This window comes from Triturus cristatus, chromosome 10 (assembly GCF_964204655.1).
Source record: "Triturus cristatus chromosome 10, aTriCri1.1, whole genome shotgun sequence".
NCBI classification, from domain to species: domain Eukaryota; kingdom Metazoa; phylum Chordata; class Amphibia; order Caudata; family Salamandridae; genus Triturus; species Triturus cristatus.
In genome coordinates this window covers 91,695,976-91,768,064 of record NC_140593.1, presented here as the reverse complement: position 1 = coordinate 91,768,064, position 72,089 = coordinate 91,695,976, and the positions used below count along the sequence as shown (strand labels likewise).

Below are 72,089 nucleotides of genomic sequence, written 5' to 3'. Positions count from 1 at the left end.
TCATGCTGATATTTTAAGAACATTTTAATATACATTGGATGGTATTGTATTTATACTGTGATATATTTATGTATTTATTTATTTATTTATACGTAAAAATGTATTCAAATGTATATTTATTTATTTATTGCATGAAGATGAATTGAAATAATTTCTCTTCACTTAAGATGTTATTATTAACAAAAGGTTACATACCCAACAGTTACTTTTAAATCCATGTTGAGAACTACTACCCTGTCTGTTTTCTAGATTCATTACTAAGAGTGCCGCAGTCTGTCCTCCATGTCTATTGATCACGTGATACTGGGTTTGAGAGAAAAAAACATTTAAATTGAATTTCTCCCACTATGGCGACTTTATGTGATCAAGGCCGACGGTTCGGCCGAAACGCGTCATGGCTAACAGCAGAGAGAACTAAAATAAATTTCACTTTGCCACCAAGAGGAGTTTGTGTCGTTCCTGATGGAGTGATTGTTTGCAACATATATATATATATATATATATATATATTATCTACTGGCGGTCGCCAGTAGATAGTTATAGTTAGGACCCTGTTTCCATAGGAAATCCGCAACATTCTATTTGGAATAACTTTGGCGCCGGTCGACGAATCCTCGCGAAATTTTCAAAATAGGTGGGGCGCTACGATCCGCTCCTACCCTGAAAGTCTCGGGGGGATTCGTCAAGCGGGGGCTGAGAAAAAAGGGGGGTCCCAAAACGCGTTTTTCCCATGCATTTTTCCATAGGACCTTTAGACACAGCTACAGCTCGAACGACTGAACAGAGTTACTTGAAATTTGGCAGAGAGGTAGTCCTCAGGTCAAGGAAGTGCCTTTTGTAGGTCTGGTGTAAATCTGTTCAGTAGTTCCTGAGAAAATAGCATTTAAATCAATATATATATCTGAGCCAGCTTACGGTGCGCTTACCGTGCGCTTACGGTAAGCTTACCGTACGCGTACGGTGCCGTGCGCGAGCGCGATTCTGATTGGCTGTTAGATCTTAGTAAACATTCGAATCGTTCGAAACCAGGAAGCGGCGGCCGCCATTTTCTCTCTCGCACTCTGAGGGGGGGAGGAAAAACAAAGGCAAAAAACATGTAAAGGGACTGTTTAGACAGCTCCTAACCACCTAGCCTTGGTGAATGTGTCCCCAAAGAACCCCCAAGGCCAAAAATTCATTTTTAATTTTTTTCGAAAAATCGCCGATTACGCTTACCGTACGCGTACGGTAAAAATATTATATAAAAAAAAAATTATCCACACACTCCCCACCCCGTGAGCAATTGGTGCCCGAAGTGCACCAATTGTACATGGCATATAATTTCAAAAGAAAATGTAAAAGCTTACCTTTCACAACGAAGCGCATAATATGTCCTCCATGTGCGCACGGTGCGCGAAGCGCATCGTGCGTACATGGCCCATCCAGCGTAACGTGGGCACGCGGTGCGCGTAGCGCACCGCGTGCCCATCGTGCGTGCACGGCACTAACTGCGTAAAGTGGGCGCGCAAAGCGCACCGCGTGCTCACTGTGCGCGCACGGTGCGCGCACGGAACAAACTACGTTAAGTGGGCACGCACGCCACGAATGGCGTAAAGTAACTTAGCATTTAAAAAAACGTACAAATTCACTGAAAAAAACATAGGTTTCACACACGTTATAGTTAGGAATTAGCATTTAAAAAACCTTGCAAATTCAGTGAAAAAACCATAGGTTTCACACATGTTATAGTTAGCTGGACATTTTACTGATAAAAAACCAATGAAATTCCCCCGTTATAGTTAGTGCAGGCAACTATAACTCACGCGACCGCAATCCTCTGCTGATGACATATGTGTCTTTATGAAAAAAAAATATTTGTAATATATGTATAGCTAAAATTTAATGGAAGAAGACATGGGCAAATAATTGTCTAAATACAGTATTAGCATCAGCAGAGGATTGCGGTCGCGTGAGTTATAGTTGCCTGCACTAACTATAACGGGGGAATTTCATTGGTTTTTTATCAGTAAAATGTCCAGCTAACTATAACATGTGTGAAACCTATGGTTTTTTCACTGAATTTGCAAGGTTTTTTAAATGCTAATTCCTAACTATAACGTGTGTGAAACCTATGGTTTTTTCAGTGAATATATATATATATATATATATATAGTTACACAGTTATTAATATAGATATATTTTACATTACGTTAAATTTATATTTATCTATCTGCCTACTATCTGTCTATCTGCATATATCTAAAAATATATTTAAACAAAATGTAAAAAACTATTAACAATTCAATTTCTAAATATTTAAAAAAAAATCCAAATAAAAATTAAAAACCACAAAAAACTCAATGCTAACAACCATTATACAAATTAAAAATGTAAAACAATAATGTACAATTTAATAAAATAAAGACAAAATTATGTAACCAGTAATAGAAATATATTGGAGTTTGGGAATATTAGATATTCTTTTCTTCCTCCAGTTTAAGCAGCAGTAGGAAATCTGTTGGATTTCGGGGGTACTAAATTCATTATTCCCACTCCAAAAAGTGCAACAGTAGAGAAAGTGTTGGAATTAGAAGTGGATAGATTTACTATTCTCAGTCCACACCGCACAAGAGCTGGAAAAGTGTTGGAATTTGGACGGGTTAGATTTAGTATTCCCAGTCCAGTCTGTGCAACATTAGGGAAAGCATTGGACTTAGGAGGGGTTAAATTTGTTATTACCACTCGAGTCTAAGAAACAGTAGGGTAAGCATTAGATTTTAAAGGGGTTAATTTTACTCCCGTCAGCATAACAGTATGCAAAGTGTTTGGAGTTTGGAGGGGTAAACTTTACTGTTCTTACCCCTGTCTAAGTAACTGTAGCTAAAGTGTTGGACTTCAGAGAGGTTAAATGACCTATTCCCACTCCAAACAGCGCAATAGTAGGGAAAACGCTGGACTTCGGAGAGGTAAAAATTTATATTCCCACTCCAGCTTGTTCAATGGTAGGGAAAGTGTTCCACTTTGAGGGGTTACATTTACTCTTCCCACTTCAAACAGCGCAATAGTAGGGAAAGTGTTGGACGTCAGAGGGATAAAATGTACTATTCTCACTCCAGTCTGTGCAACAGTAGGGAAATGGCTGGACTTTGGAGGGGTGAAATTTACTATTTCAAGTCCACTCTCGGCAACAGAAGGAAAAGCACTTCACTTCAAGCACATTACATGTTTGAATAACCCTATAAATTTAGAAAAAATATTAAACATTATTTATTTAAATTAAAAATATATTTACACATATATTTATTAAAAAGAGAAAAAACAATTAAACAATTTGCATAATTAATTATCAATTAAATAATTATTTCCCAATTACAATTCAGTATTTATAATTTTAATATTGACTATATTAAAAATAATTTTAATAATTATTTACTATTCCAGAGTTCTTCAATCTGTGGGGCGCGCCCCCCCTGGGGGGGCGTGACACCCTCTCAGGGGGGGGCGCACATTCCACCCTAAACTCACCTTTGTTTTCCACTGTCCCGCCGGAGCAGCAGATAATCAGCCCGGGGCTTCGGCGGTAACAGAGGGCTGTAGGGGGGGAGAGAGGGGAAATCGGTGAGGCACGAGGTGCCCATGCTTTTGTCTATTTTGAAAAGCTAATCGTCCCAAGAAGGTGTTAATTCCTAGAGCTGAAATGCTTCAGCTGCAGTAGAATTCAAAGAGTCTCCTCTGTTATGAAACCGCATTTTTTTGTATTCTAGCATTATCTTGATTTGCTTTAAAGTGCCAGCCAAAATGTGACAAGATACCATCACTGAAATACAATACGTAAATAGGGAGATAACATCTGCGGAGGCATCTACTGAGCTACACCTGCGCCGCCCGAAACCCAGGGGTTTCAAAATTTATCAGAACGTTAAATCAATTGCCTTCTCTACAGGAATAATAAGACAATCACAGAGATCCCTTTCCTTTCCACTGCTTCTGGCTGAGGTTTCTATAACCTTTTCTATTTATTCTACCCGTACCACTTTCATACTTAAGTATGTCATCCAATAAAGTGCGACGGGCACCTACTCTGGACCAGAAGGATGAATGTCCTCTCGGCTACAGCCGCCTGGCAAGAGGCAATGCAGGTGTAATTACCAGCATCGAAGGCCTGCACCCGAGAAATACTGGGAGAAAAGGGGAGGAGAGTAAAAGTGACACAGTTGGTTTATGTCTTGCTTTCAGTTACTGCACATCTTCCTTCAGTATAGGATAGAGGGGCAGCAACACCCATGGACTCTTGTTGTAAAATGTGCCCTAAATATTGGTTTACATGCCATTCCCACAATTCATTGCACATTAGAAGGTGGTGTTCTACATGTGTGATGTTGTCTGCGCTTCTGTCTCAGTGACCCCACCCTTCGACCTGTGCTGTCTCTTGGAGCAGTAGGACACCATCAGGCGCGCAACGCCCATTGGGCTAAAAGGGCTTTAGCTCCCCACCCCATTGTGTCTCAGCCCTGGCTGCTGCAGCCAGGGCCTGGCTTTAGGGCGGTGCGACTGGTGCCACCGCACCGGGTGCTGGCTTCTGGGGGGCACTGCTTTTGCAAGTACTCTCACACTGTCGCATCCCTTACCGTGCACTCACATGGGCACTCCTGCCACCCACACAGCGCAGAAGGTTGATGTGCCTGCTACAAAGAACGTGTACCAAGCAGATCAAAGAACTGCGTGTGAGCAAACTATGAGAAGCGCTATAAAAAAATGCAATGTTTGTTAGAAAGGTGCTATATAGAGATGAGGTGCATTGTTGGTGAGTGGTAGTGAGGGAATTCATGGAGAAGGAGGAAATGGGGGAGGGGGCGCCAAAAAAGGCTGTTGCACTATGTGCGACCAGTGCTAGGGCCAGCCATGGCTGGGAGTGTTAGCCCCTCCTCCGAAGTTCAGGTCTAGTTGCACTCCTTACAAAGTATGGGCATGTTGTGCCCCATCAAGGTTTTCGTAATAAATTACATAAGTACACATTTACATGCACTGCAATCCAGCCTTTCAGGGGGCCCCTTGATAGTAACAGCTCTGTTCTTGCCCTGATGGCCTGGAATAATTCCTAAACAGATTCTTGTAAATACTGTTTTTTTCATTTATTTTTAATGTGATTGATGTGAGAGAGTCTATTACTATTTGCAGAGAAATGTGTTTGTTTGATGCAACAACCATAAAAAAGTTTATTTAGATCAGAACGGGTCCTCACACATGAGAAATTGGAGGATGTCACAGATATTATGTGCTGTCAAATTAGTGGGCTGCTGCAGTGTTACAATAGTGAAAACACACATCACTATCTATGAATATTAGATGCAAACACGTTTAGAATTTATGGGTGTGGAGCAAATCTGAGGATGGCAGTAGCAAAGATCCATCCACAGACTGACGTGGCAAAAAACAGGTACACTCGTCACGTTAATGTTGGTGGTGTTATTATCCTTCTATGTCATGTGTAAAACAAAGCATCCTAGTAAAAACAATTTGTGCACATTTTATCTTGGAAAACTGTGTTTTGAGCTGAGTAATAAGCCTCTGCCATTTAACCACCCCCACTTGCAAACCTGCAGTTTACTAAACACGCTTATTGTGTTGAACATTATTTGCTGGATATGGCCTGGGATATGCGGGTGGCGGTTGATTATTTAGTGTACCAGCTTCCAGAAATTTGTCAGGTGGTGGGGGGGCCCGACATCTAAAGCAATACAGCTGGGGGGGCTCAACCTACAAAAGTTTGAAGACATCTGTACTATTCAAAAAAATATTATTACAATATTTTTTTTAGTTATTACTTAATTCAGTTCCCACCTATATCCTTACAAACCTAGCAGCCCACACCTAAAATAAAACTAAAATAAATAATTATAGTGCAATTTACATGCTTGATAATCAATTAAATCATCAATTAAAAATAATTGTTCATTATTTATAACTTAACTAACTTCCCACCCTATCCTCCAACAAACCTAGCAACCCACACAAAAAATATAACTAAAATAAATCAATATTACATCATTTACATTCTCCCAGCCTGTCGTCCGCGATACGGAAATCCGAGTCGGATTCCTGTCTGACTGAGCCCATCAGAATGGCTCGGTCGGAAAGGAATACGGCTGACACGTTCCGATTCGGAGCCCTTCCGACCGAAATCGGAATCGGCCCCTAAATGTCTAATTAATGTCTGTCCAGTCTGACTGGTTCCACGTTGCTTTTTGGCAGACCTCTTAGTAGTGGCGCTCCAGCCCATCCCCACCCCTTACTCATTACTATTCCCTCTTGCTGAGAAGTACTGTACTCTTGCAGTCATGCAACACGTGGCCTTGTCCAAAGACACACTTCACACCTGTAGGGAAGAGCCCTTTCGCTTGAATTTCTCTGGGGGGATATTTAACGCCCTTTTCCTAAACGGAGACTGCATTTCATAGGAAACACCAAAGGCTCTCAAATAAATTGTATCAGGAATCACATGTTAATAAGGAACAGTTGGTGTCTCTCAAAGGAATGACACCTTGGGCATTAGTCCAGAGTCTGGTGGCCTAGTGGACAAAGGAATTTACTTCAGGCCTCTATGTTTGATACCAGTCATGGGTATGAAGCTCAACAACTCCTCTCAACATTTTATTCTCATGAGATTCCTCAAATGAGTTCCATTGAGCTAGATAGTAGGAATGTGGTACATAGTGCCAAGAAACCACTTGGGGGTAAAAGTAAAAGTGAGGTTTACGAATGCATGTTAGGTAAAAAGACTGTGTGCCACCTATGTGGCAAATGATATTCAGAATACTGCCCAACTTCTACTAGGGGTATTTATATAGTGCAGACCTACCCCCGGGTGCAGCGGGCGCTTTACAGAGTACTGGGAGTGGCATGCCACTACTTGCAGGGCACAGGGGCATAGGCAGATATTTTCAGAAGAGTGAATATACCTGAGCTCTTTGAATAGTAACATTGAGGTATTCATGCAATATTATTTATACTCTCAGATAGTTACACGACCACTTCTAGGTGCTGCAAGGGTCAGGAGGGAACGCGGCAAATGCTGATGAGTCTGTCTTCCCTCCTGTGTGTGGGAGGCCCAGGAGGAGACACCTCATTCAATCTCCTGCCGGGAAGGGAGGATGAGGGTATTCAGTGTGCCTGGGGCCGAGTTCAGAGGGAGTGACAGTGTCTGCTGGGATGTCATTCTGTCCAGGCAGGACAGTGGCTGATGTGTGAGCGCATCAGTGATCTGAAGGCCTCCAGCTAGAGAGCTGAGAGCGAGGAGCTGCTCTCTGGGCTTCTCTGTGGGGTCTTGATAGGAATAAAGAAAGGTCACCCTCTGGAAGGACCCCAGGCAGGAGAGAGCACCCCCCATCCTGGAGAGTGGACCAGACCTCAGGGACTCAAGGGCTGAACTTTATGAGCCTTGACCGGTTCAAAGGCATTGGAGTCACAGGGCCATCCGTGTCAGGCCCATCCTCACCAGACACGAGGAGCAGAGGATGAGCAAAGTCACTGGAACAGGGTCTCACTAAGTACCACACAGACAGCAAGTGGGCTGTGCTCTGTAGGTTATAACTGATAAAGCAGAGACTCTCACTACATGGCTTTTAGGGCAGATGGTGGGATCCTGGGCCATTGCCCAAGGCCTCAGACTTCACCAAACATTGACCCATAGCAAGGCCACATGGCTGCGTCCACCGGTCTGCAGAGAGGGATGTTATTAAACAGTTACAAACACTTTGTCAGCATTATCATCTTCGTAAGTGAAATATACTCCATCATTGTGTGCGGGAGCAACAACCATCGCACAGAGTGTACTTTGAAGGCTGCCAAGGCTGCACCGAAATCACGCCCAATTGATTGCATAATGGTGAAGAACTACATTCTAAGAGTAGCAGGTTCTGCAGCTTTAGAGGATACAAACAGTTGGGTGTAGTAAGTGTTTCACTCTGAGGAACAGTTAATGAGTCACTTATAATTACATGCAGCCACAGTGCCTTACAAGATACTGGGCACCCACAGGGATATCTTTATAAGAAGAGGACTCTGATACCATGGAGCAATAGGGACACTTCCAGTGTGTGGGGTAGTGGAGTCATCACTGGTTGGATCTGCATGTTTTATTCAAGGAGGAAAGTGAGTCAATGCTTCATTTGAGCTGTTTCCGGTGCTCCGCACCGGCACTTAGAGGTCAACGTCAGCACTTGTGACAGTCTGCGACAAAGTGGCATTGTCAGACTAATATGGAGATGAGCACAACGGGAAAAATCCTTTACCACTTCTGCTTAACAACGAGGGGCCTGAACCGCGATCCCTCAACATTGATCCGGTCTAAACCACTAATGCATTTACAACTATCTAGTCTAAACAAGGACCTGTTTAAATTTACCTTCTGAGGCTAGTAGATGGCACTCTTGGATTGTTTATGAAGTGCTGTGTAATATATATATGTATAAATGTGTATGTAGATATGTGTATGTATATATTGATATATATGTAAGGTGGCAAGTGTATTTAGAAGGGTTTAGGGTGAGTGTGGGTTTTTGGGTAGCAGGGGTATTTCTAGGGTTTATGGTGGGTGTGGGTTTGTGGGTGCCAATGGTAATTTTAGGGTTTATGGTGGGTGCGGGTTTGTGGGTGGCAATGGTAATTTTAGGGTTTAGGGTGGGTGTAGTTTTTGTGTGGCAAGGGTATTTTTTAGGTTGTAGGTGGGAATGGGTTTTTGGGTGGCAAGGGTAATTTTTGGATTTAGGGGGTTTGGTTTTTGGAATTGCAAGGGTATTTTTAGGGTTTAGAGTGGGTGTGGGTTTTTGGGTGGGAAGGGAACTTTTAGGGTTTTGGGTGGGTATTGGTTTTTGGGTGGCAAGTGTATTTTTAGGGTTAAGAGTGGGTATGGGTTTTTGGGTGGCAACGGTAATTTTAGGGTGGGTGTGGATTTTTGGGTGGCAAAGGTAATTTTAAGGTTTAGGATAGGTATGTGTTTTTGTTACAAGGGTATTTTTAGGGTTTATGGTGGGTGTAGGTTTTTGGGTGGAAAGAAAAATTTTAAGGTTTGGGGTGGGGTAGTGTTAATATTTATCAATATTAATTATACAACACATATTTCTTTAGCATGCATGCCTTTACCATGAAATTTAAGTTTGTTACAGGTACATACGAACCCATTACACACATATATAAATAAATATGGGTTTATACTTACCTGTAAAAGAGATACATTAATGGGGTAAAGGCAATCGTGGTAAAGGCATAGTAGATATAAAAATAGTTGTTGATAAAACTTTAGTGGTTTAGACTAAGTAGTGGTTAAGGAGTCGTTGTTTAGACTGTAGTTGTTCAAGTGGTAGTTGTTCCATCATACAACCATTATTAACCAATGATGTGAGGTAACCTGGCTCCAACCAGAAAAGGTACTGGGATGACAAATAGCATTTACCCGGTGCCAAAAAAGTTCCTGAAGAGAAACTTCAGATCACAATAGCCGTCTGCATAGAGCACGTTGACAAACACACACTTGGTTCCTGATTCATAAAGCGGCTGTAAATCCCAGCATGAGGAGGCTGAGATCTACTCAGTTGGATGGTTACACATGTATGAGTCACAAAGGCCTCAGGCATCCTCCTGCCGAAGTTGTGATTTTCAGAACTTTCCCAGAATGCAGCCGAGTATTGTGCACACAGAAGGAATTCCACAGTTGTAAGTGGGTGTGCATTTTCCATAAAAATGGGACAATGGAGCAGGGTCCCACTGATGGTTAATGTCATACTTCTGGGCTGGGTGCCATAACAGCAGTGACCCACCTTTGCCTTCCTTCCATGAGTCTGGCAGATCCAGGTTAGGACTTGGTGAAATACCCTAAATTAAGCTATTATGCTACACCATGTCATTATGCGCCTTTGCAGGAAAAAATTTGCACAAGTGCAAAGGAAAACGCGAATGACCAGAACACGAGCGGCTGATGTTTATTACGCATGTGTTTTTTTAGTGTGTGAAAAGTGTGCGACACATTTCACACTAGTATAAAGTGCAAATGTCAGTTTTGCATTTTACTTGGCTATGCATAATTTCACATTATGTTTCCAAAATTTCACGTAATTATGCAAAACCAAATGATTTGGATTTCCCACAGCTCTAGCCACAACAACTGCCCTCCCAACCATCAGCATTTGTGATAAGGATAGAGATGACATGGCACTCAGAAGTCCCAGAGAATCTTCTTACCTGTGGCTCAAAAGAATGTTTGTCTCATTATATTTTTTTAAAACATGCTCTTTCTACAGTCCAGCATTCTGATCTTCCTGTAACCTGGTTTGTACTTAATAAAATCGTATAAAAAGTATAGAAATAAATCCAATGTCTTACATATTGTGTGTCTGTACTTATGCAAACATACAAAACATGACCTGGTCCAAACACACACTGCACACCAGTAGGGAAGAGGCCCTTTAGTTTGAATTTCTCTTGTGGGACATTTAACACCCTTTTCCTAAGCACAGACTGCATTTCATAGGGAACCCCAAGTGCTCTAAATTAAATTGTAAAGTATAAAAGAAAGTGATGGATGGATTTCTTAAAAATTTTACAGTATAGAAATGTAGGGTGTGAGAAATTGTGCTCTTGGTTGAAGGGTAGGTGACCCCTATTCAAACAGCAGCCAAAATCCCCATCAGGGTGAATCATAAAATTCGCTAAATAAACCTGTGCTTAACCCTCTGGTAGCTTGGCACAAATGCAGTCAGGCTTAACTTGGAGGCAATGTGTAAAGTATTTATGTAGTACACAAACAGTAATAAAGTGAAACACAACACAAGAAAAATCTCACACCAATTTAGAAAAATAGAGTCAATTTTAATAAATTATTTGACACAAAAATGACAAAAATCCAATCAGTTGAACCAGAGATATGCAATTTTAAAGATTTTGGGTAGGTAAAGCACCAAACGCCACTCACGGTTATCTGGTCAGGGAAGTAAAGGATAAAAGTTAGAAGTTCAGGCTGACTGCGATGGAGGGTAGGCCGGATTCATAAATGAGGTAAGTCCTAATTAAAGAGTTACCTGCAAAGTCCAGCGACAAGAGTTTCATTTCCAGTGAAAGAGCAGGCTGGCGGCACAGATGGTCGTCGCTTTAGCACGAAGATCCTGGGTGCATTGCTGATGGCCGATGCTGGAACTTCTTGTTTAACCGTAAGCTGTCCATGCTATAATGAGAAGTGCAGATCTTGCACAGCCTGGAATCGTTGGCAGTCGCTGTGGCGCGATGAATCGGTGTCACTGGAACTTCTTGTTAGTGGGAGGCAAGACCTTCGCTCAAATGGGCATGTTTGAGTTTACGAAGAGCCCAAAGCGTCAGGAGGTCTCCTTTTCTTTGGAGAGAAACTCAACTGAGGTCACATCAACAGTCCAAAACCTGTGGGGCACCTGTTGGGGGTCAGGAACTCACTCCAGCAGAGGCCAGCAGAGCTCAGGAAGTTCCAATTGCAGGTCCAGTTGCACATCCAAGGCAGCAAGTCAGCTGTTCATTTGATGGAGTCAGGCTGCTGACCCTTGGAGTCACTTCAGTCTGAGATGAAGGGTGCAGGACCAGTCTTTCTTCTCAGCAAGCAGTGCAGCAGGCCATGGATCAGAAGAGTGCAAAGGCAGCAGAGCGGCAGTCCTTCAGCAGCAAAGCAGCACAGCAGTCCTTCTTCTGCAGCATCCACATATCCCAAAGTGTATTAAAGAATGGGTATGAGGGTCCTCTTTTTAAACATGGTACCTTCTTTAAAGGATGTAGTAGAGGTTTCTAGAGAATTCCCTTTGAAGTACTTGACGTTTTCTGACTCACCTGTCCTGGGTACAAGCTGGCTGCATGAACAATGCAGGGGTGACAATCCTTTATGTGAAGGCACAGCACAGCCTATTCAGTTGCAAGTGGGGCTGTGTTCAGCTCTGACCCCTTCCTGCATTTGATGTCCCATCCAGGCACACTTAATCCCTCTATTGTGTGGCTATCCGGGAGGAATAAACAAAGTCCAACTGTCAACTACATTCAGTCATGTGACCCAGGAACAGGCTACAGACATCAAATAGTTTAGGGCAGGAAAATGGCAACTTACTAAATGTGCATTTTCAAAATTGTACCTTAAAATCCAACTTTACTATTAAAGAGGATTTTTAATTACAATTTCTCAGGCACCAATCATGAAATTCTTACCTGATCCCAATCCAATCAAAGGTTAGTGCTTACTAAATGTAATAGGGCAACCCAATGTTATCCTCTGGGCAAGGTAGCCCTCACAGTTGTGAACACTGTTAGGGTCTGTTAACTACCACGACATGTAAAACTTAAAAGTGCATGTTCAACCTTTGAATTACAATGCATCCTGCCCTATGGGCTACCTAGGGCCTACCTTAGGGGTGAGTTATATGCAATAAAAGGGGAGTTTAAGGCTTGAAAAGTGTCAGGCCTGCTGGATTCCTGAGCCTGTTTTCATGTGCGACGGGGCCGGAGCGCGCAGAGAATAATGGCTGGGCTTTGGCAGGAAGCTGCTTGCTATTCTAGTTGTTGCGGTCTACTGTTCTCCTTCCAGTTTCCACTCGTGGTCCTCGGCATTCTTTGACGTTTTTTTCTCATTGGGAAGAGTCATCCTGGGGTCGTCTCACGCCGCTTGTCTTGATGCTTTCAGTTCCACGCAGCTCTCCGATTCCGGATGTTCCCCACTTAAAACCTGAAATGAAAGAAAGACACAACAAAGGATATTTTTTGCAATGGAATACTTTTAGGTAACACGCTAAGCACGCATTTGCATGCACATGTTAAAGACAACAAAAACAACACTTATCTGACTCTTGCTGGTGCTTTTCCATTCCTCTGCTTTGATGATAACTTGTACTTGATATTACCTGTGGGAAATACAAAAGAAGCAATGTATTTAACTAATCAATGAGAATTGGGCTAATGCATATCATCTTGTTGGACTCTGCATACCTAATTGATTCTAGGCTTGTGTAGTTATGTAATTATTTTTGACTAATCTTTGATGCTTGAAAAACTAAGCGCATGACGTAATGCATTGAAGTGTATGATATATGCATATATGTTGTTCTCTCTAATATACTCTATTTTTCATTCAGCCATCCTGTGCTAAGCCTATTATTTTAGGAGGCATGAAGATTGCAAGAGGTAGGCCATCATAAATGTAAACCCGATAATCTAGGAAGCATTATTTTTACATAGATTCCTACACATCAACCTCTCTTGTTACCCCTAGATATGTGGCATACCCCGTTGACCTTTATATCACCACCGTAGATGGAAGAGGTGGTTCTAACAGGCACACTGTATTGAAAAAGCATATGCATTACAGAGAAAGTCCACACATTGCTTTGGGGTGTTTGCCTGATACAGGTCTAACAAGGGGGAAGCAAGTTCATTACACGGCCCTTTAGTGGGCTCCATGGGAGTGGACCTCACCTCTCCCCGCAAGTCCTCACATGGGGTCTCACTACATATCCTGCTACCAACACAGTGTGTAGGACACTTCTTGGTCATGGATCTGTAAAGAGTGAGGAGGCACCACTGGCTGTAGTGGTTAGAGGAATCGGGAACGTAACCATACTTGTGTTAATTTAAGCCACAAGGACAAGTTTATGTGTTAAGGGGAGTACATGCCATAGCCCGAGGAAGTTGCTAGGTTCACTTGACTGTTCGGGCTGCCAAGGTCTGTACAGGAGAATAGAATTTTGATGTTTTACAGTGAAAGGGGATGTGTAAATCAACACAATGGTACAGCACTCACCATACTGTGTACATGTTCTTTTGGGGAGCATGAACAGAGTGTATATAGTGTTCCTCTCCTCTATAAGTTAGCGGGTAATACGCGTATGCAGTCTGAGGTGGGGAGATATCGTCACGATCAGGGCAACACTGAAAATATGGGTGTTGAGTTGTTCACTGGTGGACAGAAAAAAAAGGGTCTAAGCAAAGTGGAGGAAAAGGAGAAGGCCCGAGACACATTGTTGCGAGGAAAGATATTCTGGGAGTAACAGGTTCTGCAGGAAAATGTACCCAAACAGTTGCATGTAATAAATGTTTCACTGAGATGAATAGCTAATGAGTCACACATAACAAGATTCATCAACAGTATCTTGCCAAGGAGGGATATTTTTTGTAATAAGAAGGCTTTGTTTTGCAATAGAGTAAGACGGAAAAATACAGGAAATTTCCAGGCACGCGTCGCCACGTTCGTGTGGCACGTTCCAGTCAAAATGGAAAAGAGGCTACAACTAGAGGAGGGACAAGGAATACAAACAGGGTTTACATCAATAATAGCTCACTAAAAATAAGTCATTGAAAAAGTCACTGAAATAAAGTTAATTTAAAAATAGTCTACCGCGAATAGAATATTGATGAAAAGCACCCTGAGTGCGGGGTTCATGACAAAGATACTACTCGTGAAACTCATGGAGATGATTTAACCACCTCTATTATCTCTTTACTCATGAGATCAGACAATATGTCCCTCAATTTACCAACATTTCTTACTCTGTGTCTGACTGACACAGCATTTTCCCTCAAAATTATTTTGTATTTAGATCCTTTGTTTTCACCCAACTTGTCAACAAAAACAGAGCTAAATTCTCTTTCAAGATGGTCATAAATTTATCGGAATACGTGGTAAATGTAAGTTTTTGGTTGCTTTTGTCAGTCTGTGCAGAACTAACTATGAATTCAGGGGGATTGGCTCTAGGCTCAGGCTTAATTCCCTTTTCCTTCTGACGAGGCCAAGCTAATAAAGACCGCCCTTTCCCTGAGATGTATACTTTTCCTCCAGTACATCTACTTGAAAATTTCATATTGGACCACTAATAACCAACTGGATTATTTTTGTGACCAGTGAGACCACCAGAAGAAACAGCAGGTGCAGACAATTTTCTGACTGACCAACTTTGCTCAAAAACACCCTTGCTTAATAAGGCGAACGAGGCACATGAATCTACATAAACAGAAATGGATTTAGCATCCACCTTGACAATATATGGGGAGAGACTCTTATTCTTCGGTGCCACACTATTTCTGTCCCCACACTTAATACAACATTAGCATAGTGACAAAACCCTAAAACATTGTTGTCATCTTTATCATTTTTTTGAATTCTATATTTTTGCATACTCTAGCAAAATGAGAGATGTGTGCATTTTGAACAAATCGTATCTAAAGCTGGACAATTTTTAAAATGACTTAAAGGTGATTGACTCCCACATCTGTAACAGACCGAGTTTGTTTTTTCTTCATATCCTTGTACTGTTATGTTTCTTATTTTTATCATCAATATTTTCTTCTGTACAATATTGACTTACCGTGTCTGATCACGTCTAATTTTCTGAGTAAATGATTCAGAAGGTTTTTCCCCTTTTGCAATTTCTGTAACAGTATTTAGTGTCATGTCAGCAGAAACACATAATCTCTCTTGTACTGTTGGCATTCATCAGAATCAGATCTCATGGCACTTGATCATAACTGATATGTTCAATATCACACGAACATGCAAGATGTGTTAATGATGAGAAACATTCTACAATAGGTTTATCACTGCCTTGCTTAGGGGAATAAACTTTGTAGCATTCCATAGCCACATTGTTTTTAACATACTGTATGATAATTTGTTTTGATGCATATTCATTTACATCTGTCTCACCTGGTCTTTCCAATGGAAGCAGATTCTTAAATTCTTTTAATCCGAATCCTCCCAAACAATGCCATAGAGGAGATACATTTAATTTGGATGAACGTAAATTATCTTCGAAAACCTCCACATAAACCAGAAATACTGCTTCCCATATTTCACCGTTCATTGGTGGTCACCGGGTGAGGGTAAAAAGGATGGTGGAGGTACAATACTTGATTGACTTTAAGGGCCTAATTATGATATCGGTCTGACCTGTCGGTGGCGGACCAACCGACCAACAGCCCTTCAGTCCGACCGCTGGATTACAGTCCAGGCAGTCGGACGCTAAACTGTTGGGGAGAAGGCTGCTGCCTCCGACAGGATCTGTGACCCCGCCGGGGCCTGAATTGCAATCTTGAATGGAGGCGGTGCTGAGGCAGGCCCTGCCACGGGGTTATGATATCCCTATCCCTTTCAGACAGCCTTTTCATGTCGGAAAGAGTGCCATGAAAAAGGCTGTTGGAAATGGATTTGGGTGGGGGGGGGCAAAACAGGGCCTCTTTCCATTGTGGGCCACTGTAAAGTGGAACACACACAAAGGAGTAGGAAAGTATACATGAAATAGTGGCATATGCTTAGCGTAAAAAATCTGCCCTCACTCACATAATTGTGACATGCTTCATCATTGGACTTGCTTACTAACACCCCTGCACAGACCAACACCTGGGGCGGAGCAAAAGGGAGGGGAAGACAATACAAACAATGGAATTTTGGGATCACCGAAGAAAAGTGCAGCCCGTGAAGATTAAAACTAGCTCGGATGTAAGGGGGCGCTAGTAAGCTAGCCCAATGATGAAGCATGTCACAATTATGTGAGTGAGGGCAGTTTTTTTTACACTAAGCAGGTGCCACTATTTCATGTATACTTTCCTACTCCTTTGTGTGTGTTGCATTTATCAATTGGGGAGGTCGGAGTAGGGATGTTAACTCTCCCCCTTCAGGTTATGTGTAATCTACTGCAAAGTGGCCCAGGGGGCACATTTAGTGCTCCTTTACACGGCGACTTGGTCTGCGTTCCCTTTCTTGAGCCGCAGCACACGCCGGCGTGTAAAGGAGCACTGCAACCGCCAGCCCAGCAGTTGTATCATAATGCATTGGTCGGACCGCCGACTACTTGTCTCCTGACCACCGCGAAAGCGGTCGGCAATCCGGCTGACCAATATCATAATAAGACCCTTAACAAATTATAATATGTGTACATGTAAAATAAGAAACTACCATAAGAAAAGTAGACACCATTGACTTATGGGTAATAGTAAATATATACAGTAGTCACCGTTGTCAATAATGTGGAAAAGAAAAGATAGTCACTGTTGTGAATAAGTTGCAGTATCCTGAACTGTTAAACGTGGATTCCTTTGGCTTATAAAGAACAACAAACCACCACATTAAAATTTAAACCAATATTTTATGTAGTACTCGCATGAGAAATTATTGAAATTATTATACAATTATTGCGCAAAATGGTACATTTATCATGTTGACGACAACGAAGTCCGTGGTGCACATTGCTGTGCTGCTGACAGTGCTTTCTTTTAGCTTAACACTCGCAATCCAAAGTGGTGGACGAGGGTGATGTTTGTTACATGATGACAGCGGCTCGCGACTGCTTGCGAGTGTGTTCAGTGCCAAGGGCAGTGCAAGAGAGAACGCATGTCAGAATTAAACACCACTGCCAAACAGTAGTTTAGAAAAGGCAGGAGACGCCCATGCAACAACAGTACTGCCACCACACTAATATTCTCAGATCTCAAAACAGTGATTGGGAAGTCCATAGAAGTTCAAAACAATGAAGCCAAGTAGGTCTATTGAGTATCCTCCAAATTGAGACAAAAGCCATTCTCAACAGCACATATTGGGGTGCTTTTCATGGCATTGTGCCAAAACTCCTGTTGTCTACTGCTCACCAGGATCTCCTGTGTTTTGTTCCTTCTCTCCCATACACAACCACATTTCTTGATGTGTGAGTTTCAAGCTTCACCTCGCAAGGATCTGTCTTAGCTTTCACAAAATACTTTCTGGAAACTCTTCTAATAGACTGAGATGGTGTCTGCACCTGTTATATCGATGGACGACAGTCTGTGCTGAGTGTTCCATTTACAGGAGGTTCTGCAAAGAAGGCTCTGTGCCTGCCTGATATACTCTCCTAGATAAAAAGGATAATGTTTGTCTTTCCCTGGCAGCTGATAGGGCTTTGCATTTCTTTCCTGGATCAAAAGGTGCTGTATCCACTTCTCTGCAAACTGATAAATACACAATTATTCTACTTAGTGAATACATGATTCAGGCTGACCTTCCATTCGGTACCATGCTTTCAGTACTCTTAAAATACAGTAATATTATAATGTGCGAGTCCACTGCCCCCCAGGAAGATACATTCTTATAAAACACACGCTGCACACCAGTGGCCAATAATATGTATGTACAAGGCACTGCCTGAACTCCAATGACAGTGTTATGCCACAGAGTTATTTCATGAAAATGGGAAGAGGTGTGGCGCTGCGGCCAGGGCGACTGACTCCGGAATCTGGGGATCACGGTTCGATCCCCGGAGCCGGCGGCAGATTAGCCCAGCACCATGTGGCTCTGGGCAATAGCTTGCTTAATCTTCCCGACGGCCCCCAGCGCCTGGAGACTCTTACGGGTGATTGCTTGCGCTTTACAAATGTGGCGTATTATTATATACGATTGGGAGTATTTACAACTGCATCTCTACAGATGTTTCTATTTGGTTCTGCACCTCCATCAGTCCGACCTTCTAGAGATAATGCTTCCTTCAGCTACACGTAGGAATAAGAGTAAAAAACTATAGAATATAGTGGAAGGACAGACCACATAAAGTGGGAGACATGGGAAGAATCGGGCTAGAGAGAGACCCGTAAGAATGAAGATAGAGAAAGAGAAGGTGTAACAGAGAGTAGAAGAGAATGTGCACCCAGAGCGAGGGTCAGACAGGGTCTACCTGGGAGTGTAGAAAAGAAAGAGTTGAAGGGGAAGAAGGTGGTTGTTTTAAGAGGGGGAGATAAAGAGTGACTGAGAGAGAGTGAGTGGGAGAGGGTAGGAAAGGTTATGAAGAGAAATAAGAAAGAGAAAATGGAGGCAGTGAGAGACAACAGGAGAATGAGGAAGAGAAAGCGTGATGGATCACTGTCAAAACATTGGGTAAATATCGTTTAACACAAATATTGTGTCAAAAATATAGTTTCCCAAAATATTGTGTCCTTATATTCATAATGGTAACTACAAAAATATCAGAAATAAAACATTTTTTTACATTAATATTGTCCAAAAACATAAAAAAGTATATTTGTATATATATTCATAACATAACATAAACCAAAAGAGTTGCTTCCAAAGAAGAAGCCGCACCACGGCAAGTAGATTGCAAGATACACAAACCAGCTGCTCCTTCTCAAAATGTCTGTAGCCAAACACGTTTCGGGCGTTCTGTCGCCCTTGTTCACTGGCAAAGGGAGAAGGCAGCGAACGCACCACCTGCGCAACTTTGAATGTCCCGCCCCAGTCCGCTTTGTGGAAGGAGTATGGGCAGAATGACAACCCTGACAGCTTCAAGCAGCCCATTTGGGTAGAACTATGCACATTATAGGGGCAAGGCATGCGACCCACTGGGGTGTACATTTGAAAAACACACTACAATTACCAGCATACAAGTTGCGCTTACGCCCACTGGGGCGGGACATTCAAAGTTGAGCAGATGGTGCGTTCGCTCCTTTCTCCCTTTGCCAGTGAACAAGGGCGACAGAACGCCCGAAACGCGTTTGGCTACAGACATTTTGCGAAGGAGCAGCTGGTTTGTGTATCCTGCTTTCTACAAATAAAAGGTCAAACTTGCCGTGGTGCGGCTTCTTCTTTGGAGGCAACTCTTTTGGTTTATGTTATACGGCGAGCCTCGCCGCTAGGAAGCCCCACTGCTACCATGGCGGGCCTTCAGCGACAACAATAATAGACGCTGCGGGGACGGCGAGTCCGCTTTGCGGAAGGAGTATGGGCAGTATGACAACCCTGACAGCTTCAAGCAGCCCATTTGGGTAGAACTATGCACATTTTAGGGGCAAGGCATGCAACCCACTGGGGTGTACATTGAAAAACGCACTACAATTACCAGCATGCAAGTTGCGCTTACGCCCACTGGGGCGGGCCATTCAAAGTTGCGCAGGTGGTGCGTTCGCTGCCTTCTCCCTTTGCCAGTGAACAAGGGCGACAGAACACCCGAAACACGTTTGGCTACAGACATTTTGCGAAGGAGCAGCTGGTTTGTGTATCCTGCATTCTACAAATAAAAGGTCAAACTTGCCGCGGTGCGGCTTCTTCTTTGGAGGCAACTCTTTTGGTTTATATTTATATATATATATTTTAACATACTGCGCCTTTACCCTGAACAGTTCATGCCTATTTGGGTTTTAGTTTTTCTTCCATTCCCCACGCAACATCCAGTCAGCAACAGTGCCTTCTGGGTACTGTAGTCAATTTTGGACTGCAGTGGGAGAACATCAGTGATGTCATTTGAGATGTCATCAGTGATGTCACTGACCATGTCATGAGTGATGTAATATGTGACGTCATCAGCAGTGCATTGCGGGGACGCGAGTTATAGTTAGCTGAACTAACTATAACGGGGAAATATCACTGGTTTTGTATGAGTGAATTGCCCAACTAACTATAACGCCCCTGAAACCTATGGTTTTTTCAGTGAATTTCTAAGGTTTTTTAAATGCTAATTTCTAACTATAATCTGCCTTAAACCTATGGTTTTTTCAGTGAATTTCAAAGGTTTTTAAATGCTAATTTCTAACTATAACATGCCTGAAACCTATAGTTTTTTCAGTGAATTTCAAAGGTTTTTTAAATACTAATTTCTAACTATAACGTGCCTGAAATCTATGGTCTTTTAAGTGAATTTCTAAGGTTTTTTATTGCTAGTTTCTAACTATGCCTACAGAGGTAGGACATGTGAAGAAAGAAGAAAAAGTGCATAGAAAGAAGCAAATGAAATACAAAAAGAAGCAACTGAAGTCCACAAAGACGAAGAAAAGTGAAGGAAGAAGCAAGACATGTGCAGAAAGAATCAACAGAGGAGCAGAAAGAGGCCTTGTTGAAAAATCATCCTGTGCCCACAACTTTTTCAGACGGGTACTGGTGGTAACTAACTCGGACTAACCAGGCCTAGAGCCAGTCCTATGCTAAAAGACACTTAGAATAGAGTGAAAACACCTACATACACTAGGGAACACTATGCGTTGAGGTACCCCTGTGATTAGCATAACCTCCTCTGTAAGGCCCTAGTATATAATAGGGCAGGGGAATTAAAACTACCTCTAAGTCAGAGGTGCAGAAATATGCTACTTTAACTAGTAGTCACGTTTGCAGAGTGGTGGAGAAAGGGTGCTGGGCATCCAAACAACGCTCAGGAATTCTGCTGTGTAGGACTTACAGGAGGTACCAGGAGGGATTCTTGCCCCCAAACCCCTCAGGACTAAATTGGACTTCATCCCCCATCCCGTAGTCTGCCACTAGGCACGTATGCAGAGTGGCAGAGAAAGTGTGCCATGGCCTCCGAAGACGTCTTAGCAATCCCACTGTGTGGGACTTACTGAAGGTAACAAGAGGGGTAGTTCCCCCCCCGAGGACATCGTTGGGGGCCAACTTCCCAAACTATTACCTCCAGTCAGTCCCACACAGCAGCATTGGTAAGTACTCATACCAGGCCATGCCCACTTTGCCCACCACTCTACAAACGCACTCCCTGGCATGCTCTTGGATGGGGATTGAAGTCCCCTTCACTGCTGGGGGTCCTTTAGGGGCCAACTAGCCTACCTTTTACCTCCAGTAAGCCTCACGCAGTGGGATTAGTGAAAGGTAGACAAAGGCCATGCCCCCTTTCTCCGCCACTCTGCAAACGGGCCCCCTGGCGCGTTGTAATTTGGGGGATTAAGTCCCCTTGAATCCTGAGGGTCCCTGGGGTCCAACTAGCCCACCAGGTACCTCCAGTAAGCGCCACAGAGCTGCGTTGCAGAGAGGTGTACAAAGGGAAGTGGCCCGGACCACCTCTCTACAACGCAGGCCTGTGGCACTTACTGGAGGTACCTGGTGGGCTAGTTGGCCCCAGGGGCCCTCAGGATTGAATGGGAATTAATTCCCCAACTTAAAACGTGCCACAGGGAACGTTTGCACACATGTCACCACAGGCCCCGCCCCCTCCCTTCACCACTGTGCAAACGCGCCCCATGACGCGTTTTAAGTTGGGGGATTAAGTCCCCTTGAATCCCGAGGGTCCCTGGGGTCCAACTAGCCCACCAGGTACCTCCAGTTAGCGCTACAGAGCTGCGTTGCAGAGAGGTGTAAAAAGGGGCGTGGCCTGGACCACCTCTCTGCAACGCAGGCCTCTGGTGCTTCTTGGAGGTACCTGATGGGCTAGTTGGCCCCCAAGGTCCCTCAGGATTGAAAGGGAATTAATTCCCCAACTTAAAAAGCATCACAGGGCATGCTTGCACACATGTCACCTCAGGCCCCGCCCCCTCCCTTTACCACTGTGCAAACGTGTCCCCTGGTGCGTTTTAAGTTGGGGGATTAAGTCCCCTTGAATCCTGAGGGTCCCCTGGGTCCAACTAGCCCACTAGGTACCTCCAGTAAGCGCCACAGAGCTGCGTTGATTCACGCACCCAGCGCAAATTTCGGCAGAAATGCTTTTTTTGGCCCTGGGGGTCCTTGTGTGACCCCCCCCCCCGAGCAGGCCTAGGGGGTCAGGGTGTTTTTACCCTGCCCCCTTTTCTTGTTTTTTGCGTTTGTTTTTCTTTTTTCTTGTGCCTCGGTTACCGAGGCACAAGATGGCTGCCAACACTTCCTGATTTGGAGTGTTGACAGCCAATTACAATAAAGCTCGTTGTCAGGAGGGTGCACGGATCCTCTGTTCCTCTATATATCGAAACTTTTATTTTTTGATTTTCTCAGCAACTACTGAACAGATTTACACCATTTAAGAAAAAGAGTTCTTTCTCAAACAAGGGCTACCTTTATGCCAAAGTTGGTGTAATTCCGTTCAGCAGTTCGAGCTGTAGCCGTGTCTAAAGTTTCCTATGGAAAATGCATTTTTCGACCTCTTTTTTTTTTATTTCTCAGGAACTACTGAACGGATTTACACCATTTACGAGAAAGAGTTCTTTCTGAAACAAGGGCTACCTTTTTGCCAAATATGGTGTAATTCCGTTCAGAAGTTCGGGCTGTAGCTGTGTCTAAAGTTTCCTTTGGGAATTAACATGGAGAAAACACGTTTTGGGACCCCCTTTTTTTCTCAGCCCCCGCTTACCGAATCACCTTGAAACTTTCAAGATAGGAGCTGACTGGAGGGCCCCACGAGAGTATGAAAAGTTCGCGAAGATTCGTCAACCGGTGCCAAAGTTATTGGGAAAACAAAAAACGCTTTTCCTATGAAAACTAGGTCCTAACTATAACTACCTACTGGCGACCGCCAGCAGGTAACATATATATATATGATGGTGACTGGTGGGAAGCATTAAAATTTCATCGTAAGCACCAATGCTGGGTCTGTGTCCGTCTTTTGAAGAAAATTCTGCCAGCAACGGAAAAACGTGATATATATATATATATATATATATATATATATATATATATATATATATATATATATATATATATATGTATATATAGTCTAAAGTAGTAAATATTTTTGTATATAATTTTAATATAATGTAAACATTGCATAAATTCCACTAATACTTAACACTATATATAAATACATGCTTATAAATGTAGTGTAACACAATTACGAAAAATGTGTATTTTACATTTCATTTTATATATCCAATTATGCATTTACATAAAACTTAAAAATCTATTATCAATTCAATTACAAGATATTAAATACATTACCAAATAAAATATAAAAAAGGAGAAACCAAAAAAACACAATTTCAAAACACATTCTACAAATTAAAAACGTAAAACTATAACATAAAATTAAAAAAAAAAAACAAATAAGAAATATGTAAGGCATAATAGGAAAAGTATTGGAGTTGGGAATATTAGATATTCGATTTCCACTCCAGTTTATGCAACTGTAGGGAATCTGTTGGACTTCAGAGGGGCTAAATTAATTATTCCCACTACAAACAGTGCAACTGTAGAGAAATTGTTGGAGTTAGGAATAGATAGATTTACTATTGCCACTCCAAACAGCGCAACAGCAGGGAAAGGGTTGACCTTCCAATGGGTTAGATTTAATATTCCCAATCCACTCTATGCAACAGCAGGGAAAGCGTTGGACTTCAGAGGGTGTATGTTTACTTTTCCCCCTCCACTCTAAGCAACCGAAGCAAAAGCGTTAGATTTTGGAGGGTTTACATTTAATATTCCCAATCCACTCTATGCAACAGCAGGGAAAGCGTTGGACTTTGGATAGGTTAAATTAACTGTTCTTGCTCCAGTTAATGCAATAGCAGGGAAAGCGTTTGACTTCAGAGGGGTAAATTTACCATTTCCACTCCAGTCTATGCAACAGTAGAGAAAGCGGTGCACTTCAGGAGGTTACATTTACAACTCCCGCTCCAAACAAACAGCACAATTTTAGGGAAAGTGTTGGACTTCTGAAAGATAATATTTACTATTCCCATTCCAGTCTGTTCAACAATAGGGCAACTGTAGAACATTGGAGAGGTTAAATTTACTATTCCCACTCCAGTCTAAGCAACAGTAGGGAAAGTACTTCACTTCAAACACATTACATATTTGAATAACCCTATTCATTTAGACAAAATCTTAAAATCTTAATATAAACCTTATTAATTTACATTAAAAATATATTTACACACACATATATATTTTAAAAAGCAATAAAACAATTTACATAATTGAAAATCAATGAAATAATGAATTCTCAATTTAAGAAATCATTTACAGTTTTACTTTTAATTACTATTACTATTGTTACTATTTTTAAAATCATTTTAATAATTATTTACTATTTTAAAATAAGTAGTAATATGTGTTTATTATTCATATGTATTTATGTTCTCACCTATATGCCTACAAACCTAGCAGCCCACGCCTAAAATAAAACTAAAATAAATAACTATTGCACAATTGACATACTTGATAATCAATTAAACAATTAATTAACTATTTATTATTTATGTATTACTTACCTAACTTCTCACCCTATACCCCTACAAACCTGGCAACCTGAACATAAAATATAACTAAAATAAATCACTATTACACAATTTACATTATTATTATCAATCACATAGTTACTTAAAAAAAGTATTCATTAATTTAATAAATAATTATTACTTAATTAACTTCTCGCTATATCCCCCTACAAAACTGACAGACATTGCAACACTATAAATTACTACTAACAATTACATAAAAAATTCTGAATCACTTAAAATTACAAACTATATTTAAGAAAATGTATAGCAATTTTACAAACAATAGTAAAATAAAATGAGTATTCGAACTAAAACACATTAAAATAATCAAACAACGATTTGTTTTACAATTATATTACTGAAAACGATATTAAAAAGAATGATTTTCCTAAAAAGTATAATACTTACCTAAAAACGATATTCTAGACAGTTATATTTTTGCATCACGATATTTTTTAATCAAGATATTTTATTTCTGATATTTCTCGTCTCCTGGTATTCAAAATTCGATGGAAAGTAAGTGAGGAAATAGGGAGATTAGATAGAACGAGGGGCAAAACGAGAAAGAGGAAGTTACAGGTGTTTAAAGGGTCATGGGAGTTTATAACATCATGTTATGACCAGTGTTACAGGCCCACTGTGCTTTCAAATACACAATTTTCCTCTAATTTTCTACAAATGGCCTTAGGCTGAAACCCAACAGTCCCTGTGCCAAGTCATATTTAATGTCTAATTAATGAGTGCTCAGTCTGACTGATTGCACGTTGCTTTTTGGCTGATCTCTTAGTAGTTTATGAAAAACAATGAGAGAGAAAGGGTTTTCTTTGGGGGGTACTCCTATTCCCCTTAGACAAATATTTTCAAACAAAAAGAAGGAGTATGCCCTCTGAGGTCAAATGATACCTCCAGGTTTAAGAGAGGTGTGCTGAAAGGGACAATCCTTTTGTTGAAGACCCCTCACTCACCAACCTGGTTGGTGACATGCTTCATCATTGGGGTCCCACCCAGAGGCCGAGTGCCATCTGGGTGTGCTGCGACACCTGATTACAGTGGAGCTGGTGTTATTTGTGTGTGCAAGTGATAGTGTTTTAAAATTTGGTCAAGTATTTAACTCTGTAAAAAAAAAAAAAATTTTAATCATAGAGTACTTGATCAATGTTAAAAAAGTCAATGGGGATACCCTATAGGGTTAAATTGGCCCGTGGTATCTATTAATAGAGTGTGAAGTGGGTGAGAAAAAAATATATATATATATGTGTAGTTGGTCATATATATAAAAAGGTCAGGTCTACATGTTTCAACCCTGGTGGAGAAAGTCTCCGGGTTTTCTTCAGGACCGTAAGTGATGGTGCTAACCAGGGTGGTGTACACGCACTAAGGTGTACCCTGCCCTTGGTTAGTAGTAAAAAAATCCTACTGAGAATCCAGTTGGAATAAAACCTGTGGAGGAAAACAGAAATGAAATATACTTTTTATTTGTATTCTGCAAAGCATTGCTTATTTCAGGTACCTCTCAGTCACTAGATGGTGATACTATGCCGTGGTTGTGAAGTTTTATCGGCTAATCCAGTCATCCATTTTGTGGTGAAAAATAGTGTATATGTGCTCCATTTGTGGAATATGACTTACATCCATCAAAAGTGCGCTTACACCTTGCTCCAATCATACACTGTTGTGACCAACAGGTGAGAGAGTGCATTCGCTCGGTAACTTACCGGTAAGGTGTAAGCGCACTTTTGATGGATGTAAGTCATATTCCACAAATGGAGCACATATACACTATTTTTCACCACAAAATGGATGACTGGATTAGCCGATAAAACTTCACAACCACGGCATAGTATCACCATCTAGTGACTGAGAGGTACCTGAAATAAGCAATGCTTTGCAGAATACAAATAAAAAGTATATTTCATTTCTGTTTTCCTCCACAGGTTTTATTCCAACTGGATTCTCAGTAGGATTTTTTTACTACTAACCAAGGGCAGGGTACACCTTAGTGCGTGTACACCACCCTGGTTAGCACCATCACTTACGGTCCTGAAGAAAACCCGGAGACTTTCTCCACCAGGGTTGAAACATGTAGACCTGACCTTTTTATATATATGACCAACTACACATATATATATATTTTTTTTTCTCACCCACTTCACACTCTATTAATAGATACCACGGGCCAATTTAACCCTATAGGGTATCCCCATTGACTTTTTTAACATTGATCAAGTACTCTATGATTAAAATTTTTTTTTTTACAGAGTTAAATACTTGACCAAATTTTAAAACACTATCACTTGCACACACAAATAACACCAGCTCCACTGTAATCAGGTGTCGCAGCACACCCAGATGGCACTCGGCCTCTGGGTGGGACCCCAATGATGAAGCATGTCACCAACCAGGTTGGTGAGTGAGGGGTCTTCAACAAAAGGATTGTCCCTTTCAGCACACCTCTCTTAAACCTGGAGGTATCATTTGACCTCAGAGGGCATACTCCTTCTTTTTGTTTGAAAATGATCTCTTAGTAGACCAGCCCATCCCCACCCCATACTCGTTACTTTTACCAAGCTAGAGAGAGGGAGTGAGAGGAAAAGAGTGAAAGAGAGGGTGAGAGAGAAAACGGAAGAGGGACAGATGTAGAGAGAGGGGACAAAAGAGGGAAGGTGAAAGAGAGAAAAGATGATAGAGAGGGAGAGAGCGAGAGCTAGAGGGAGAGATAGAGGGAGAGAGCAAGATAGAGAGGGCGAGGCAGTGAAAGAGAGTGAGAGACAGAGAGAGGAAGGTGAAAGAGACAGTAGGTGAGATGGAGACACAGCGATAGAGAGCAAGAGAGCGAGAAAGTCAGAGGAAAAGAGGGAAAGAAAGGAAGACAGAGAACGGGAAGGGACAGGTGCAGAAGGAGAGTGACAGGGAGACAGAGAGAGGAAGAAAGAGGGAAGATGAAGGAGAGAAACGGAAATAGAGACAGTGATAGGGAGACGCGGAGAGTGAGAGGCAGAGGAAGAAAGAGAGAAGATGAAAGAGAAAAAAAGTAAGAGAGAGCAGGAGAGATGAAGAGTGAGCAAGAGAGAGAGAAAGTGAAAGGAAAAGAGAAGGAGAGAGAGTGAGAGGCAGCGAGAGAGAGAGGGAGGAAGAAAGACGTAGAGTTAGAGACAAAAAGTAAGAGAGAAAGTGAGCGGGAAAGAGAAAGAGAGAGAGCGAAAGAACAGGAGAGGGACAGGTGCAGGGAGAGGGAGCGAGAGATAGAGAGGGGCGGAGACGAGAGCATGGCAGAGGAAGGAGGATGAGGGATAGAGGGATTAAGAGAGACAGATGGAAAGAGAGGCAGAGAGAGGAGAGGCAGAGAGAGGAGAGACAGGCAGAGAGAGGGAGCTCACGTCCATCCCATTCCAGCATTAGTCATTCATTCCGACTGCCTGCGCTGCCATCGTCGACCCTTCACATTTGTTCGTTCACCTTTCACTTCCTCCATTCACACTTTGCCCTCCACCATTCACCCTCCTTTTATCCTTCGCCCTCCGTTCGACCTGAGTCCTCCACCATTCACCCTCCTTGTATCCTTCGCCCACCATTCACCCTCCTTTTATCCTTCGCCCTCCGTTCGCCCTGAGTCCTCCACCATTCACCCTCCTGTTATCCTTCGCCCTCCGTTCGCCCTGTGTCCTCCACCATTCACCCTCCTTTTATCCTTCGCCCACCGTTCGCCCTGTTCCTCCATCATTCACCCTCCTTTTATCCTTCGCCCTCCGTCCTCCTTCACTGACCAGGACCGAACTGGAGAGCAGACTCAGCCCCGGCAAAAGCCATCACATCAACCCCACCCTCCAGGAGGCAGTGACTCGGATGTGGCCTTGGGGGCGAGGGGGGGGGGGGGGATTTGAATCATTGCACCCCACCCTGAAAGCAGCCCCCTGGCCAGTGGTGTAACATTAGCCCCTCCATCTCCCAGCAGCCCTTGCAGTGCGGGGCCCCCAGCTCCCGGGACCCCTCTGGCACCGTGCACGGGTGGTGGCCCCTGGCTGGGTCCCAAACATGGGCCCCCTCTCCATGTACTTTGCAGGCCCCCCTCAAGTATCGTTACGCCACTGCCCCTGCCCTGCAGCCCACCGAGAGAGAATGACCGAGTGCCAGAATGGCCAGTCAGACCCTGCCACTGACTATCCCCTCATACCCTTCTTCATTCACAAGTCACCCTCCTCACTAGCAACACTACAGTCCACCTGAAACCTCCCTTCTTCCTCCATCATCACCCTGCACTACCCACCCTCCTCTGTTCACCAGTCACTACTCATTAACCATTTAACTTCTACCACTCACCTTCATGTCTCTATCCTCCGTTCACTCACCAGGCAGTCAGAGCTTCATTTGAGCAGGTGATTTCCGGTACTCAGCACCGGCAGGTAACTGTGAGCTCTAGTGACAGTCCGCCACATGGCGGCGCTGTCCGTCTCAATACAAGATGAGCACAACCTCAGTGTTTCATAAGTCATTATATATTAAAAATGGTGTCACACCTGCTGGCCACGCCAGTATTATAGCTCTGGGGGCCTGAAATACTCTGAATTGTCACCCTGGTAGGGGTGTGATGGTTAGTAGTTGTGTTGGCACTGCCATTGGCCGCTCTGAAAGGGGCAATGGGTGGTGCAGGCTGTAGTGGCCTCCCGAGAAGGGCCTGGTACTTACTTTTTTGTGTACGAATTAAGCACTGCACGCACTTCCCACTATACCCATCCAGGTACCCCTTCACCCATCCACCCACCAAAGCAATTGTCCTTCCTTTATCTATTCACCTTTTTTTGCTAATGTATGTGACCCTTACTGATCCAACCACTCATTCCTCCATAGATGCACACTCACTCACATGCACTGATTCACCTGCACGTGCCCACCTATGTATTCTTCACCCACCATCTGGCCCACTGCCACGCTCATATATCTGGACGGCTTGAAAGGTTGAAATAAAATCAAGGTACAAAAGTTAACAGGTTTGCCAATGCTTGTTTATTAGGTGGGAAGTTGCAAGGGAATGTGAACATTGCCTAATCCTCACCTTGAGCAAACATCCCAGGAGACAATGGTAAACTTGCATTTTAAATCACCCCTGTGTAGAGCTGACCTCTGACCTCCGTTTCCCAAGTGTTTGTGCTCATTTATGTCACCATAAACCAATGAAAGTCTGCACTGGCAGTGCTGACGTCACTGCAGACACTGGGATGCGGTGTGATGGGCGACAGGTGCCACCCTCGGAAGCGCTCCTATCTGAGGAGGAAGAAAGCTCTATTTTCTCTGCCTTTGAGATGCTAAAAATAGGCTCGAGCCCGGGTGCCAATCGCGTGGGACAGGGCGTGGGGTGCTGCTGGGCGGAAGGAGGGCAGGATGGCCTGACAGAGGAGTGAGGAGATCCGGTAATTCCCAGCTCACCTTCTAGGCACGTGACTCCGCGTCTTTACATTGTGTATAAAAGCTGCCCAAGAGCACAGGGTGAGGAAGAGGGACACCTGCTGTCTGCTGGTACAGACCTAAGGTAAGCTCCCGACAGAGACAGCAGAATAGGGTGCACAGCCCAGACATTCGAACATCTACAGGAGACGACAGGGGCACAGCAGAGACAGAGTCCGCATAAGTGTCCTTAAGACGAAAGGGACACGACAGGGACATAGGACACTGCCGACATCCGAGCCGCCACCGGAGGCAGCAGGGCCATAGGACCCCCCCCCACTCCCCCAGGCCGCATACTCCAGAGACCGCACAGGCACCGAGAGCTGGTGGCCCAGTTTTGGGGTGAACATCTGGTGTCCCTGCATCGTCCTGCCAGAAGGTATGTACATTAATTTACAGTAAAAAATATATTTCCATATTATGTATATATATATTCAATTAAATAATTATTTCTCAATTAACAAATCGACATTCACTATTGTAATATTCATTATTTACTATTTTTAAAATAATTGTAATAATTATGTACTATCTTTCTGTTCCTACTTTGTACCTGCTTTGTAATAACTTCCTTCATGGACCTAAGTGCTTAATTTGTGTCGGTGTTTGCCGGTGTTTGCTTCCAGTACTTATTATGAAGCACCGGCACTTATTACGATGATGACAGTTCACTACATGGTGGCGCTGCCTGCCCAGTTTTTAACATTATAATTCAGTCTAATTCTCATTTGAAATTATTGTTGAATTCTCTCTCTACGGAGGTGATGTATGTCCCTTTTCTGCACACTGCACTCGGAAAAACACGTTCCCGATCCGATTCAGATGGAGCAAATGCCTTCCTATAACCGCATTGGAATTAGGCCCTAAATATGCAGAGAAATGCGGATATACACACACGTGGACCTGCAGAAGAGGTGGCGTGAATGACGGTGATAAGACCTACCTCTTTTCACGCAAGCACAATTTAGAATGACCTACTCCAATTTACTACACATTCTGCCCCAATTCAAGCACTCTTCCTGTGGTCTTCTCTTTTTTTTATAGCACAAACCTCCTCCGGGACTTATAATACTCTGGTGAAGTACAGTTGATGGCCCTGTCTTCTCTATATTGTTACCAAACTCAATGACACTAATTTTATCCACCTCAGAAGGATGAAAGACTGAGTGGATTTAAAATTGTGCACCATAGGTGACAAGCAGTCGATTAATCCAGCGGTTCTTTACCAAATGTGCAAAAGGAAGAGAACCAAAGACATCATTACTAATTACAATAAGTACTTTACATACAGTATTGTCTTATCTCCTTGCAATTTCGGTCTGTGTTAGCTAAGACCTTTCTATTTTACTAAAATAAATATGTGCTATACTTACTTATGAAGCCTTCCAATATCTGGCTGTTGCTCCTGTCAGTTGACTCTAAACGTCCAACCAGACCCAGAGATTCAAAATCCTCCTCTTCACTGCTTTTCTTTCCCAGGGTCAGCATCTTGTCATCCAGCATAGACACGGGAGGCCTTGCGTAGGGTCCATCTTACCTTGGGCCTTTCCCTCATCTGACATCCAGTCCTTCACCCATCTCACCCCTGCCTTTTCCTTGGCACATCTCCTGTCTCTACACTATCTCACCACTCAGTATTATCCAGATCTACCTCCAGCTCTTTCCTCACATCCTTTTCTAATCACACCCGCCAATCTATCCCTACACCAAACTTAATGTAGGCCCTTTACAGGTCTACCTTCTTGTCCTTTCTCCATCTTAGTTCCTGATCCACTCTCACTTCACCTTCAGATCTTACCCCAGCTTTCCTCCACACCTCACTTCCAGCATGGTAGTGATCTCACTTCCTGCCCATTCCTACTCTCACCTTTTTTCTGTGGCCATCCCGCCTCCTGCCCTCGTCTTTCATTGCCTCACTTCCTGCCCCAATTCACCTTCCACCATTTCTCACTGTATCTTTGTTTCTTGGTCCACTAGGTGCCCTCACCATGGAAGGCTTCGCCTCTGTGTACTACAGTGAACCCTCCGTCATGGGCTTCCTCGCCAACGTCATCAGCGCTTTCCTGGTGGCCCTACAGAACTTCGCTTCGTTCCACACCAAGGTGAACGCTGAAGGGGTGGAGAACATCCTTGCAGGTGAGCATGGGGCTGGCTGTAGTAACAGGGAGGGCTGGGTAAGGACTGCAAGACCCTGGAGGTGAAAGTGAGCACCTGAGGGAAAGCGAGCATCCTGGGAGATGAGCATAGGGGATGGGGGTGGTAATAAGAAGCAGCTCGCCGTAATGTCTCCAGACCCTGGGCGTCGCCTCTGGTCTTCTTACTTTGGTTCGTTCAAGTTGAGGCTGTTTCCGGGGTTGACTCTGGAAGCTCAGTCCTGGTTGGTTGTCTGAACCCACAGCTTCCTTTTCGACTGTCCTTCTTGCAGCTGTCAGAGTCCTAGGGGCGCTTGAAAGACCTACATTGGCCGCATCTTCAAGCTCCTGGAGTGGTCATGAGCATTTGTCAGGCCCACCTGGCAGTGGATGCTGGGACTTCACCCTGATTGGCTGCAATGATCTGGATCTGTGGTGGCAGCACAGTGCTGAGGGGTGAAGAGCAGCCAGGACTGGAGGTCCCTGGGGTTCTCATCCTTGAACCTTCAGTTGCTGCTGTCTTGGGTTGGATCCCTCTTCCCCCAGTCTTGAGGCCACCACAGGTCTCTCTCTTTCAAAGAGACATCTAAAAGCCTGGTTCGGATCCTCTCTCATTGGGTTTGGCACTGATGGGATTAGAGTTTGCTGCATTGTTTTAAAATCAGGGCGTGATCTATCCGGTCCTCTGGTGTAAGTTCTCTGGTAAATGTTTGTGTCGCTATTTTCCCTGCTGCGCCTTCTTACGCAAGGTTGCTTTGTCCACGCTTAAAAAAACTATAAGTAAGCAGTCAAATAATTAAAAAGGGTACTGTGTATGTTATCAATGGTTGTGAGGTTTAAGGGCATTTGTGTGCACAGAAACATCTTCACCTATGTAGACACAAAGATCCAAATACACACAAACACACACACCCATACACACACACAACGCACACACACACAGATCCAAACACAAACACACACACACACACACACACACACACATAGAACCTCAGACTAATACAGAGACAAACACAGAGAGATAAACAGACACATATACGGACACACTGTGCACACTGATGCACAAACACAAATTAATACAGAGACATAGACAGTAATGCAAAAAGTCTTGCAAAAACACACACTACACCGTGACGGAGAGGCACAGCATCAGGCAGACACACACACACACACACACACACACACGCACGCGCACGCACACACGCACGCACACGCACACACACACACACACACACACAGGCCCCGTTACCGCAAATGTAAATTGTTCTCATTACCTTTCGATTTCTGCTTTGCAGGAGTTCATCTGATCCTGATTGGAGGACTTACGCAACTCGTTGCAGGCTTTCTCTGCTTCCGGAAGTATGATCACCTGGGGAGCACTGCCTTTGTGTCCTTCGCCGCCCTCTGGAGCAGCTACGGGGCCACCCGCATCGTTCTAGGAGCCTACCCCTCCATCGTCAACAGCACACAGAATGCAAACCATTCCATTGACCAATCCATCATGGCCGCCTCTCCTCTCCCAGTCACCGAGAGTGCAGTGGCTGGGCTGGTGGCATATACAGTCATCGCCTTCATCCTCTCCTTCTGCTCGGCCACTGTCAACTACATCATGCCCTTCGTCTTCGGTGCCATCACCATCACATTGGTCTTCGAGGCCGTTGGGCTCTTCGGACAGTGGGCGCTAGTTGTGTCTGGGGTCTTTGAGCTTCTCATTGTGCTGCTAGGGTTCTATGGAGCCACTGCTCTGCTCCTGAAGGGTCTAACACAGAGGTATGTCCTCCCTGGCTTCGGCAATTCGCTGTTCAGCGTCTTACTTCTAGGCACCGCCAACAGCAAGACTTCCAGCAGCATCGGGGAGGAGAAGAAGAAGAATTCCAAGTACGCAGAGCCCATGGCGCTGGGAAACATCGCGGACACTGTGGCCGCTTTCATCTTTGCCTTTTACGGCTCTGGGTACATGAAGACCTTCTACATTGGTGCCATATGGGTCAGCATCAGTGCCTTCTCCCAGCTCTGCGCGAGCTACTACAGTTATCTGCGTGATGACGTCTACCACACCACCAAGTTTGGCCTCCACAGCCTGTTCTGGCTGGTGATATCCTGGGAAGAGTTCACCCTGACCGTTTTCCTCTCGACAGACGATGTGGGTGGGAGCCGAGTGGGCATGGTGGGGAGCTGGTTCTTCCTGGTCACCGCTTGCATCCTCTGTGTCATGTCCTTCAATAGGGACCTTCTGGAGGTGCTTCAGAATGCCGGCTTCCTCCTCCTCACTGTCTCCACCATCCAACAGATCCCCCTCCTTGGCTCCCGTGTCTTCTTCGCGGTGGCCTGCAGCCTCTACACAGCTATCTCCCTCTATGCCTCCTTCGCCAGCCTCATTAACTCTATAGCGGATAAAGCTCTGATCCCTCTTGGCAACCAAGTGATGTCATCAGCGACATTTCAGACATTGCTTCTGTGTCTGAGGCGTGTGACCGGCAGATCTAAAGACGGTGACCTTGAAGACCACAGCACCGGCAGCCAGCTCCCTGATGCTCTGTTCTTCATCTGCAACGGATTGGCCTCCTTGTCTGCCATCCAGGGCAGCCTCAGTGACCCCACCAGAGCCCACCTCTCCATCCCTTGGGTGCTGATCCCAGGTGCTCTCTTCCAGTTGTACGTCTCCAGGATTGTGGTCCAGAGAGGTCGACGATTTGGGGCGGTCCTGCCCTTCTGCTATGCTGTGGTGTGGGCCACCTGGACCTGGCTACGGTTCGCAGGTAAATATTTCTTTGTTGTTCTAATGCACGCATAAACATGTATGTACAAACAAAGTTCCCGACCTTGCCTGTTTTAGGGCCCTTGAGGACATGGTTGTCATTTTATTAAAATCATAGAGATGCAGGCAGGCCCCATAGTTACACTCTTAGGGCCATATGTAGGTAAATTACATTTACCGATTCTTAAACACCGAATTTTACCGATTTGGTATTTATGAATCGGTAAATGTAATGTAGGTAAATAATTACCGATTCGGTATATGTCGGTATTTTAGAATCGGTATTTACCGATTCGGTAATGGCAACTGGCTTCCCATTCATTCCTATGGGCCTGGAGGCCCATAGGAATGAATAGGAAGCCAGTTGCCATTACCGAATCGGTAAATACCGAATCGGTAATGGGGGAGGCATCATCATGGGTGGCAGGGTGTCACATTGACACCCTGTTGCACCCCTTATTCATCCATGTGTGCACATGTGGCGCACATACATGCCCTAAGGGCATGTATGTCTGCCACATTGCACACTTCAAATGGAAAAAAATGCTTTTTTACAGGTATTCGTCATTTACCATCAACTTTTAGTTGGTGGTAAATAACGAATCCCCACACCCACGACACACTCCCCCTACATATCATTTCAGGATTCGGTATTTACCGAATCGGTAAAATTACCGATTCGGTAAATTACCGAATCCTGAAATATGCCCCCTACATACCAAGAGCCTAAATACTGGTCGGTAACGGGATATTTACCGAAAATCGGCCGTTACCGACCGGTATTTGGCTTCCTACATATGGCCCTTAGTGAGCACACCAAGAGAGCCAATAGTATCTCAGAGTTTTCATCAGACGAAGACAAAATATGCCTTTGATAGCATATTGCTCAATATATGCTTACTAGAAAGTGGAAGGCACTAGACATATTAATAGGGGTATGTTTATTAAATCATCAAATAATTCAAGCCTCTACAAGGTGCTGAGAAATATTACTGCAGCACAGCAATAAATGCATGTATGTGGCACAATGTGCTCTACTGTAGCAAGAGAAATAACTAAAAGATCTAAAACCGTGACGTGAAATATAAGATGTTAAATGCATAAGTACTGTGAAGTGCCTCATATTGGTTAAAGTCATACATAAGTCTGGTTTTGAAGGAAGATGATGACATGCCCCAATTCACGTGCTCTTGACTGTGAGTTAACGCCCTGTTCTCTGTCTTTCCCCCTCCCAGGTCCCTTGTTGAATATCGACATTGCCAGTCATGGTGAATTCGCCCTTGGTGCCGTTGCCTTCCTCATCGTCAACGCCTTCCTCATGGTTTTGGGTAAGTCTAATCAAGCGGTTGTTGACGGTCCATCTCCTCAGTGCACGCTGAAGGACCAGCAGCCCCAGGAGATGGATGTTCGTCCAACTTTAGTGAGTTTAGACTGATCCGTACGATTGAATGGATCCATAGAATAGTACAAGCCACATTCCAGCTGTCCACCTATAACCCTCTGTGGTCCATGCTCATCACTTGTGGTGAACCCCCCTTTAATGAGGGAAGAAGGTCACTGCAGCACCAGCCAGCCTCTGATGTCTGTTGCTTCTGGTCCCTAAAGCCCTCTACTTCTTCTCATTCCATAGTCGCCTACGCCAACGTGGTCTTCTTCCTGCTGGCCCTGCTGATGGAAGCCGCCGTCACCTGCTTCCTGCTCTTCACCTTGGAACGACTGCCGCTGCCGCTCGAGAGTAAGTGGTCAATGAAGGAATGGAGATGCCCAGGGCTTCGGGTTGCTCTCGTTGGCCATGGTTAGAGGCAGCTCTGGGGTTCAATTGAGTATCTAGTCCATCACCAAGGCCAACTTCAATTATCAAGACTCTTGTGTGTTTCTGCAGAACTGGAAACTTAGAAAAGTCATTATAAACAAAGCAAGCGACTGCATTAGAATTCCCTTCATGCTTGCATCAGTAATGGCTCCCTCCAGAATATAAACTGGATGGAAGGAAAAAAAGGAGGTTCACTTTCAGATGATTGCCTCTGAAGTGCCAATCGTGAGATGCACTGTCAGGAGCATCTCAGATGTGGCAAAAGCTGCCTCAGTACTATGAGCATTTAGCAAATGAATGGTGAATCAGGATGAGGCCATGTGGCCATATAGGACAGAGCTGCTACTCTAAATGTCTTATGACATGTCCAGCTGAATGTAGGCATTGCCTGCTTGTGTATCAACTCAGGCCTTCAAGCTCTTCTGCATTCATGGCCCACAGTGATGTACTCATGGCTTAAAGTGACGTACTTGTGGCTTACAGTGATGTACTTGTGGCTTACAGTGATGTTCATGCTCATGGTATATGTTTTTGGATTCTAGACTTTGCTCTGCTGTGAGTCTCGGTTGAGTTTGCCTGATGTTTTCTCTCTTTGTTCCTCCAGTTGCAGTGTTGGCCATCTTCAGCTCCATCTGCGTCTACGGGGCAGCAGCATCTCTCGGAAACTGCCTCTTCAACAAGGACCTTATTCCCATGGGACCGCCTCTAGTCAAGGTAAAGTGAGGCTGAGCATGATAGCTGCCATGATAGAGTCCCCTCCACTCAAGGATGTACCCCAGCCCCTCTATATCCCTCAGAATGCCCACCAAAGGGCAGTGCCCCGCTCTACTCTCTGTACCTAACTAAGCCCACCTGAGGGGCAGTGTGTGATCCCTCATTCTACCTGACATAGCCCATCTAAGGACGGTGCCCTACCCCACTATCCATACCTGGCAGAGCTCACCCAGGGATGATGACCTACCCACTTTCTGTACCTGAGAGAGCCCACCCAGTGATGCTGCCTGCCCCACTGTCTGTACCTGAGAGAGCCCACCCAGCGATGCTGCCCTGCCCCACTGTCTATACCTGAGAGAGCCCACCCAGAGGTGGTGCCCGCCCACACTGTCTGTACCTGATAGAGCCCACCCAGGGACGGTGCCCTCCCCCACTGTCTGTACCTGACAGAGCCCAGCAGGGACAGTGCCCTACCCTACTGTCTGTACCTGACAGAGTCCACCCAGGGATGCTGCCCTCCCCACTTTTTGTACCTCACAGAGCCAATCCAGGAATAGTGCACCTGACAGAGCCCACCCAAAGGGCAGTACTCCAGGGATGTGTATGTTATCTTGCATTGGGAGCTGTGGAAGACGCTGCTTCAGTCTGTCTCTGCTCTGCATCCTTTTAGGAAATGAAACCCAAGGAGAAAGTCGAAGTGTCCAGCTCCTGCGTATGTCCTGATTCCCGCCGCACCAGCAGTCTCAGGACCATCGCCGCCCTGCTTGATGATGGTGGAGTGTGTGGGGTCCCCACTGACACAGTGTATGCCTTGGCAGCCTCCTGCAAACACCCACAGGCCATCCAGAAGATTTACACCATCAAGGTAGGCATGCGTCACAGCACACAGAGTGTTGTTACCATAAACTGTACAAATGTGAAGCCTACTGACTTTGTCATTGCTATGTTGATGAACACTTTTTGTCAAACCAAGTGAGTAGCTTGGTGCTCTCTTTGTTGGCCTTGTTTTGTTTCACCCTTTGTTGCATCTAAACGCACGCATGGCCAGGATATCATCAAGCCTCATTTTTCCAGAGAAACTTCTCATTCACATTAACATGTAAATAGAGAAGGGGAGATAAGACCAGCATACGTCCTTCCTAAACTAAACACTACAACACAAAAAGGTATGGTAGCTCAAGTTAAAGGAGGATTTGTTCTCCTATTTGCGAATTCAAGTCTGAGCCTTATTTGGACGTCACAGGAATTCTGTCAGATCATGTGGGAAGACTAATCTTGTGGCAGAGGAAGCCTCATACACAGTTTGTGTCATGCTTCATCACCGCGAACCTCTCTCCACCCTGGTGGAGTAGTGCCACCAGGGCGGACTCGAACTCCTGGTGGATTCAAACGAAAGAGGGAATTCGTAGATAAAGATATAGTGGACAGATGTCGGCATCCAGATTGGTCAAAAATACACTGGAATACCCCAGTATATCACTTTTAATATTGGGGACCTCAGGTATATCTAAAAACATAATTGAGATGGTAAGTGAGAGCAATGGCTCAAATCATCTCCCTAAGTCAACATGTTTCTGCCCCTATAGTTAGTCTATATAGGTCTTGGGCATTCTCCAGGGCGAAGGATCCCCATTGGATTGGCCTATATGCCAAACGTAAAACTTGGTGAAACCAAAATCCCAGGTGAATCCTACTTGGATATAGGTACATTACACCCTAGTTTAAGGGATCCCAGCTCCTCGGTCTGGAAGGGGACAGTGTCCTCTTTAGACACACATTCATCAAAAGGCCAATGTGCTTCCAAACCTGAAAAGACCGCACGGTCTCTTAGTCGCTAGACAAATGTGTGACTAAAGAGGACATCATCCTCGCCAAGACCAGGGAGCTGGGAGGAGTAGCACCCAGGTTTAATGTTGACTTTAGTGATGGGCTGGTCAGGTAGTTATATGCTCTACAGATACTTTAACACGAAAGCTGAGAACAGCTAAATAAAGATCTAAAATATCAGCAAAAAGCTCAGATTGCGAAGGCCCTGCTATTGATTTCAGGTCTCACAAACAGCCTCAATCGTCCACTCAAAAATCACTTTTGTGGTTGTCAGTGGAAAAGTGGGCAAAGTATTACTTGACTTGTCCCAGTTATGTTGTCAACAAGTGTCTACTCAAGGATCAGGAAAGAACAACCCTCTTCAATGATTGAAAAAACCAAGATTCAATTTGACAAACAAACAAAGAGGCCCCTTACTTTTCCATACAAGGTCTAAAACTTCACCAGTTCATGTCATATTCTAGATGATGTCCCCTCCAGTGACCTCTTGTGGTAATCGGCATCCAGTGATCTCTTATGCACATCAGCATCTAGTCTTCCGGTGATCTGTTATGATCATCAGCATCTAGAGACACTTAAATCAATATAAACCACACACTAATTCTCAATGGTTCAGCTAAGGGTACTGTGAATGCACTTTAACTCTAGTGTTTGATTCTTTTAGATTTTAGTCCCCTCCTTAACTTGTTTGAATGAGCTATTTCTTGGCTAGACACTACTCTGTGTACCATTTACAAACCAGGGACTGTAGCATTTCAGAAGAAGTTTTTACTATTGATCGAGAGTCACAGTTGCCGCAGGATCCCTTCCCAGGTCATGTGCTATGATGCTTCGGGAGTGGAGCGGTCCCTCTTCTCATGCTGATCTGCCTGAACACCCCCTCTGTTTATCTCTTGTCTGCTTTAGGACCGACCCTTGGAGAAGCCCATCTGTATCTGCATCTCCCACCTCGGCCAGCTGCGGAATGTGAAGCCCCCATTTAGCCCTCTCCTGTGGGAATTCATGGAGAATGTCTACCCTGGGGGCATCAGCTGCATTGTTCAGAAAGGAGAGTGGCTCAAGAGATTGGGTGAGTATCATCTCTGCCATCTTCTTAGAGGAAGCTCTGTATGGATTTCCTACTCTAGCAACTTGCAGCTTAGGGGTGGAGTCATGCATGGATGGTGCATATTTCAGGACCAATTACTGCTCCATTTCCATACACGATGTGCTTTGCTATCCCAACTATTGATCTCATGCAGTTATGCGTTCACCAGTGTCATACACCATCATGGTGTCTAGAGACCCTCTCCTCACTTAACCCTGTTTGTAAACCATGGTTCAAGCTCCCACACAAAGACTCCTATGATATGACTGTAGCATACCTAGCTCATGTTTCTTGAAGCACAATGCTCTTGGGAACTCCTTACCTCACAGGCATTACATCCATCACTTTATGTGCTCTTCCCCCATTGCCAGAGTCACTAAACCGTAGTCTAATGCACCCCTTCTTGTGTACATATCTTCATCTCAGCTGGCTCCTGAATCCATAGAATATGGTGCATACAATCAAGTGGATTTCCCAGACCCTCATCTCACTTAGCACACCAAAAGCGTGTCCACATTCTGAAAACCCTCAAATTGTCCACAGTAGCTCTTCTCTCTTAGCTCCTGCCTCCTTACATCAATGGTAATACACCCCACTCTAATGGGACATATTCATATCCTCTTCCTCCTATAATCTTAATCTCGGTTTCATCCACCCGCTCCATGGCCATTATGGGTTCTCATTTCAACCTAGCCCATGCATTGCTGGACCCTATTGTAGTGCACCCCCAAGGTTTCTACAGCACATCATTTCACCTGGCGCTTGCATTTCCAGGTCATGGTCCATAAACGCTCATGTTATTGATAAACCCTTGCCTCACTGAACTCCTGCATCCTTAAACCACAGCCCATAAACCCCCTGATGTTTGGCAAGAGACCCTCATTTCACCTGGCTCCTACTTCCACATACCATGACCAATCTATCCATGAAGACTAGCGTACACCTCCTCATCTCATCCTGCTCTTGTATTCCTTGCTCAGTGGTCCATGGTGTCTCCCGACCCTTGTCTAGTCTGATCTGTAGACCACGGCTCAGACACCCACATGGCTTCTCAGGCCCACACCTCAGCTCGCTGATAAAAGTCTTGATCATGACCAATCCAGCTCTATGATCCACTCTCACCAGAGCCTAGAGGCGAGCTCTGTACGGAGTGCTCTATATAAATATAGTTAGTCAACCACTGACCACTCATTCACTTGAGTCTGAACTGCTGCTAAAAGATGCTTTTCTTTTCTCTCTTTTCAGGGGTCGGACTGGCATATGACATTGTGGGCACCAAGGACTCCATTATGATCCGAGTGCCAGACCATAGTATCTGTGCACACCTTACGAACATGACTGGCCCCCTGGCAATCACCTCAGCCAACCCAAGCGGGGAGAGTGACAGCACCCACCATGACATGGTTACCTCGTAAGTATCGGTTCAAGACAGATGTGCTGAAAGCAGAGTGTGGGATAGGCTGTAGGTTGGTTGTTTGCTGGGAGATGAGGTTAGAGCCATGGAGGAGTTGGGTAGGGAATGGATATAATGAGAATGGATTAGTCTACTGACTGACATGTGAATAACAGAGCAGAGGGTAAACTTTATCTGATATGAACCGATTTGTAATCTAGTTTGTAATAAACTGCAGAGTTGAAGCACATCTGTATTGTAGAGCGCATGTATTCCTAGATAACTGGGTAATGAAATTGTAAAAAGTTCTTTAATACTCCCCATCTAATGATAGACATCCTCTGAATATTTATTATATTTCTCTGTTCAAGGAATAGACCAGTCCACCCTGGTGGATTGGAGTTTGTGCAGGGCCACCGGCTAATGTTTACTCACACATGGCTTTCATTGTCTAAATTACCCTGATTGTAATCCACTTTTAATGCATTTGGGTGCAGTTACATTTGTTGGGCTCATTGTAGGCTGTCCTCATCATGTTGATGATCAGAGCAGGTAGATGTTGTTTTCTAGCCCTATGTCAGTTCCTATTACAAGAGCTCATACAGAGGTCTGTGTTTCTCTCCATCTTTGCAACAGGCGTTTGAGTCACAAGTTGGAGGGAGTGCTGTGCGATGGGGACTCCAACGAGTTGGTGGGCTCCACCGTGGTGAACTGCCTGAAGATAGACGAAGGTGAGTCTAGTGCTGGTGCTTAATTCTATCCCATTACTGTTCCCCCGGACTCTAATTTGACCAGACTGTGATTTCTAAGCTGGTGACAGGCCTCTGTCCCTCTGCAAAGAGAGTTTTAATCAAAAACAAGAATGAAAGAATGAGGGACTCAAGAGAGATATGCTGTCTTCAGCAATAAGATTCAAGGTCTTCAGCATTAATGGGTTACTGAAATGTGTATTTTCCAGCTCCAAATGGTGCTTTTCAGCCTTTGTGGAGAATGCATGCAGCATGAGAATTTACCACATCCTTCTTTTGAATAGGAGTGTGCAAAATCATGTAATTTCTTTTGCAAAATTTCATGAAAATTATGCAAAATTATCTGCATTGGGTGAAATGGGCTTTGCCAGTATCTCATGAAACTCTTCCTGTGAAACTAAATGTGAGGTATTGGCAGGAGACTGGTTCTAGCAGAAACTGTCTCTGACAAGATATTTTGTGCATGAACCAGTGTCTCAGTAGTTATGCAAAATTGCACATATTTTGCCAGAGTCATTTCAGTTTTGCACAGATCTAGTTATGATCCCACCTCTCAACATAAAAAGGATCTTCTCTTCTCTGCAAGAAGGAAGAAGATAGGGCTGTTGATTGAGTGACCTTTCACATCCTTCGAGGGTGATATCCACCCTTTCCCAAACAGGTCACTTATCTCCATTGGTGGGCGGTTTGTGGTCTTTATCTGCTGACATTGTACTTCTTTCTCCACAGGCATCCTGACCATCGTTAGGGAGGGCTGCGTGCCCACTGCCCGCGTCATGCAGACATTTGAGCGGGTGAAGAATGCACTGGCATGAGGATGAGTGGACGTGCATTGAACCTCGATAAGCCAGTCGTTTCCAAATAACCACACCTGCAGAATCTATTCTCAACCTAAGCCAATGTCATTTTACGTTTTCCAGTTTTGAAATAACCATATCTGAACCTTATTGCCTGGCTGTCATTTAAAGGGATATTGTCTCCATATAATACGCCCTTGTGGAAAAGGATTTCTAGTACCTGCGTAACAGCGTTTGGAATTTCTGAAAACATTTGGAAAAAAGTCTATTTTTGTAAATACCTTTACCTGTACTTAGCTTTCACCAGGTCAATACTGCAGAACTAGCTAATAACAATATTTATTGTCACACATCTGATTTATTGACTTGAATCCCAGTCCTTATGGTCTGCAAAGCTAGTAACACATCAATGTGCTCGGTCCACACACCACACACCTCTCCTGCCTCACTTAAATGCCATTCGGGTGTTGTGAGTGCTGCACCTGAAAGCTTGACCAGTAGGTGCAGACTGCATTCAAAGTAATTTGATTGGCTGTCCAAATCTCAACTTTACAGTGCATATTGATATCTCAGGATATGTCTCTATGTGAGTCACCTTTGATAATGTATAAAGTGACAAACCCCCCACACAGACCTCTCTCATAATTCTGGTTCAGCAGACACAACTCATTCCTTTGCGGGAATCATAGCGCTGTATGTCCACGGGTGCAAGCACTTGGCTGTGGTTTATCTTGAGATACAAACGTCTTAATGCTCATGTAGTTCTGTGCCCTCCGACTAATAACCATGGGTGCCTTGTTGTCGTTGGAGCTCAAGTTGTAGACAGTTAAATCTTTTGTACCCAGAGGTGAAGACCGATCCAACAGTAGATTAATTGATGGCCTTGTGGAGTTACATATTCTTCAATCCACACACTGGTTAAACCTTGGGTTCAACTCACACCGGATCAATCATTCTCGGCCAGAGGTGGTGACTGGTGGTAGAACTCTTCCTACAAGTTTCAAACTCTGCTAGAGCCTGGGGCATGCACACGCCTCCTCGCACGCTAGCATGAGATATCCGTTCCAATGTCCATCCATTGCATGTCACCAAAGAGGCCATATCCTACTCACATGGGTGGATCGCGTCTTCCAACACTCCTGGTTCTCAGGGTGATCACCGTCAGTGTTGTTGACGATGTCTTCTGGACAAGGCTCCCCCAATCCATGCGTGGTACCAGACTCTGACATTTTGTACAGAATGTGAAATATTTTATAATGTATGATCCTATAATGATAATGTTATTTATAATCATTTATTATAGTTCAAATCTGATGCGGGCATCGTTGATGAATTCTATTTATTTTGGTACATGAAGGACTCTGATTCTATGGACTCTCTTGGTGGACTCACCGGGTACAATATTTGTAGAGTCGGCTACACAGGCTGAGCTCAAGCTCTTATGTATTGACTCCACTGAATGGAGGGGTTACCATGGAGGTCCACTTGAGAGGGCGACCTTATGTTTTTTATATATTCTGGCTCAAAGTTTTTGAATATTTATTGAAACGTCTGTCTCTTGAACTAGATCTTACAAATGGAAAGAAATAATAGAACTGTATTTGAGTGCGCGATCGCACCTCTAGAGCGGACTTTGCCGCTATGATGTGTCTGTGTCTTGATTGTCCTTGGACCTACCTTTTCACTCTCACAGGGACACTTACCTTAAGGAGACAGGATTTTTAAAATAAAAAATGGTGCGGTTTGTACCCCGTCTGTCAACACGATCGATTGGGGAGAGCAGAAAGCATCAGGTTGGCATGGGGGGCAGATAGACTGTGTCCTCCCACTCTGTGTAGCCCCCTCCCTTAGGAGCGCTGAGTATAGATAGTACTGTGAATTATAAATGTGAAGAACCCACAGAGATGAAGAAAGATGCTTTAAGATGTACACGGAGGGCCTATCAATGTGGCAATGCTACTGCAGTGGAACAAATAATTTACTTAACTTTTTACACTATTCGATGTTTTCATGAAGATGTTTTTCTTGTGAATCACTTGCAATGATACTGTTTTAAAATATTTATTTATGTGAATATGTCTGTCTTTTAGTATACTTTTGTTGTCCATATCTTTTCAAATCACTGTTCATCCATATGTTGTGTGCCTTGTTTTGTCAATAAAGCTGTAAAAACAGGAATATCTGAGTTTCTGAGTGCGGTGCATCAATGCTATGTCCAGTACAGGTTTATCTATGAAAACAAACATGCATCTCAGGACCGAAGGCAGTATTGGAATCCAAGCGGATAAATCCAACCCTCCCCACAGGCTGGGACCCCTGACACTTACATACAGCACAGGCACTCCGGATCAGGCCTCTGGGAACGCATAGCAGCATAAGTGCATCCTTGTCCCCAGGGGGGTGACTAAAATATTACCTCTACGGGTCCCAGGGCACTGAAAGAGAGACAGGAAGGACCACCCGGGCTCCCTTAAAGCTTTGGAATATCGAAGTTTATCTGACTCACCTCACACTTTTCGTGATCCAATGAAAAGGAACAGGAAATGGACTCCACTCATACCCCTGAATCAGTCAGACATGCCCCTAAATCACTCACACATACTCCTGAATCACTTAACCTGAACCACTCAAATACACTTCTGAATAACTCACACATTCCCCTGAATCACTCAGACAGACCCTTGAAGCACTCACCCACACCCCTGAATCACTCGGACATACCACTGAATCACTCAGACATATCCCTGAATCACTCACACCTACCCATAAATCACTAAGAGATACCACTAACTCATTGTTATCACTAACAGAGAGTGAAAGATAGTGAAATCAGTTGCACTCTCCCTCTGTTAAAACTCATGCACACAAGAGCAACTGATTACTCAGATATACATTCCGTGTCCTATTATATCAGGATGTCAGGTGTTACCTCTGCTTAGTTCTTACTCTTAAGGGGGTATCCAAAGATTTTGGAGTAGACGCCTCACTCACTTATCGTGACATGCTTCATCATCGGCGCTTATCCACACCCTGGTAAGATGGTACTAGGGCGGACTCAACTATAGTTGGAAATGGGAGTTCTTAGATAAAGCAAACTGAATAAGCAGAAACCCAGAAAAGGGATGTATTAAAAATACCTCAAGATATACCCATAGGTTTTATTTACTAGGGGGGTACCTGGGGTATGGATAAAAACGTGAAATTAGTGGGTTCTATTGAATACAATTATTCAATTATACCCAAGATATTTCGGCCCTCCCTGTAAGCCTAATCCAGTCTGGGGCCTTCGTCAGGGCTGTCTCGTCAGTGTCCCTGCACTTTCTTGTGAACGCACACCATGGACACTCATGAGGCCTAATGCTTGGTTCTTTGTTTCCAGAGGATTTTCCTCTAGTGCATCCTTTCAAGGGTCATGCGGTTCGTGCAGGATGGTGCTGTTTTGTAGTCACACATTCATCAATCAAAAACTCAGACATACTCCTGAATCACTCAGACATACCCCTGAATCACTCGGACATTCCCTAAATCACTCGGACATACCCCTAAATCACTCACATATACTCCTGAATCACTCAGTCATACCCCTGAATCACTCACACATACCCCTAATCACTTCCACATACCCCAGAATCACTCACACATACCTCTAAATCACTCACACATACTCCTGAATCACTCAGACATACCCCTGAATCACTCAGACATACCCTGAAGCACTCGGACATACCCTGAATCACTAACACATACCCCAGAATCACTCACACATACCCCTGAGGTACTCTGCACATTCCTACATCATCACTGTGTTCTGGTCTCCCAGATAGAATGACACATCCCTTACAGCTGTAGCAGAGGATTCCTGACACTCCATCTGTGATTCTTTAATCAAAGAGTATATCTTATCACGTGTGAGCATCCGACTAAAAAGAAGTGCACTTCAGTGCCATGGCATGTTCTGTTTCCTGACCCTGTTTCTCTTTTCTAGTCACACTGAGTGTTTAAATTAAGGTTTCTAGAATTCAAAGCCAATAGTACCAATTTTGCGCCACCAGGAATATGTTCCTGTGGAACTTGTAAATCTGTTCTAAAAACTTGCTGAAAAAACTCGCAATCTTCTACTAAAATTATGTGATGGTTAACTAATTTTTCCATGTACCTTTTTTATTTCATGCATATGGTCACCATGTTTAGGCAGGAACACGTTTTCTCTATTTTTCTGAACAAAATATACCCATTGCACTAGCTTACCGTGGCCAAATATGTTACTGACAATGTTTGGTTTTAATAGGCCTTGCTTCTCCACCTCTTGTTGTGGCTTTGTTTTTTATGCCTTTTTACCAATGGGTAATTTCCACATCGAGTCCTCATTTTCAGAAGGACCCCACTCTTGCTTCCTGAACTTCCTTTTCATCTCTTTTTTCCCCCATTAATTCTCCCTTTCTGCCATGTTATGTCTTTTGTTTTACTCAGCAAACTCTCTGCATTTCCTGGCGTTTTTGATCCGTTGGCTACTTTCTTTCATTTTCTTCTTCTACTCCATGTCTTCTAATTTCACCCCCTTCCTCCTTCCCTTACTGTCCTCGTCCCCTTCCATCCCTTCCCTTCCATCTTCTATAGAAATAAAAGAAGGACTTCATGACTGTCTACTTTACGGCAACTTTAAGGTAGACTCAGTTGCCAGGAATCAGTGCCCTGAAAGAACAGACTAAAGAGTTGAAATACAATAAAGCACAACTGGAGGCGGGACTCAGACCGGTGGCAAAGGGGACATCGGATAAAAAGAGCAAGGAGAGATGGATTAGTATACATTCATAATGGAGAAGGGACTAACCACCCTGCTACTATGGCGAGCCGGCAATGTCTTTAGAGATGGAGAATTACCTCATAACGGTCCCTACCTTCTCATGGCTCTATGCACAGCCCTCCACCGACCTCATCACTAAACCATGGGAGTGTTCTGAGCAGGCGCTTAAGAGCACGACTCAGCTGCACAAGTGCTCAGAGTAGTGCGAAGGCTTTAAACCGGGGTACCATACTCAGTGCTGAGGAGGCTGCGCCCTGAGAGCAATCTGTACTAAGGAATGAGTAAGAGTAGAAACAGGATTCCCAAGGCACCTCCACTCCGAAGAGAACGAAACTCATCACCATCCCTTACCCAAAAGATGGAGAGAACAGAAGCAAGTAGTCCATCAGTATCAGACCACACTACTCCAGACGAAGCCAGCAGCCCATCAGTATCAGACCACACAACTTCGGAAGAAGCAAGTATATCATCATTCTCAGACCACCCAACTTCAGAAGACCACCCAACACTGGAAGAATCAAGTAGTCCATCAGTATCAGACCACCCAACTCGGGAAGAAGCAAGTAGTCCAATCAGTATCAGACCAAGTAACTCCTGAAGAAGCAAGTAGTCCATCAGTATCAGACCACCCAACTCTGGAAGCAGCACGTAGTTCATCAGTATCAGACTACTCAACTCCGGAAGAAGCATGTAGTCCATCAGTATCAGACCACGTAACTCCGGAAGACCACCCGACTCCAGAAGAAGCAAGTAGTCCATCAGTATCAGACCATCCAACTCCAGAAGAAGCAAGTAGTTCATCAGCATCAGACTACCCAACTTCGGAAGACCACCCAACTCTGAAAGAAGCAAGTAGTCCACCAGTATCACACCACCCAACTCCAGAAGAAGCAAGTAGTCCAACAGTATCAGACTAGGTAACTCCTGAAGAAACAAGTAGACCATCAGTATCAGACCAAGTAACTCCTGAAGAAGCAAGTAGTGAAGAAATCAAAACCTTCTCAGGGGTTTCACTGATACATCTGGTCCTTTTAAACCAACAAAGAAGAGATTGACACAGAACCTGTAATATAAAAACAATGCATTTATTAAACCTCAGATGAGGGAGATTGCGTCACACAGTACCCTCAAGTTACTGTAGGAGGCCTTCTAAGGAGTACAGAGCACAGGGGCCTTATTTACCCACACAGGGGCTCAAAAGAAGGCGGTACAAGTACACATGAGAAGAGTTACACACAAAGATGGTCATACAGAAAATGCACAGTCAACAAGTAGGAGTAGTAATGAGTTGCTGACATCAGTTAGAACAGCCTGACAGTTCTATACTAGGAGCAGGCGCATTCTACTAGCTAGGCCCTTCTGAGCATGTGCGAGGTTCTGGAAGAGGGAGAAAGCAAATGGCTAGCACATAGCTAACTAAAATGGATGCCAAGCACAAAATGGCTTTCAGCTCATGAGAACAGATTCCTGCAATCTTTAATAGATGGTCCTCTTAGCATGAGCTAAAGACATCCCTATGATCTAATAGGAACATAGAAAATATTTTGCACATTTATTTTCATAAATTCATCAATAGCCTAAGCCATTGCTAGGTGGGCATTTCTCATTCTAAATATTGTTAAGCGGGCATATATAAGGTATAAGCAGGAGTACAAAGGGAACAGAGCATTGGGTCATACAGATAGCAGGAGAGAGTAATGACTATTATCACAAACAGAACTACCAAATATTTTCAACCCTAAGCAGAAATCAAATCCTAGAACCAACTAGTCCAATTCTATGTAAAAAACATTTTCAATAGACTTTTCCAGTGTTCTTTTTATGAGGGCTAGAGTATCAATCATTATAGTCAAGGAAAGGGTAAAGTAACATTTGTCAACTGCTCAGATGAACTTTTTTCTTGCAGAATATACATTATTCCTAATGCAAATATTAAAGCAGTCAGACATATTATTACAAAAACAATCCTGGATCCAGGGGACCAGGAGGACCACACAGGGCCATGAGAATTAGGACGAGGAGCTGCAAAGGGCTGCTTCTCCTAAAAAATGGGACGACTAAAGGGGTACATTACTAACAAAAAGAAGTCCTTAGGGAAATTGAAGCCGCTGTACAACCAGCCAGAGGGGAGTCTTCTCCCTGTGTCCATTTTGAGCCTCACAGGCAGGCTCTTGTTGTTCCGCAACTCAGGAATCACGGCCCAGTTTCAAGGGAAAAGTTTCTTCTTTCAGGATAGGGCAATCACCTTCCGGGGCAAATGCCCTCAGCGATCCTGTCCAGTGTCTCAGGCAGTGCACCAGTTTTCTTCACTTCAATCTAACAGGCACCAAAGGCACAGCACCTGTACCCTGAACTCAAGTCCTTCCCTAACTCCTGTATTGCTCTGCTGGCACACTGCTCTTTCGTTGGGACCACAGATTGTATCCAGTGTGCCCAGGTATCTCTTGATCAACAAACAAAGGTGCAGACTTTACAGCCAGCATTCAGGAGCGTGATGCTGAAGTGCCTGAAGCAACCCTTATTTCAAAGGGGGTCACCTCAAGCAAAAACAACCTTGCCGTTCTGTTCGGCCTGTGACTCTCAGCTGGGCATCAAAAACTTGATCCACGATTTCTCCTTTCTGATTTGTGACCCCGTCTTTCGCCCAAGACAGTGTCAGGGGTACACACTTCACATCCCAGTGCTTACGGCCTTCTACCTTCACTGAGGTCCTAGTTGCCAGCAATGCCTGTGCTGGTTACATTCACCTTGGCTTCAAGCTGGACTGGTGCTGACTCCGAAGGCTGGATCTGATGTCCGGGCCCCTCTGGCAATGGTTGTAATGCAGCAAATATCTATTGGTGGCCAGAACAAAAGGTCTTTAGACATGGCATACAAATAATCTATCAACAGAGAGGACAGTCTCAGAATACTTCCTAGTCCTGGTGCGCCCCATATATTAGCAAGGCACCCAAGAACCACTTCATCTATCTGAGAGTAAAAACCCTGGATCTATTACACTATTTGGAGCAGCTAAGAAAGTCTGTGTTCATTTACTAACTTCTAAAAAAAAGAGAAAAACAATACAGACATACTCCAAATCCTTACATTTGTGTATTCCTATATTATTCATCTGAAGACCCTCAAGAAAAAAGGAAATGTTCTACACTTTTACTCATAGACTTTGCATTACTTGTACAGGACTGCGGACACTTCTAAAATGATTTGCTTAATAAAGGCACATATATTGTACGCTTAGGACCATGCTCTCATGTTATAGGTGCAGCAGGAAAATCTAAAACTGATAATTTTAACAGGGCTTCTTATTACAGAGAGAACTAAAAACTTCAACATAGTGGGTACATACATTTCTCCAGCAGAACATGTTGTGACAAACAAACTCCTATAAAACAATATTTTCCCCAAAAATGTTTGCTAAGGATCACATGGGCGTCTTTCCTGCATTCTACTTTTCACGATCCAAATTATGCAACATCAGCTCTAGCAAGGACTGTCAGTTTATTTACACAGACTAGCTAATAAAAGACTAGCAATGCCCTTGCAAAACTGTATGTAGCATGAGAATAACATAAACAATAATGGTGTTATCACCTGAGAATTTAAGAACAAGAACTATCCACATGTAGTTCCCCTTAAAGATCAAATAAGGGAACAGCAATCTAGACTACTCATCCTTTCATAATTTCATCAGACAGGATGGGCAGTAACATAGCATATTTATTTATTCATTTTATTAATGTTAACAATTTGTAAAACAGTATTATTGAATAGCTAATTAAATGTCTCATGGTTATTTCCTAGACAATTTAGACAGGCTAAAAAAAAAAGCGAGAAAAAGAGAGAGAAAACATAAATTTGCCTACCCTTAATTTGTAGAGGAGCTAGCCTCCTTCCCCCATTTCGACAGTAGGAAAACCTGAAACAGGTTTTACTTCTGTCGACACTATCAACTTCTATCTATGGCAGCTGAGCACAAATACACTTGTAGGAGGTAAATAGCACATTGAGCTAGCTAAAAAACATGAATACCCAACCACCAATTCCTTTAGCAAATGTACAAGTGTAACATGAGGGCACATGAATTCAAACTAAATCTTTCTTTCTTTCTTTCTTTCTTTCTTTCTTTCTTTCTTTCTTTCTTTCTTTCTTTCTTTCTTTCTTTCTGCCTATTAGGCCATAAAAGATACAATAAAATAATGTAATTCAACATAAAAACATCCACTTATATTAAGACCATTCCATAAAAATCGTAAAAATTCATTTGCATGCGGGATCTAATCACGGGAGGGAATTACAGTTAATATCATCAATATTCAGTCTTTTAGTAATTTTCTCCTTATCTGCCACATGGCCATTATGAATTTGGCAACTGCAAAAACTATATGGGGAGGGTACTTGTTTTCAATATTCTGTGTGAGTACAAGTGGCTCCTTATACCCAGGTTTCTGCATAGTGGCGCTAGCCAATATTTCCTTGGTCTGTTGTAAGCTGGGCAGAAGAACAGTACATGGATTTCCTCCTCATCATGATTACTACACCCTGGACAGATTTTATCATCCCTCTTTGTCCATTTGCAGGTAAAAGTTTTAATAGGCAAAGTGCCTAACCTCCATTGAATGAACAATTTTCTTGCTAAAATGGGGAAAATAATGTCCATAAAACCTTCAAAATGCTAGGAATTTTTGGAGTCCAGGAATCGATCAGTTAGAATACCATTGTTGGATGCAGAGACCAGAGAAGCTAGACTTTTCTCCTTGTATATCTCCACAAGTCTTTTTCGAGGGACCCTTTGGCAGCCTTGTTCAGGAAGCTCCCATAGCTCAGGGAGTCTCAACCGATACAGTTCTTTCTTTATAAAGGCCAACCACGGGATTCTATCACGCTGGTTCAAGTTCATTACATGGATGAGCTCTTGCCTATAGTGTACAAGCTCGCCAGTGGACCAGAGCCTGTGCCAAAATCTTAATGGCATTAGTTCCAAATCCTCTCCTATAGAGGGAAGACCCATATCCAATCTTAAGGGGAACAGGGGTGTGCCACGAGGAAGGGCCAGGAGACGTCTGAGGAAATTATTTTCTACAGTGACAAGTTCTGCCCCTGCTTTATACCCCCATAGCTCACCACCATAAGATGCTGCTGCTTTAGCTTGGGTTTTGTACACTTCTACTGCTGGACTGATGGGTTTAAAAGTAGAAGTGTTTACAACCTTCAGAATTGCCCCAGACAATTGGGACAACTTAAGCCGACATCTTGCTATTTGGGGTTCCCAAGATAGGTTCTCATGTAGGGTTACCCCCAAGTACTGGAAAGTTTTTACCCTCTCCAGTCTTACTGAACTCAGTGATGGGTTAGGTCTGGTTTTGGGTGAGTGGTTAAATATCATGAACTTGGTCTTCTCTGTATTGATCTCTAGACCATATTGTCTACAGAAAAGACCAAATCCATCTAGAATCCGTTGAATCCCCATCGGGGATTTTGAGAGCAGGAGGGTATCGTCCGCAAACATGATGGCCGGTACCCTCCTGCCCGCCAAAAAGGGAGCGTCATTGTCCCCAACATTGTCAAGATGAGATGTGACACTGTTAACATAGAGGCAAAACAGGGTTGGTGCCAAAACGCAACCCTGTCTTACCCCTCTAAGGACTGGAAACCTAGATGACAGCGCTCCATCCCTCCCACACCTAACCTGAGCAAAGTTGTTGTCATGAAGCCTAATTATGGCGTGTAATAGATGGGTAGGAACACCCAGCTCCTTTAGGACCTCCCATAATTTCTTGCGGGGGACCAGGTCAAAGGCTGACCTCAGGTCCACGAACACCATGTACAGCCTCCCGCCCTCGATCCTCACAGTTTTCCAGTAGAGGAGAATGAGGCGGAAAATCTGATCCATGGTGGACGTGTTTTTCCTGAAGCCAGCCTGGAGGGGGCTAAGGATTTCATTTTCCTCCATCCAGTCTAAAAGGTGGTCCAGGAGGAGGCGAGAGAATAGTTTTTGGGGAACATCTATGAGGCTGATCGGCCTGTAGTTGGCTGGGAGAAGAGGAGACCCCTTTTTAAAAATAGGTACTATCTCCGCCCCCAGCCAAGTACAGGGGATCTCCATACCTCCCGCGATGGAATTAAAAAGAATGAGGAGGTAAGGGCCCCAGATCTCTGAGGGATGTCGAAAGAGGTCACCGGGCAATCTATCGAGTCCCGGGGCCTTCCCCATCGCCAGACCCTCTATTGCACTGACCACCTCGCCGAGGGTAAATTCCAATCCAGCTACAGGATTGGATAAAGCATCGGAAGCCACATCATTAGCAAATTCAGAGGTTTCATGGTACAATTTGCCAAAGTGGGCCTCCCAAACAAAAGCTGCAATGTTTGGCTCCACTGCAGCTTTAGGTTCTCCTGTGCCAGTATTTACCAAAGACCAAAATCTTTTCGAATCCCTCGCTTCTAATGCTAGGGAGAGGTCCTGCCATCTATTCCAATCCCATTCCGATCTTGCTAATGCCATGGCTTTCCTGTATTTCCGCCTGAGCTCAATGACCTTGCCCTTGTCAGAACCTACTTTTATTGTGTTTATTAGATCTGTCTTGATCTTTTTACAGGAGGAGTTGTACCAGGTTGGGGTTCGAGTCTTTTTCTTCCGTGGCGGTACCACTGGGTAGAAAACTTCACCTAAGGCTCCCACTAAGTCTTCATGGATTTGGGCTAGCTTCTCGTTAAATTCTAAGGGTCTGGGCTGGTTAATTAATACATCCAATTCTTTTAGCTTAGGGAGTGCTAGCTGATAAATTTTGCTTATACTCTCTTCTGAATTTACCAATTTACCCCATTTTACCCTGCGTCTGTTGGAACTAAGAACCAAATTCCCTAGGTCCTCACTGGGCTCGACGGGGAGTGATCCAACAGCACATGCGGGGTGCACCATATCCAGTAGGAGTGCGTTGTGGTCACTGTCCGTTCTTACAATTACTCTAAAATCCTGGACCTTGGACCACAGACCAATGTCTACAAAAATGTAGTCCAGCCGCGATTCATGATCCTTCCTATTGAAGGTACATAATGAGGGAATGTCAGAAGGAGTGCGTCCATTGCAGGCCCTTAGCGCAAAGTTTAGCGTTAGGGACATAATTTGTACTGCGAGAGGGGACCAAGATTTGGGGTGGGGGGATTGACATGGCGGAACACCCCAAAAGTCGTCTTCAGCAGTAAGGGCACCTTCCTTTAGACCTTCCAGGGGTTCGAAGTGACAATTAAAATCACCGCCCATCACTATCTTACAATCGTTTGGAAGTTGGCCCAGAAAAGACGAGAGATCATCTAGTGTGGGTGATTCCATAGCCGCACTGACTGGGCGAGAGTACACATTAATGATTGCCAGATTTAAAGCATTGGGCCACTTGAGTAGAACACACTGTATGTCCTGCGAAGGCGCAAGTACATTTTCCGCATTACACCCAATGTGACTAGCTACCCAAACCGCCAAACCACCTGAAGGCCTCCCTTTACCAGTCCAACTGGCTTTAATTTCGAAAACTGCATATCCTACTCTACACAGCGGTTCCCTGGCCCAGGTCTCTTGAAAAAGGCAGATGTCACTGTTGCCTACTAGTGAGTCCCAGTCATTTGTATATAATTTATTGGCAATACCCGCCACATTCCAAGAGAGAACCTTCAGGATTTCAACTGGAGGTTTTAATCCCAATCCCCCAGTTTTCTCAGGTGCGATGTCCAGTGATGAGACTAAGGGCCCTTGCAGTGATATTTCCAAAATGGATGTGGCAGTAGATGTTACATTGGGACCAGGCGGGACTATCGATGTTAAGTTGTGACCATGTGGACTCTGAAGTAAATTGATTACTTGGCCCCGGGAGCTAATAAGAGTTAAGCTCTCCCGACGGGGTGCATCAAATTCTCGGGTGATAGTATCTATATCACCTCTCACGGTCCCCTGTCCTACAGGTTTACTAGTAATACCTTGGGTGTGCCGTGAGGATGCACCCTTATATAGTCAATCAACCTGGTCAAGACAACTATACCTATTAGGGTGTATATAGTTGCCGTGAGCAGTGATAACATTACGGGTGGGCCTGTATCTAGACCCATCAACAGCAGATCCCACCCTTGTCCAGCCATCGTCCCTCATCGTAGTCAAGTCACGTGCGTTGGGGTAAAAATATGACAGATGGACCAATTCGATGGATGTGGCTCCTACACTCCCAAGCCAATTAAAAATATAAGGTGCAACCTGCGGACTCTTAAAGCTTACAATTATACAATCCCCCACACTTTTCTTGACGATGTACCCGACCCATGGAACCCTTCTAACCATAAGAATTTCTCCTCTTAGATTAGGTGGTAGAGGCCTTTGGATGTTTAACCAGCTAGTAACCTTATTACGTAGGGAATCATAGGATTCCACCACGTTGTCGGAGAGCTCTGGTACCCCCTTCAAAATCACAGTGTAGGCTGCCGCCTCTGGGGGCAAGTTAACTGTTTTTCGCCAGTTATGAGGACTAACTGACCGGGATGGGCAGTTAACTGTGTCATTTGCTGGTCTCTCCTGGCCTGGTGTAGAGGCCGGAGCAGACGGCCTCGACCTCCTGGCAGTTAGTGCCGGAGGCAGTTGCCTAGGGAGAGGTACAGGGGTAAGTTGTGGCAAGGGGACTATAGTGGTGTTTTCCCGGGAGGTAGCTGTTGGTAAAATAGGAGCCACAGTAATTGAATCAGTTGAGGTGTGAGGAGTCCCAGCATTTGTCCCATGGGCTCCGTGTGTACTTGCTCTTGGCCCTAGCTGATCACCACCCCCACTACCTAATCTTTCTATAGCTAGAAGTCTGGCCTCTATAGAGTCTAATTTGAGGGAGAGAGGACCCAGCAGGCTTTTGAGGATACCAGTAAATGAGCGGATAATGTGCTCTGAGATGTTGGCGGCAGCACCACCAAAAATAAATGGGCCGGTGTGCATGGGTATGGAGGTGGGGGGGGGGGGTCCTCACCGTTTCCATGTCGTTCCCCGTGGTGGATGTTACAGGGGTATCCGGGCTATCTACAGTAACATTCATTATGGGATCAACTTTAGCCCTTTTGGCGCCTTTGGACTTCCTAGATCTCTTCCTTTTCGGGGAAGCGTCTTCTCTATGTCCCATACATTCCACTGGTGTGGCACCGTCCCCCAGAGCCCTAGATGGCACTAACTCAGCAATGGGGGGGGTTTCCACCTCATCAATAATACGTACTGAGTCTCTGTCCCTATGAGAATTAGATGGTGACCTTATTTGATGTAGGACCGACTCTATGGTTTGATCAATGCTATCCATGAGCGATAAGTGCGTGGCATCAAGTAGTAGCGATGATTCAACAGTGGACGGTGTCCCTGATGAAGCCGGATGCGAGTTTTCCAAACCCTCCGCAATTTGCTTTCCCAACACAGGGAGTCTCTTATTGACCACTGTATTAGCCTTAACCAGAAAATTATCCAAAGTACCTGAAACCATGGAAACAGTCTTACTTCTAGTTTCTCTAGTGGCCATTTTATTGAATCCAAGCTTCTTGACAAACAAGCGGAACTGTAGAGGCAACCTTGAAGGTAGGGCGTTTAGGAAAGTGACCCAATCCGACCCAGCCTCCAACGGCCTTTGCCCGGGCTTGGTCCTGCGCGCGTCCCGCGCGGGTGGCTGATGAATTAAATAGGAGATGTGGGCGGGAAGAGGGCGTGTAGCTGGCCAGATGCGTCAGTGTTCCTCGCACTGGCCTGTGGTCCTCGCAGTCCCTATTCCCTCCGGAACTCCTTCGGCGTTTCCCTCAGCGGTAAAATAAATAAGAGATGTGGGCGGGAAGAGGGCGTATAGCAGGCCAGATGCGTCAGGAGCTCCTCGCACTGGCCTGTGGTCCTCGCAGTCCCTGTATCCTCTGGAACTCCTTCGGTGCTTGCCTCAGCGGTAAAATAATCCTTCCTTTGGCCCCCCCCCCCAAGTTTCTCAGGCTGCGTGGGCGCATGGGTGCCAACGCACCGTGCCGCCCCCTCTCGGCACCGGCGGCGCCCCCAGCACGGCCTCGCCACCCCGGTTTCTCCCCCAGCTGGCAGGTCCGGTGCGCGGGGAGGAGTCCGTCTGCCCGACTCAGTGCACACAGAAGTCCGACTTTACAAAGAGGGGGTCTGTAGGTTGGGCTAGGGAGCAGGGAACAGCGCATAGGCCACAACACAGCCGGGGACTCACTTAGCACCGTCCCCGGGGCTCAATCCCTCACAGGCCAGTCCAACAGGGCACCCGGAGCACCGCTGACAATTCCACAGGTCCAGCAAAACCACTCTCGGGGGCCGGCGACACCACAAGCCGTTCCCCAGTGGCCAATACAGGGCTCCTCAGGATACTATTTGAAGAGAAGCGGTATGTTGCTCAGCTATGGTCCCTGTGATGTTCTTGTCCTTTGACAGATCCCTGTGATGTTCTCGTCTTTTGTGAATGGCTCTCTCCTACCAAACTAAATCCCATTGCCTCCTTAACTTAGCCCTAAAAGCATTAGTGCTATATACATGGCAGAGCCATTTTCTTAATCCGAGTTCACATATACCATTATATTTCCCTCTGTTCATATGAGTGCACAAAAACTTGCTTTTGCCATAAAAAGTAAGCAAAACTTTCTCTCCCTGCCCTGCCATCTCGTCTTTCAAAACGTTTCAGAGGTCGAAATGTCAAAGCAAACCTTGCTCTGAGTCCAGCTAGGCTTCTAAATGTAGAACCCGACCTTTAACCCTTTACCAGCTGTCCTATTTTGTGTGCAAGGTTTTCCATGCGGTTTTTCAATTCAAAGTGATTATAAAGAATCACAGCTGAAAGGCAGTCCTGTTATTCCTGTTTCCCAGTAAGTTAGAGGTAAGAGAATAACTTCTTCTGGGTTTTTATATTTATTTATATTTGTAAGCAGTGTGCGGTATGCTTGTCTCGCAGTATAGATGTCAGCTACTTGCGTTATACTTAAATGTGTGCATTTACTGAAGCCTAAGAGCAGTTTGAAAGCTGCTCTGAGTGGCAGAACTGCTTTTAAATAGTGAATTTTGGCCAATTTCGACTTTGGTGTTTGGGGCACTGAAAAATGAATATCCTACAATTTTTTGGCATATTAGTCATCCCCAGAATGTCCTCTACATATCCCAGAGATGGGGGATCAGAAATGTATAAGGTACACCCTTATAAAAATGAGTTTTGTACGCCTGGGTGACATTTTCCATTATTAGTGGCCCAATTGCTGTAAAACGCTGCTTTAATTCAATTTTAATGCCAGCAGTTCACAGTATTATTATTAGGCATTATGAAGATTAAAAAACGAATTTAATGCACTTATCTTTAACAATTTTTTTTTTATATAATCAAAATTCCACTCTTTTTTTTAATAACTCCAACCTTTTTTATGGTTGCACATATGAAAAGCAAGCGTCATTCCTTTCCTATCATATTTAAACACATTCATTTATAATGCTAATCACAGAAGCCTTACTTGAAACATGAAAGTCTGCGCCACTTTTTAAAGGACAATTATTATTTAACATTAAAACCACGGATGTGCTTATGTAAAAAGGCATTAAGAAAGGAAATCCCTTCTTATCTGTTCTCTGTTATCCAAAATAATGAAACTGTATTTCTAACTTTTAAAACAGCAGTCTGTAATGCAGGCCTTTATACCAGGTTTACACTGACTTAAAATCTAGGTGACTCAGCATTTTCCCCTATGTAGCCTGCAGTCAGAAATAGCCACAGCTGTTGCTTGTGATCAGCAGGCGTCGAATTCTCACACCTTTCAAGCCAGCGCAAATCTATCGTTCTGTAATGTGTGTTTAGTTCAACAACAACCATCTCACTCAGATAATGTGAATACCTTTTAATACCTAATACATAAGGATAAATGCTGTGACATGTTGTATCTTAGTCCAAAATATTGTAAAGACCACAATTTAGTTTTTTCTTCCTTTCTATGAGGCCTATTTTATTCCTATTGATTGTGAATTCTAATTTTATCTTTAGCATTGTGGCAATTTGCACACATGTATAGTGTCTTACTCTGTCAATTTTAATGATAGCGTGCAGATATTTAGCATATATTACATAATTCATTGCTGGATTATTGTAAAATATATTTTATTTTAATGATATTTTGCATAACAGAATGATGACAAAAAGAAAATACATTGAGCTCATTCCAGACATTTTCAGAAGGGGGTCATACACTCAGAACACACAATAGAGCACGCTTAAGGCTAGCCATTCTTACACAAAGAGCGCAATTGCTACGTACTCACACAAGTACCACCAATGACAAACCACATAGACATTTAAACACACAATTAACCCACAAATCAACATTTAGGACCGTAGCAAAAGACAGCCCACAGACTGTACGGAAACCAAACCATTTGTAAATATTAATTGTAAGTCATATTTACAAGAAAAGCTCTCAAAAGTAGTTCGAAAACAGCCCAAAGGACTGTTCCATTTTCAAGAAGCCAAAATACACCAAATTCGCCAATTTGGCTGGCAGAACACCAACAATCGCTCTGCTTATCACCACTTATGAATGTTACTAAGTGCACAGACCTGTATCCTTTTTATGTACATATTTAGTTGCTTGGGGTACTAGTCACCAAGGGAAAAATACATTTTTATACCTAAACCTATTTAGGTATCCCCCTCTAGGGGAGCCGGCTGATTCCATACAAGTTCCATAATGGTACCTCCAAGAAATCAACACATTCTACGATGTGTGCTAAGAACAGACATGCCAAGAATATTACAGCATATACAATATTATACACAAAATAGCACTTAACTCAAAGTGTGCCGTTCAAGTTTTGAAAAGTTTCTCATTACCTGCCTACATAAATTGCAATTTATATATTTCCAAATTCCAAAGAGTGGCCAATTTCCATACAATTCCAAAAAGCATCGCAAGAAACGACCTTACCAAGCACAAAAATCTCCAACCTCTCAATGCCAAGTTCTGAGTGACCTAACGGTCATTTTTAGAATACTCACGCCAAAAAGGTTCTCAGTCAGGAGTGGTAAACATTTGGAGGAGTCAAATCAGGAAGACCAGAAATATACTGGCCTGCAGAGACAGAGAATCTCAGTGTGGGGTACCTTCTTAATAGAGTCCTGTCGTGTCCTCCTCAGTAGATTCCGGTCTCCCATCAAGACCACTCCCTTGGATAGCCACTTCTCTGATGAGGTCCACGTTGAGCGCCAATTGAAGAAATCAAAACCTTCTCAGAGGCTTCACTGATACACCTGGTCCTTTTAAACCAACAAAGAAGAGATTGGCACAGAAGCTGTAATATAAAAACAATGCATTTATTAAACCTCAGATGAGGGAGATTGCGTCACACAGTACCCTCAAGTCACTGTAGGAGGCATTCTAAGGAGTACAGAGAACAGGGGCCTTATATACCCACACAGGGGCTCAAAAGAAGGCGGTACAAGTACACATGAGAAGACGTACACACATAGATGGTCATACAGAAAATGCACAGTCAACAAGTAGGAGGAGTAATGAGTTGCTGACATCAGTTGGAACAGCCTGACAGTTCTATACTAGGAGCAGGTGCATTCTACTAGCTAGGCCCTTCTGAGCATGTGCGAAGTTCTTGAAGAGGGAGAAAGCAAATGGCTAGCACATAGCCAATTAAAATGGCTGACAAGTACAAAATGGCTTTCAGCTCATGCTAACAGATTCCTGCCATCTTTAACAGTAGTTCATCAGTATCAGACCAAGTAACTCCTGAAGAAGCAAGTAGTTCATCAGTATCAGACCACCCAACTCTGGAAGAAGCAAGTAGTTCATCAGTAGCAGAAAAAGTAACTCCTGAAGAAGCAAGTAGTCCATCAGTATCAGACCACCCAACTCTGGAAGAAGCCAGTAGTTCATCAGTATCAGACTACCCAACTCCAGAAGAAGCAAGTAGTCCATCAATATCAGACCACATAACTCCCGAAGACCACTCAACTCCGGAAGAATTAAGTAGTTCGTCAGTATCAGACCACCCAACTTTGGAAGAAGCAAGTAGTTCATCAGTATCAGACCACCCGACTCCGGATGAAGCAAGTAGTCCATCAGTATCAGATCAAGTAACTCCTGAAAAAGCAAGTAGCCCATCAGTATCAGACCACCCAACTCTGGAAGAAGCAAGTTGTTCATCAGTATCAGACTGCCCAACTCTGGAAGAAGCAGGTAGTCCATCAGTATCAGACCACGTAACTCCTGAAGAAGCAAGTAGTCCATCAGTATCAGACCACCCAACTCTGGAAGAAGCAAGTAGTTCATCAGTATCAGACTACCCAACTCTGGAAGAAGCAAGTAGTCCATCAGTATCAGACCACGTAACTACGGAAGACCACCCGACTCCGGAAGAAGCAACTAGTCCATCAGTATCAGACCACCCAACTCTGGAAGAAGCAAGTAGTTAATCAGTATTAGACTACCCAACTCGGGGAGAAGCAAGTAGTCCATCAGTATCAGACCACACAACTCTGGAAGAAGCAAGTAGATCATCAGTATCAGACCATCTAACTCCGGAAGACCACCCACCTCCGGAAGAAGCAAGTTGTCCATCAGTATCAGACCCCCCAACTCCAGAAGAAGGAAGTAGTCCATCAGTATCAGACCACTCAACACTAGATAAAGCAAGTCACCCATCAGTACGAGACCACCGAACTCTGGAAGAAGCAAGTAGTCCATCAGTATGAGACCACCCAACTCTGGAAGAAGTAGTCCATCAGTATGAGACCACCCAACTTCGGAAGAAGCAAGTAGTTCATCAATATCAGACCACCCAACTCTGGAAGAGGCAAGTCGTCTATCAGTATCAGACCACCTAGCTCCGGAAGTAGCAAGTAGTACCTCAGTAGCAGACCACCCAACTCCAGAAGAAGCAAGTTGTCCATCAGTATCAGACCACCCAACTCTGGAATAAGCAAGTAGTCTATTCAGTATAAGACCAGCCAACTCTGGAATAAGCAAGTAGTTCATCAGTATCAGACCACCCAACTCCAGAAGAAGCAAATTATCCATCAGTATCAGACCACCCAAATCCGAAAGAAGCAAGTCATCCATCAGTATCAGACCACCCAACTCCAGAAGAAGCAAGTCATCCATAGGTATCAGACCACCCAATGCCAACAGGTGAACTTACGTATAGCTTCGGGTAACCCCAGTCCTTATAGTGAGCTGTTCTGTGTACTTGGGGCCCAACTGGATTGATTTCTGGGGACTGGGGCCTATTTTTTATCATCAAACTTTGTCCCAGAGCAAGAGATAGAAAAACAGAAAAGGAAGAAAGATGATTAGATAAACTGTGACACAGAGAAGGCAGATATGAAATAGAACCTGCAAGAGTGAGCTAAAGAGACAGGAAGTGTAAAGAGTGGATAAAAGAGGCATGGGGAAGACTCAAGACTGGGTATCCTTGGCAGCAGGCAAGCCTGACATTCGGCAGCGGGCTCCTAATAAAAAATCATCAGGCCCCTGCATTTATTTATTTTACAAATTATACACTGCCGCACATGAGGTTCTATTGGCAATTTGCTCCAGCCTCTCAGACTTTGACAAATTATTTGTCCATTTAAACAATGATGTCGGCATATCGATTTGTTAACACTTTGGGTGACAAACTTTAATACATCAAGGAACGATAAGCATTGGGAAAGGCAGGAGGTCTTGTCTATGTTACCTACTGGCTTTGCCAATGCTTTTTAACCATGCTGCACAGCAAAAGGAGAGACGTATACCAGGGAGAGTGTTCAAAAATACACCCTCTCTCATGGAGTGCCTAGCACAAAAGAAAAAAAAGAGCTTAAAAACCAAGCAGTGGAGCAGAGATGGCAATCACAGAGACGGTAAAGAGGCAATGGCTATAGAAGAGACAAACACAAGATTAACAAGCTGGAATATGAACAAGCAGCAGGCAAATGAGATTGACAATGAAAGCCAGTCAATAGTAGGCAATGGGAGTGGTCCAAGCCCCTCTATGTCCTTGGTAAGCCACAATATGCCTTGCAAAAGAGATCGTGTGAGCTGTCTAGCAGGCTCGACGTAAAAATCAGAGACATTGTGTGTAGAATGCTGTGGCAAAATCCCAGCTATTAATGGGCTCAGGTAAAAGCATATGCTCAGAGGAGGTTGGAGTTTCGTAGTACACCCATATCATATACCAAAATGGAATAAAGTAATCGTCGGGTCAGGACAGTCAATAACCATATTGTGCAATGAAGGTCAGTATGGATGCCTAAGAAGGACAAACGCCAAACCGGAAATCAATCAAAATGGGAACAAAAATCCTTCTACCAAAATACTTTTTTTGTGTCCTATTGAAGGCAGTCAAATTTAAAAAATCTTATAAATCTGCAGACAGTCACAAAACGTGTCAAGAAGAATTTATAACAAGTTTAGCAAATGTCAATGGACTTTAAAAATTTTTTTTTTAAAGGTTCTGCAAGGGTCCTGTTGTGTTTTAACTACATTCTGTTTTGACTTGAGGTTGCCCAGTAAGATTCTTTGGTTGGTGGGGGAGGTTTTCAGGTGACTGGAGGACAGGAGGTGCCCCATTGGGATCTCAAATGTTACCTGCAGGAGCTTGTGACCTTTCTTCCTACCATCAGTGGCCCAACGTGCCAGCCCCTCTTCCTATTTCCGCTCCAGAGCAAGCTCAGTTTCTCAAGCTTCTCATGCAGCCTCCATAGCCAGGCTTGGTAGGCAGTAGAGATGGGCATGAACGGGATTGCTCTTGACCAGAACTCAACATCTGCTGAATCAGCTGGGGAGGGGGCTGCGAGAGGGTGAGCACTGAAAGATTCCCTCCCCCAAAGGGTACATATAAGCCCATACTCCTTACCTCTCGAATACAACATATTTCATGTACTATTCCCGGCAATGTCATGTGCTCCCATCACCTGCTTGTCAGAAACTGGCAAGCAGGGCTTGAGGTTGTTTACCTCTGATGTTCCAGGGTCCATCCGACAATGGTTCTGTAAACTGGGCCAAATACAACCCCTTCAGCACTTGACTTTCAGTGGCAGCGATCGCCAACAGACACAGGGTTATCAAGGAGGTAGTGTGGCAGTGATCTAGCACAGTACTCAATAAACACCCAAGAGTGTTCAGTTCATTTCAGTTCAGTTCAGTTCATAAAGCTTTATTCCATTTTTACAAATTTACAATCATAAAAGCACAATTTAAAAATCGTTTTTGCATTGCATTCAGTTAAGTAAAAGTTACAGAGTAGCAGCTATCATGTTGGCAAAACGCAATCTTAAAAATAGACGCTATTATTACATGGAGAATTAAAATCATTCGAACAAGAATTATAATTCAACAATGGTAATTAAACTTTTCCTTAAATAAAATACTCTCTTTAAAAACATGGCAAGTCTCCATACTACATGATCATTTTCCAGTAACTGAAGTTTTAAAAAAGCAGGACGACATTGTCTTAGCCCATAAGTTTTTAAGAGCGGGACCAGCCACACTTTTCTTAATTCAAAGTAAAATTTACAGAAGAGAACGGTGTGGATTGTAGACTGGCATGAGTGGTTATCGCAGGAACACGGTGTGAGTTGTCTTGACCAATCATTCATTTTGGGCCATGACACCATTCTATGGAATATATTTAACCTACATCTAGCCAATAACATTCTATCAAAGGTAACAGATACATATGACAAGTATGGCTCCATTCCAAAAGTAGTTAAAATAATTTGATGATGGTTAATGGTGGGCTCAGCGAGTTCACTAGACAGTCTGGCCTCTTCTAACATGCAGAGCTCCTGCCTTTTTAATGTTTCCCATGAGATCTTCTGCAAGGAACTTAGGTTTGTAAAATACTCTAGGTGCCCTAAATCAGTCATAAAATCCAGAAGAAAGCTGATCCATGATATTTTTAAGGCTCCATCTAATTTAAGATAATCAGCGAGAATATCCTGATTTAACTGTGTCTGCCCCTAAAAAAGACGGGTGTCCCCGCTGAGTCCTATATCAGCGGTAGCTGGGCGTAGTAATGATTTCCTAGTGATCTCCTAACATGAAACCATACTTTTAAAGAGGCTTTTAAAACTTTAAGGCAAACTTTCATAAAAATGTTTGGTGCCCTGAACTTAAATAGAAATTTTTTTCCTGACCTTAAGTGCTAAGCATTGCTGCAAACATACCACCTCTAAGAGTATTATCTGGCTGGGTCATTGACATTCAATAATGTTTTAACTGAAAAGCGCAGCAATAAAGCTGTAAATCATGGAGGGCTGAGCCTCGCTTAGTTAGTCTTCTTCTCAACTTCTACAATGAAAGTTTAGCACTTTAAACGACCAAAACTACGAATCTTTCCTTGTATTTTCACTATAATATCTTTTGGAAATGAGAATGGAATAGCATTGAACAGAAAGGGTAATTCTGGGAGAATTCTCATTTTAATTAAGTCAACCCTTCCATATATTTCTAATGGTAAGCTTTCTCATCTTCTTAGCAGATTCTGTATCTCTTTATCAGCTTCTCTTAGATTTCTTGTGGGTAGCTCCTCTAAATTTTGTGTAAGTAAGATACCCATATATCAAATTTGGATTTTGATGTTCTGCCTGGGCTCTGTCAAATCCCCATAACCTCTATTTTTTCTTTATTAATTTGATAGCCAGAGATTCCCCCAAATTATTCTTCCAACTTTTCCATTTATTGTTTCGACTGAGCTGGTTCAGACCTATTGAGAAAAAAAAGAAAAGAAAAAATATCTATCTATCTATCTATCTATCTATCTATCTATCTATCTATCTATCTATCTATCTATCTATCTATCTATCTATCTATCTATCTATCTATCTATCTATCTATCTATCTATCTATATATATATATATATATATATATATATATATATATAAATTACCTACTGGCGGTCACCTGTAGGTAGTTATAGTTAGGACCTCGTTTCTATTCAAAAAGCGTTTTTTCTTTTCCCAATAACTTTGGTGCCAGTTGACGAATCTTTGCGAAATTTTAAAAACTAGTAGCTCATTCCGGTCAGGTCCTGCCTTAAAGGTTTCGGAGTGATTCGCCAAGTGGGGCCAAAAAAAAGGGGGGTCCCAAAACACGTTTTCCCCATGTTAATTTCCATAGGAGACTTTAGACAAAGCTACAGCCTGAACTGCAGAACGGAATTACACCAAATGTGGCAAAAAGGTAGGTCTTGCTTCAGAAAGAGACCTTTTTTTAAAATTGTGTAAATCCATTCAGTAGTTCCTGAGAAATTAGAAAAAGAAAAGTTTCAATATCTATGGCTGTGGTGGGTTTCCGAACCCTCACGGGCACGAGCTTCACTCTGATTGGCTGCCAACACTCCAAACCAGGAAGTTTTGGCAGCCATCTTTGTACTAATCAAACATTGTTTAGAAGATGGGTTTCGATTTGATCTCCTGGTGGCTATAAAGCATCAAAGTACATTTAAAGTGTTATCACACAAATGAAACATGCGCACTGTTAGTCTTCCTTACTGTTTATCACCTCAGTATATTTAAACCCACCAGTAACTGACTCTCATAATCAGATTATGATTAAGACCCAGCTGGGTCGAAACGCGTAATGCCATTTGCGTGAAGTACCTGGTGCAATAAAGGACTTGTTTTCTACTTACTCCTGGATGGAGGGCTTGTTTTCTCACCTAGTGAGCAACTCATGGGTTTTTATTTGGATATATATATCGCCGCCGCACTTTAACAACTGTATATTGCAGAGATAAGTTACTGTCTTAGGGGGAAATCATGCCCAGTTATAAAGCTCAAAGAGAAGTTCAGGCAACAGACTATAAATAGTCTACGTCATGACCGATTAAATTTATGAACAGATCTAGTCTCTGCCAAAATGCATTCAAGCAAGTATTAAACCAACGTGAAATTGATAGTACTGCAATACCTTTTGGAATTTCAATACCAATTTTATTGACACCAGAAGAATGTTTTTTTAGAATGTTTATATGATATCATTATTTAAAAATAATTACATTTCTATTTTTTGTATAGTCAGGTTTTTAGCTATGTTCTAGTTATTTATGCATTTTACATAATACATTTATATATTTATACATTCACGTACAAGAGGAATGATACTTACCAATAATGTTCTGTCTATCACTCATGAAAAAGTCTTTTTTCCATGTCCTTACCTGTGTTTTTTCACCACGTGGTTTTGAATTGCACTATAAGTAGTAGATCTGGAGTGTACCTCGGTATGTGAACTAGCCCAATGAGGTGGGCGAAACGCGTCATTCTGCCATCCAAATCTCTTAAATAAATTACATTGACAACATCCAGTGGAGTCCGTGTTCCTGCTTTGTTGCTGCGCAGTGCTGCAGGGATCTTTTATTTGCATATATATATATATTTTCACTGAAAAAACATAGGTTTTACAGACGTTATAGTTAGGAATTAGCATTTAAAAACCTTAGAAATTCACTGAAAAAACCATAGGTTTCAGGGGCGTTATAGTTAGTTGGACATTTGACTCATATAAAACCAGAGAAATTTGCACGTTATAGTTAGTTGAGTTAACTATAACTTGCGCGCCCGCAATGCACTGGTAATGATGTCACATATTACATCACTCATGACATGGTCAGTAACATCACTGATGACATCACTGATGACATCTCAAATGACATCACTGATGAAATCATCCAGTGAATGTCTGTTTCTGTAAAGTTTAAATATTTTTCATATATATCTATGCCAAGGTGCATTGAAGAATAAGTGGATTTACAAGTGCCTGACTGGATTATTTAGCAGGTGCTTGACTGACTGTATACGTGAGTGATAGAACATGTGTGACTGAATGCATGGGTTAGTGACTAAACTGTGTGAAAGTCTGTATTAGTGTCTCAGTTGGTGTATAAGCGGCTGCATGGGTTGGTGAGTAGCTACATGAGTGTCTATATGGGTTATTGATTTGTTGTCTGAGTATCTGTATGGGTGACTGAGTGTCTGTGTGTGTGGGTGGGGGGTATGTGACTATGTGCATAGATGTCTGACTGGGTGATTCACTGGTTGTATGGATTCAAAAGTGCATCTGGAATGGGCTGTATGGGTGAGTTAGAGTGTGTATGGGTGTGTTGGTGAGTGAATGAATGTCTCAGTGGTATATGTGTGAGTAACTACATATGTTTTAAGGCAGTATATGTGATTGTTGGAGTATATAAATGACTATACGTGAGAGTAAGTTTTTAGAAAAGTGGGTGTATAAATGAGTGTCTGCTTGTATCAGTGATTGTATAAGACAGTAAGTATGTGTTAGTATCTGCATAAATAAGTGATGTGGTGTGTGTATAAATAACGGAGTTGGTGTGTATAACTGTATACATGAGTAAATGGGTATGTGATAGATTCTTCTCATGACTGACTAGGTGTGTAAGTAACTCTATGGATGAGTGGCGGAGTGTGACTGTATGTATAGATGTATGAGTGCATATTATAGTACTGTATTGATGAGTAACTGCATGTATAAGTAACTGGATGTGTGTGTAGACCTAGGAAATATTGGGTGGTATGTAGTATCTGGCTTTGTTGTGTGTATGGTTTCAAAAATAGTAGTCTGTATTTTAGAGTGCATGTATCAAAGTTTATATTAGGGCATCAATATGTGCATCAGATTATCACGTGGATGATGTCATCAGTGATGTCATCAGTGATGTCATTTGAAATGTCATCAATGATGTCATGGGTGATGTCACTGTCCATGTCATGAGTGATGTAATATGTGACGTCATCACCAGTGCATTGCAGGCGCGCGAGTTATAGTTAGCTCAACTAACTATAACATGCAAATTTCTCTGGTTTTATAGGAGTCAAATGTCCAACTGACTATAACGTTCCTGAAAACCTATGGTTTTTTCAGTGAATTTCTAAGGTTTTTTAAATGGTAATACCTAACTATAACGTCTGTAAAACCTACGGTTTTTTCAGTGAATTTCGAAGGTTTTTTAAATGTTAATTTCATATTTTAATATTTATAAAGCCTATATTTTTTCTATTTTTTTAGTTGTAATATTTCAGAACTCTATTATCCTTTTTTTATTTGAAAAATGATGTAATTTGTTTATATCTTCAAAAACAATTATGTATATCTTATTTTTTTTGGGGGGGGGGAGAAAACTGGACTCCCGTACAGGTAGTGTACCAAGCTCCATCAGCACGCGAATCCTATCCGCCATATCGCTAAATTCGTAACGGATGCGCATTTCGTATCCAACGGCTTCGTAGCACCGTGTCCCGCCTAACATCATATATGTATAAGGTCGCGCCAGCTCCTAGTTTGGTATGTGATGGGTGCGCGATACCAAGCCGCATGTTACCTCATATACGTATGAGGTCGCGCCTGCTGCGTATTCCGTATGTGACGAATGCACGCTGCCAGGCCCTGTGTTACATCATAGACGTATGGTATTGCGCCGGGTACGCCATTCCCTCAATATTTTTTAATGTCTCAAAACTATATCTAAATAGGTTTAAAGTGTATATGAGAGCAAGCGATAATCTAAAATATTTTAAACATTTATGTATTTCTAACTGTAACAAACTTATATTATGGTAAATATATTTTCTCAAAATCACGTCGGGTGCAACCTCCTTGCGCGCTCGGTGCGCGATTTCCATGCGACCTTAAAAAAAAGCATTTGATTGGTTCATAACATTTCCCATTGTAACAGTTGGAGAACCCCACCCATTTTAGTCATTATCTCTACAGCGTTTGATGAGAGACACCTCTTCTGCTTAGAGAGCTTTGTTGAAAAGATTTTTGCAGTTTACACATATCTTATAGTACACACAACATGCAACGATCATCTTGATCAATATTCATGCTCTGTACAGTAGCCTTCCACGTGTGATGGCCATGCATCTGAAACGTTACATCAAAAAACAAATGTGTGTTACACAATGCCCCTGGTGTGTGTGTGTGCGCGCATTATCGTGTTGCCTTTCGGCCTGGGCATTGGTGGCTCGAAGGGGTATCATCAGCCACGGGCAGAGTGCACATCCTAGATCACATGTGACAAACAGTAAAGAGTAATGTGTAGATTTGTGTTGCAGTATGCTCTGTTGTCAGGCTTTACCACTATAGTAGTGTGTCATATGTGAGACTTTCAGATTCACGTTTGACATGCATTGCTTGACTGTAATGAGCGTTATCACTGTGTATGACGGAACCTCACTGCTGATCCTTCCTCCATTCGAGCACATTCACATGTGTGCGCTTCGTGATAGCAACACTTTCAATCATACCACACACCATTGACATGCGTGTCTGCGCATAACCACAAGCTTGACAATGACATGTGATGTTGTCCATTCAATGTTTTCAGACAGCATCTCATTAGCGATAGTTGCCGCCCTCCCGGTAAATGCTACATTAATGTAAATTGCGGATTGTGCGACGCCAAAACTGCAACAGGGACACACACATAAGTACACTTCCTGCCCAGGCAGGAACTGAACAGCGCCCAGGTCCCCGGAATAATTATTCACACCCCTACGCTGGACTGGTGTACGCAAGCCCAGCCCACTTCGCGTACATATAAATAGGATAATGACAACACCACGTCCTAGTTCTTCCACACTGCATCAGGTGATATGGCCGCATCCACCTCGCATATCACAATCCGTAACAAAAAAAAAGGG

General features: G+C 43.5%; 1 protein-coding gene across 1 annotated transcript; it reads left to right on the top strand.

Annotated features, from left to right (window-relative positions):
- Positions 1-30,368: 30,368 nt before the first annotated feature.
- On the top strand, positions 30,369-45,775 carry LOC146788936 (uncharacterized). Its single transcript, XM_085630502.1, has 11 exons — positions 30,369-30,709; positions 32,308-32,466; positions 33,758-35,221; positions 36,456-36,548; positions 36,851-36,955; positions 37,638-37,747; positions 38,418-38,612; positions 40,481-40,643; positions 41,907-42,072; positions 42,691-42,785; positions 43,533-45,775. The coding sequence occupies exons 2-11, from the start codon at positions 32,319-32,321 to the stop codon at positions 43,616-43,618; spliced, it is 2,625 nt and encodes an 874-aa protein (XP_085486628.1). The 5' UTR covers positions 30,369-30,709; positions 32,308-32,318; the 3' UTR covers positions 43,619-45,775.
- The last annotated feature ends 26,314 nt before the right edge of the window (positions 45,776-72,089 follow it).

Bases quoted from the DNA above. Each gene is read 5' to 3' on its own strand.
- LOC146788936 (XM_085630502.1), top strand. From the start codon at position 32,319: ATGGAAGGCTTCGCCTCTGTGTACTACAGTGAACCCTCCGTCATGGGC. The intron at 36,956-37,637 runs GTAAGTGGTCAA...TTGTTCCTCCAG, and splicing joins ACTGCCGCTGCCGCTCGAGA to TTGCAGTGTTGGCCATCTTC. The intron at 37,748-38,417 runs GTAAAGTGAGGC...GCATCCTTTTAG, and splicing joins TGGGACCGCCTCTAGTCAAG to GAAATGAAACCCAAGGAGAA.